Consider the following 72089-nt stretch of genomic DNA (forward strand, 5'->3'; position numbering starts at 1 on the left):
GTAAATTCCACTTATTTTGTCTGCTTGAAAAATTATTTTCCCCAATGTATGCCAACATCTGAAAATATTTAACAAAAATGTAATTTTTAACCATGTTTCAGCATTTAAAATAAACAGATATGCTTGTGCAACTTAAAGCTTATGCTGAGATTATACTAATGGAGTGGTAAATATTTTCACATACTCATAACTTTACAAAGATGAGCTTGTTTCTCTATGCCAGTATACACAACATCGACATTGCAGCTGGTTTAAAACAGAATGTTCTTCAATATGCGTACTGAGGTGATGGCAGAAATTCTTTCTAGTCTACCAAGAGTTACCCAAACAGAACAGGTTGTGAATGTTTATCATATACACCTGAAAATGCTTTGAAGGCTTGTGTGTTTGAATCAACGTGTTAAAACCTTTGTGTTTGTCTTATGCTGCGAGTAAACATTTCTAATAAACTTAAACACTGAAGAAATACAGGTTCTTCTGTTTGACACCTCAGCTCTACAGTGTTTGGACTGTTGTTCAGACACTTGAACGCAGCACGTTGTAGGACTGCTGAGGAGATGAATGGACGAAGCTCCGCCCCCTGCTCGTGGACAGCAGCCGTCCACCTGAAGCCGTGAGTCGGGTACATGCACGGATACCTCACCTCTACACCGCTCCTCAGGTAATACATCACTTTTATTACTCTTTTACTATTAGAGGGAGATATTTTTGGGGTGTTTCCCAACCTAATTGGTAAAATGAAGCTGTGCGTAAAATGAACGTGTTGTATCCAAGAGCTGAATCTGATGAACAATCTTTAAACATGAAGCCAATTTCAATGCTGTCCTCACACTAAACCACATTTAATAGCCTATGGTAGTTATATTTTAAATAAAAAGACAAAAATAACGTTGTTTGCTTAACAAAACCCACTCTTGGAGCCACTCTGGACTACGTCAATCACTTAATTTAACACAATGTCAGTTTTAGATGATAGAAGGATTCTGTTCCTCAGTGTGTTACAGAACATGAACTAAAGTTGTGTGTGAATCTCCTTCAGTTTTAATTCTTACTAAATTAAAATTGACTAACTTTTAGAGACTATATACACTAACGTTCAAAAGTTTGGGGTAACAGACAATTTAAAGTTTTCCATGAAAACACAATGTAGCATTAGAACACAGCAGTGATGGTTGCTGGAAATGTTCCTCTGTACCTCTATGGAGATATTCCATTAAAAGTCAGCCGTTTCCAGCTAGAATAGTTATTTACCACATTAGCTATGCCTACACTGGATTTATCATTCATTTAATGTTATCTTCATTGGAAAAAAATACTTTTCTTTCAAAAATAAGGACATTTGTAAGTGACCCCAAACTTTTGAATGGTAGTGTAGCTGTAACAATAAATCTACACCTTAATGAAATGCAATTTTTGGATGCCTTGTCTAATACTGATGCATTTCAGCACATATTTTTGGAAGGTCAAAGCTCATTGGCCTTAAAAGGGCAGAATTATAAAAACAACCCAATTTCTTATCTGTCGGTGAATCAGTTGCTAATCTGTTCCTGCAGCAGACACAATGAAGGAGATGAGAAGAAGGGAGGGTGAGAGGGTGGCTGGGAAGATTAACTAACCACTGCTATTTACCTCTCTAATCCTCTGCTTTTTGGAATCTTGTGTAACTGATAGGTACAAATGGGCTTTGCCCAGTGAGAACTGACCTCAGTCATGGACATGCAACCGTTTATGTAACCAGAACATAAGGGGAAGGTGGGGTCATATGTTAAAGGTTCATACAACAGGGATGGACTTATCCCGAGGTCCTGATCCCACCATTGTCTTCAAGAATATACCCAAAATGCTTTGTATTTTTTGTATTTTAGAGTCTTTATTTTGGCATTTTGACAATGCCTTTTCTGATTATACACTTGTAAACTTGCATTAGAAAAGAAAAAAGGGAACGTTTGCATGCACATGTAATGATCATGTCAAAAATATACATACAGCAACTTGAATGATCAGTTTTGGTGATGAGCCGATTTAAATAGGGCCTCATACAGTCTAGAGATACTCTATCTAGTGTATGAGATGCACTCATTAGACTCAGCCACAGTGGAAACGTCTGAGGAGCTCAGCACAGATCTCAAAAAAACTAATCGTTGAATAAGTCAAGACGGTCACTTGGTGCCGTTTCAAAGCAGCTACTGATCACAAAAACATCTGTGCAAACAGTTCTGGAAACATAGAGTACATGGTAAAGTTGTCTCTAAAACGATCAGGAAGAAAACACAAACTATCACCTGCTGCTGTGAGACAATGAATCTGGATGGTCAAGAGTCAACCAAGAATCACTAAAAATCAGCTCTGCAATGAATTAGAGGCTGGTGTTATACAGGTGTCAGTGTGTTTTACATCGCCATGCTGTGTTTATTTTATCTCCTATGAAATGTAAATAAATGATGCCATCTATGCTTCAGGAGTCTACGGCGACGTCAGAGCCAAGATGGGGCGGAAGGAGATCATCTGCAGCTGGAAGAAGAGCACCAGTAACATCAAGGATGTATTTGACTTCAAGGGAAAAATGGGATCGTAAGTACTGCCTGTGAAAACAAAGACAAACAAGAGGAAGAGAAGGTGTCTGTCTGTGTTACACACTGTGTAAAATGTAATGGAATCTTTTTGAAGTCACGACTCATAAATCTTTTTGTGATGTTAGATGGGGCTGCACAGTGGCTCGGTGGTTAGCACTGTCGCCTTGCAGCTAGAAGATCCCTGGTTTGTGTCCCAGCCGTCCCGGGATCTTTCTGCATGGAGTTTGCATGTTCTCCCTGTTCATGTGTGGGTTTTCTCTAGGTTCTCCAGCTTCCTTCCACAATCCAAAAACATGCTGAAGCTAATTGGTGAATGTTGGTGTGAATGTGAGTGTGATTGTTTGTCTCTGTGTGTAGCCCTGTGATTGACAGGTGACCTTCACCGTAAATCAGCTGGGATAGACTCCAGCCCCCCGCGACCATAAGGAGGATTAAGCAGTGTATAGATGATGGATGGATGTTAGATGGTATAGAGTTTAGACTGCATGTGGGCTTGGTGTATGAGTTGTGGTGACAGTATTCTGCAGATGCAGGCTGGTGCAGAAGCTGTGGAAAGAAGTGACATAGCAGGCACGCTATCATTTGTGATTACAGCTCTGGCTTTTGATTTAGGCATTACGGTGGAGATTTGCTCCAGAGAACATGCTTCCCTCTGGATTTTTTTGAAGAGTAAATGCTAGAATTTGTCATCAAGGATTGGTCCCACAACAAGCAACACGCATTTATTATTATACAAGTTGAGAGGACCAGACTGAGACTGGCCTACAGACTACTGGCAGTCCCTTTTATCTCTTCCTACAGAGCTTGATTTATCAATGGAGGGAAACCTGTGCACACATGATACCTGCAATTCAGTGTTAATAAACTCCAATGAACTTTTATTCTGGTTTATTCCATGTTGACAGTTTATAGTCAGGACATCTCAGCCTCTGCCCTTTCAGTTTTGATCATTCCTTCATTTAGTTTGTCTCTCACTTGCCCAATATATTTATAGAGCTGCAGTTATAAATTGCCTTTAGCAAAATAATTCCTTTTTTTTTTTAAAAAAGAAAAAATAGAATTTAGCATTTCTCTTCAAATAATACAGAGTCAATGAGACTGAAGAAACATTTCGTACCAGGTAATTCACACCCGGATCATTAATAAGCCGCTACAATCACCTGTGACCAGTGGTTGTTAGGTTAACTGCAGGAGCTGTCTACAAAGCTGCTTAAAGTGCTCTGTCTTCAACTGGCTGTGAATGAATCAGGCTTCTGCATGTGTGTGTGTGTGGCTCCTGAGCACTGACGTCAGAGCAGCAGCGCAGGAACATCCTAGCACCACTTCATTATAGGATTAACAGTCTGACTGACTATACTGGTGTATGGTGTTGTATAATGTATATAAGGAGAGGTGGTATGAGCAGGTACAGGTGTGTGTTTGTGCAAACATGAGATAGAGATACAACTGAGTCAGCACATTCATACACATACACTTCATAAATCCATCAGAGCTGGACTGGTATTGCTTTGCATTCAGTTTCAATTGTAAAATGAAGTAGCAAATGAACAGATTTTCTGTGCCATTTTTAAAAAAATACACTTGTGGTTTTTATGTTAGGAGAAGTGTTATTTTTGTTTTCAAAAATATGTTTCAAGGTAGAAAATGCCTCTGAATCAGTCTGTTCACAGGACAGTCAAATTCTCCATTGAAGTCTAAATAATGACTAAATAAAGCCAGCAGATGCACTGCAGAGATGCTCTCAGGTTTATTCAATTCAATTTTCAATTCAATTCAATTTTATTTATATAGCGCCAATTACAGTCAAATTGTCTCGAGACGCTTTACAGAACCCATATGCCTGAACCCCAGCTGATAAGATGGTTTAATTTTGCTTAAATGTAAGATTACATATATGCCATGGATTTGATGATTTTGGATCAGAAATGATTCAAACACTGAAAAACACAAGCAGCAGCTGTCGGTATAGTATGAGTCTAATTCAGAGCATCAATTACAAAACCACCACAGCAAGCACAGGCCAAGGTAGCAACATTGCATTTATAATCTGTGAGTTTGAGCTCTCCATGTGGGTTTGATGTGTTTGAGGTCAGTGCTACAGTATCTCGTGTACAGATGCTCCACTCAGTGGCCAAAATGTCAGATTACTCCTTGACTGCCATCTTAGTGACCCAAAAACTGTTTAAATGATGATTCCCTGCCAAGACTGTCTGGGTTACATGGCACTGATGTCGAGGCAGCCTGGCTTACATTGATTTAACACTGCATGCCACTGCAGTCTTCAGATATATGCTACAAGAGGTTCAGGTTATGTGGTTGTCCTTAATTAAAGGCTGGTAGGCACTTTCATATGCAATACTGCCTGACAACGCAGTCAAAGCACATTTGGGTTATTAATGCACTCAGTTAGGTTATACAAGTGCATTTATATACACATAGAATACTCATTTGTAAAATATTACAAGCAGTGATACATAATTCTAAAATATTTTTTTAGAATTTACTCACATTATAACATAATAAGAAAGTTAGATTAAAAACAGGCAATTAGTTCATTACCAACTGCAGGAAAAGAGCAAATGAACTAAATGTTAAAGCTGCTGTTGAACATGCTGCACGTAACAAGCTACTAAGTATGGCCTTCACAAATTCAAACTGATGCTGAGTGGAGTTCAATGACCAGAAAATCACTGGATCAGCATTGCAGAGCTACAGCAGCTGAAGCCTTGGAGCAGTTATTAGAGCCCATTCAGAATTACAGGAAGTCCCATGACTCTATCTGTGCTCAAATCATCTATATTACAAATGTGGGATATAAGTATTTACATCCATAGATCTTGCAGAACTGCATGATCTTGACTGTCAACATCTTACATACCTCAGTGCTGCCACATACCTTTAACTAACATTTTGTGTACAGATAAATTTGAATAATCTTGCAGTATTTTCACTGTCATATAATAAAAGGTATTGCGTTAACATAACCCAAGGACACTTTTAAAGCTGGTAAAATGAAACAACAAAAGCAAAAGAAACCATTAACTAAAGTGTTACACTTCTAGTTTAAGGGGCTTACTGTTTGTAGATCTGAGGTCCTGCTATGTCAGGGGTGTCAATGATGTGATGTGGTCCGTGGTCCAAAACCGGCCCTCCAGAGGGTCCAATCCGGTCCGTGGGACGACTTTGTACAATGTAAAAATTTCAGAGAAGACATTAACTGCAGATTCTAAATTTGTAAAACTATAAATCTTAAATAATTTCCTGACCATGACAAGTTGTTTTGATCATACAGTAAAATACTAGATTGCTCGTTGTTCTTTTGCCATTCTGTGGCTCGTTTTTGTGATAGTTTGTCTTTTTTTTGTCTGACTTTTGTCGTTTGTCTCATGTTTTTGTTGTTTTGTGTTTCTTTTTTGTCTCGTTTGTGTTTTTTGTCTTATTTTTGTCATTTTGTGTTTCACTTTAGTCATTGTTTTGTGTGCCGTTTTTGTCATTTTGTAGTTTTTTTGTCTCGCTTGTGTATTCTATTTTTTTGGCATTTTGTTTCTCGCTTTTGTAATTTTTTGTCTCGTTTTTGTCGTTTGTCCACTTTTTTTGTCACTGTAATGTTTTTGTCTAATTTTATGTTTTGTTTCATGTCATTTCTCTCATTTTTTGTCATTTTGTTTCTTGCTTTTGTCGTTTTGTATCTCATTTTTGTAATAATTTGTCTTGCGTTTGTTGTTTTTTGTCTTTTTTTTGTCTGACTTTTGTCGTCTTGATCATAAAGTGCTATATAATTCAGGTCCAGATATCTGTGACTAAATGTTTTGTTCCTTTCTAGATAAACTGTCATCTGTAAGTTATAATGTGTAAATGATCAACTGAGGCATAATGTTGTTGAAATGTAATTTATTTTTCTTAACAAATTTCAGTTTGTTCATAATGTTTTGTAAAAAGATAATTCCTTGAATGTGAACGTTTCCAGAACATACTTTTAAAAACTAAAACAAAGGAAATATTGGAGTTGTGGTTATTTATAGGTTATTATGCTGTGATTTTACTGGTCTGGCCCGCTTGAGATCAAATTGGGCTGAATGTGGAACCTGAACTTGAATGAGTTTGACACCTCTGTCCTATGTGACATGTGCAGTTAGATGCTATATTTCCTTAGTAACATTTAGTAGCAAATGCATCTTGCTAAGTGGAGGAGTATTTGCAGATAATAGTCTCTGTTTTGTGAGGAAGTGAGAGAACTGAAGCAGAAATAAAACTACTTCTATCAACACTAAAAATCATAATACGCAAACAACATATAAAGAAGGTTGTATTCATTATAGTTTGATATGTCTCAGCATGTCTATAGACTGGCTTCTTTGCCATAATTCTAACTTTAGTTTCTTTATCTTTGCTGTTTTTGTGCAGGGGGTCTTTTTCAGAGGTTTTTATGGTGAGAGAAAAGAAAACAGGGCAACTATATGCCCTGAAATGTCTGAAGAAAAAACACCTTGCTTATAGCAACCTGGAAAATGAAATCAAAGTGCTGAAGAGGTAAAACACACACACTTGCACACACATTCATGCTGTTGATTTCTATTAGATTCTAGCCAGTAGAGAGTAGTGCAGCAGCAGTGTTGTACTCCATATGAATTCAATGTGGACTTTCTCCTTCAGTATGTTTTATTTTACACGTAGTGACTTCCTAATGTATCTTAAAAACAGTCTACTCTACAAAAAAGATTTCCAACACAACATCTGGAAACACTGTAAACAGGCAACATTCACCACAGAGGACTGCAGATAACTCTTATTCTCTTTCTTTATATTTCAGAATAAAGCACGAGAATGTGGTGGGACTAGAGGATTTCTATGAGAGTCGAACACACTACTACCTGGTCATGCAGCTGTAAGTGGACTCACTATTATCACATTTCCCCACAAAATATCACAATGCGGTATTGGCAGAGGGTCTCATACTGACTGCAATAAAATATGACAATAGCATGCAGTCATAGGATAATGTGTGTTTCTTGTATTATAGTATGTTTTCTCCCCTTTAATTTATTCTCAAGTCACGGTGAAGTTAAAAACATCCCAAACAAACTACAGTTATAGAATCACATTCATTATCAGAACTAATTTTGAGAAGTTACAAGTCGTCCTTGTTGCCTGTGTGTGTGCAGGGTGTCAGGCGGGGAGCTATTTGATCGCATTTTAGACAAGGGGGTTTACACTGAGAAGGATGCCAGCAAAGTGATCAAACAGGTGCTGCAGGCAGTCAGCTACCTGCACGAAAACAGCATTGTGCACAGGGACCTTAAGGTAAGACACACACAGCTACACGATGAAAAATACCTTCACCCAGAAGTAAAATTAAAATTTCCCATGTTAGCACATCTGTTAATCTGTTTGTGGTTTTATTACATTTTAGCATCTAATTATTGTCATGATAACATGTAATAAAAACCTCTGACAAAGTTATACCATCATAAAATTTAACATTTTTACAGCTTACAATTGGTCAACATGGCGAAGGCTAATACTCATATGACATCTACTCCCAGTGCATTTAATTGGGGGAAAAAATGGACATGTGGATATTATCCAGGTTGGAGTTGGATGACAACTGTTCACACCTCTTCCTCTTCCTTTGTGTCTCTCTGCCATCTTCTTTGAGCAGCCGGAGAATCTGCTGTACTACAACACAGATGAGAATGCAAAGATTATGGTCAGTGACTTTGGTCTGTCGAAGACGCTGGAGCATGGTGTAATGTCTACAGCCTGTGGTACACCCGGATATGTTGGTGAGTGCGTGAGGAAGGGCATACACGTCAAGCTTTTGCTAACATTTCTCTTCTTTGTATACCTGGTGGTTTAAATAGTAAGTACAAGAACACAGCTAAAAATTCAAATTTTCTTCTTGGAATAGTTGAAGATTGAATTCTAATTGTTATTTATGTAAAAGGTCTTTCTGTTGCGATACCCTACTTATGAATTGTGAAAGTTACTAAGAGGAATCAGTACGTTCCAATTCATGGTGTGTATGCTAGTCTCCTTAAAAGTTTGTTAAGTTTAAAAAAAAAATTAACTGATCAGCACAGGTGTCCAGACCTCAAGTACTTAAAATCAGAGCAAATATAAGATACTATATATTATTACAGAAGTAAGTACACCCTTGCTTATTATCAAATGTAGAACAAGAAAAGCACTCAGAGCGCAGTACTCTGCCAAGGCTGATCAGCCTTTGTATCATTTACAATGGATGAAAACTTTAATAAATTTGTGGCAGAAATCATGGCACCACAGAATGTGTCCATTTTAGTGCCACTGTGCTGCTATCTCTCAGTGACACAGACATCTTTAACAAATCCATGGATCCAGATTTTAAGCTGCATCACTGCCAAAATCTAATCACTTGGTCCTTGTGTCATTTCAGACCTTCACTGAAAATTTCAAGTTTCAAGACTAATTTATATGGTTGTTTCCAGAATATGTTCAATTTTATGTACTTAGAGTAATCTTGCTTTAATTGTCATTTTCACACTGTTATCATACTACAGTTACGTTTCTGCAGCTGGACATCAGTAGTGGAATTATTTAATGTTCAATTGTGTTTATTGTTCTCTCTTCTCTATTTAATGCAATACTTACTGTTGTGTGTCCTTCTACAGCCCCTGAAGTTTTGGCTCAGAAACCCTACAGCAAAACAGTGGACTGCTGGTCCATTGGAGTTATCACTTACATTCTGTAAGTATATTTCTGTTCTCCAACAACAACATAGCACTTACACTTTATATACTGATGATTACTGGAGAACTGACAGAATCCATTCAGGAGAAGGTCAATAATGTTCTAAATGTCAGAAACACGTGTCTTGTGGATATAAAGAAATACAGTACATACTACAGCATATTCTGAGAAATCCTAATTTTTCTGTTAGCGGTGGAATGGTACTATGCACTACAGTACCCATGAGCCTCAGTGCCTAAAGGAAATTACACCAAATTCGTGAAACTACGTTCATCACACATTTCTAACTCTTGAACTGGAAGCACAACACTTCATCATTGCTGCTGATGTAACCCGAAGTTGATCCAAAATATTGCTTGACAAAAGGTGGATGTGAAGTTCTTTGCTGAGTCACCTCTGTGTGCTGCAGGCTCTGTGGCTACCCTCCGTTCTTTGAAGAGAATGAGACGCGTCTATTTTCAAAGATTATGAGGGCTGAGTACGCCTTTCATTCACCCTTCTGGGACGACATCTCTGAGTCAGGTATGAAAACGGTACAAAGCGCTTCACTGCTCAGTCCTCAGCAATGAAACTCTTTTGCTGTTTCCTTCATTTCTCTTCACTGCAATTGACTTGGACTTAATTTTGTGCTTGTGTCATTTAAATTCCAAAATTTAGGATTGGAAATTGCTGAGCACCTATAGTGATCTTGGTAATGAGTTTAATGTTTGAGTGACTAATTTTCTGTTTGTTCTCTGTCTAACTTGCATCTAAGTTGTGATATATCTGGCAGTTTTAATATAAATCCTGAGATTTGTGCTGTGACTTGCCTCTAAAGCCCGAAATTGGCTCTGGATGTTTCACAAAATGGGAAACAAGTGGTGTCATTATTGTGGTTGGCTGTGGTGTTAGCTAAGTATAGAGCAGGATTTGTTCATATAGTCCTAGAGATTAACCAGAAATAGACGGACATCATCTCCAGTTACAGCAGTTTGACCTGCTGGATTAGGTTAGATGTAATACTACAGAAACTTATGGACAAGAGAAGCTCTCACCTGAATACGGGATTAATTTATTTGTATTAAGAGACATGTCAACTGTCGTCCTAACCTAAACAAAAAAATTAAGATTTCATTTTTTTCTGTGCAGTACAGGCCCAACAGAAAAATGTTTTCATTCACCTGCTTTTAGGTCTAGTGTGAAACTACCAATAATAAAGTAATGTAACGGAAATGAAAACATGAACATAGAGATGAGAGACAGCTGTCAGTGGGCTGATGCAAATAAATGCTTTAAAGACACATTACTTTGCTAGACCCTCTTTCAATCATACTTTGTTTTCAGCTGCATAGCTGGAGCATCAGCATAGCGCTGCCAGCCACTGCTACATGCCTCGACCCACCAGACTGTAGGAAGTTCTAGCACATCGCAGTGGCCACAGCCAGAGACATTAGGATGGTGCAAAGAAATTATTTTATAAATGCTAGATTGGGTGTGAAGAGGCTATACAATTATCTAATATATTAGGAGAAGGCAACAGGTAGATTATGGGTTTGGTCAAATGGAGCATTATATTGTAGTAGATGATTTTTAACTTTAAACTGAAAAAAAAACATGGAATATAACAGTATGAAGCGGTGGAGGATACTCTGTGTAGCAATATAAATGTATTTTAGTTAAATAGTTTATACTGTTTATTCTAAATTATAAAGTTCTTTACTACATAAAAGAATTTATTCAATTTCTAATTATGGACTGTTGGTATTAGTAGTGGCCTTGGTGTGGTTAAATAAAAATAAACTGACCTTCAATGCTGTAATTATCCTCCCTCTTTAGAATGCTTTAAAGTAAAACATTTCACTTGAGCTGGAATGTCTCATCTTTTGCGCTCATTTGAGTTTTTTTTTCTTTCTTTTTTTGCTTACTTTAGAAATGTCTAAACTTGTTTATAATTCATTTTGTATTATCGGTTTTTGGATGCTTTGTAATGTGGCTGTATTTACTTTCAGGATAATGTTATTAAGCATAACAGTAGTAAATGAAACACTGGCTGAGCTCATACTGATGCTGTAGAGCCCTTTTTGCTCTCAACACCCTCAGTTCATGGTGTCAGGGATTATACAAAACACTGGAAGCTTTCATCTGAGATTTGGCTCCATGTCGGCACAGTAGTATCACATCATTTCTGTAGATTGGTCAGCAATACATTGATGTTGTAAATCTCTTATTCTACCGTATCCCAAAAGTCTTCTACTGGATCTAGATCTACTGACTGATGAGGCCACTGAAGTGACTGTCACGTTCATGAAACCGGTTTGAGACAACAGCTACTTAGTGCCAGTGTGGTTAATGCAGCACTTCCTGGCTGATATGAGCGGAACCTGAAGTGGTCTTCTGCTGTTGGAGTCCATTCAAGGCTGGACATGTTATGAGTCTGAGCTGTTTTTCTCCTGAGCTACTATAGCCTTTCTGTCAGCTCCAACCAGTCAGACCATTCTACTCTGATCTCTGTCATCAACAGGCTCTTTCAATCTACAGACCTGTTTGAACATTAACTGTATCTTCTGACATGTATCTCCATGAATCTGTGTTACACTGCTAACATGCTGCATGAATAAGCAGATGCATAGGTTTTCCTCATAAAGGGCTTGGTGTGTATATCTTTAAGTTGGAACATGTGCAGTGTTACAGTAGGGTATCAGTTATACAATAATAACAATATTGTATGCTTGTGTCAGGTCACTGAAGTGAGCCTGTAATCAGTTGGTAACAGCTGTCCATGTCATGTGTCAACAGCCAAAGACTTTATCAGGAATATGATGGAGAAAAACCCCACAAAACGCTTCACCACCGAACAGGCGCTCAGACACCCCTGGTTAGTCCTTCTCTCTGCCACACACAAATACATACACTACCGTTCAAAAGTTTAGGGTCACCCAGGCAATTCCATTAGAACACAGAAGTGATGGTTGCTGGAAATGTTCCTCTGTACCCCTATGGAGATATTCCATTAAAAATCAGCTGTTTCCAGCTACAATAGTCATTTACCACATTAACAATGTCTACACTGGATTTATCATTCATTTAATGTTATCTTCATTTAAAAAAAAAAAATCCTTTTCTTTTTTAAAAAATAAGGACATTTCTAGTGACTCCAAACTTTTGAACGGTAGTGTATATACACATTTTTTGGTCTTTCCCCTCCACTCCCCACCACTTTATGTCTCTTACTTGATTACAGGATTGCTGAAGATACAGCTAAAGACTTAGACATTTATCAGTCTGTCTGTGAACAGATGGAGAGAAACTTTGCCAAATCTAAATGGAAGGTAAGTGAGACTACTGCTGGCACCAACACAAGCTGAGCTCAGGATTGGTTTAAGAAGTGTTCATGCACAATTTAGTATCATCAGTTCCACCTAACCACGGCTGCTGTTCTTTATAAAAGAAAAAAAGAAAAACGCCTGCATTTTCCAGTTAGCTTTAACGCCTATAGTAGAAAGTCTTTTCTAATAAAGAGATGACAAATGGGTCAGTATTAATTATAGGGATCTAAGCTAAAGTGGAGCATATAGAAGTATAAATTTCAAGTACAGTGTCAAAGTGCTGTCAAACGTTGTAAACTCTGTATTGACAGTTGACAGTACAATTTAACATCTAAATATATCATTAGTAAGTTTTCAAAATGTACAAATTGACTTAAAATTGAATAAATTATTCAGGATTCCATCACATAACCATTGCATAGGCTGAGAACATCCCAGACAAATTGGAGGACTGTGTTTTTACTAATTAAAACCAATTTCAAGTTAGACACAGGCAGCCTCAGTGTAATCACCTTTCTTTGTGTGTGAATCTCCAACAGCAAGCCTTCAACGCAGCCTCAGTAATCAACCACATGAAGAAACTGCATATGTCCCACAGTGAGACCACCCCGTCCCCCCTCTCCCTGCCCAACATAATAGTTCATACGTCCTCTCCGGATGGCTTGGAGCCACTGACACCCGGCCACGATGAGGATGACCCCCTTGACCCCAACGGGAATCCTGTCCATGCTGCCAGTCATCTTTCCTGCCACAAGTGTGAGTCGAGCAGAGGTGTCTGTCCAGCACTGAGAGCGAGTCATAGCGAACCTGGCAAGCCCCTGACCATCGATGAGTCAAGAGAAGTTTATAACTTCCATTCAGAGAGTGACGTTGCTTTCAGGCCATCTGAAAGGTGAGAGCTGCTGGAAGAGTTTACATGTCAGATTTAGATGTCATGAAAGAAAAATAAGACAAAGACGATACAAACTATAGTAATTTAGATATGGAGCCATGAAGTGACAGAATGGAAATCATGACAGTTCATCAGTTTTTAACAATTCAAACTGCATTTGTAGCTATTCCACGTATTTTACCAGATCTACAGTACGGTGAAAAAGTATAAAAAGATATCTCCAATTTTTGCAGATTTGTCACACTTAAATGTTTCAGATCATCAAACAAATTTAATTATGAGACAAAGAAAAACCCAAGAAAACACAAAATACAGTTTTGAAATGATGAAGGGATTCATTTTTTGAAGGAAAAAGTCTGTCAAGTCCCACCTTGTCCTATGTGAAAAACAAATTGTTTCCAATCTACCAAATGACAAAGTCATTGACATTTATCAATCTGGAGGGTTACACACAGTTAGAGACATTATCCACAAATGGAGAAACATGGAACAGTGGTGAACGTTCCCTAAACCTTGACCTAAAGCTCAATACAAATGTGTTATGCAGCAAGACAATGACCCAAAGTCCACCTCTGAGTGGCTCAAAAAGAACAAAATGAAGGTTCTGGAGTGGCTGAGTTAAAGTCCAGACTTGAATCCAACTGAAATGCTGTGTCAAGATCTTAAAAGGGTAGTTCATGCTGGAAGCTCATCTAATGTGGCCAAATTCAAACTATTCTGTTGAGAAGAGTGGGCCAGAATTCCTCCATGGTGATTAAAAGACTGATCACAAGCTATCACACCAACATCTTGGTGAATTACTCAGACTTACGTTTTGATGAAACTAACAGAGCTAAAAGGTGAAACTCAAGAATTAAAGTGAAGAAAAAACAGTTCACTGCTTTTGCATGAAATTATTTACTATTTTTCACAGTCACATTTCGTGCAACAAGTTACCAATTGCATTTTCTCTAACATTCTCTGATTTTTAGTTTGGATAAAATGATATGAAATGAGGCTACAGTCATTTACCACCTGTCACTGAGGATTTTGTTTTATGAGTCAGTGGTGCTCAGCACCATTTTCCACACTGAGGTTTGCTGGGGCAAAAACCTGTGGGTGGATGGTACCAAGAGACTCAATGAACTTATTCAAAGGGTTGGCTTTGTCCTTGGATTAGAAAATGCTGACCAACACTTAATCACTTTATTCGAAAAATCCCCTGCTTTAACGTCATTTCTATGGAAACATCAGTAGGGGGCACTGCCGCACACAGAATTCTGCTGCAGGGCAGAACACTCTGCTCCTGGTGCAATATAACTGTACTACTAGAACATACACAAGATACAAATATGAAGCTGTAAAATAGTCCCTCTTCTTCTGCTGCAGGGCAGTACAGGTCCTCTTTCTGCTGAATGTTTTATTTAGAAATTTCATTTAATTTAAAAAAAAAAAACATAATTTATGCAACTATTACACAACAATTTCCCTGTGAGAATCATTAAAGTTTTTCTCAGTTTATTCTGTACCTCCAGCCAGAGAAAGTCACCTGCATTTGCACTCATTATGTTATTGTTCCTGTTCATTATTCTAATGAATGGTGTGTGTTTGATGCGTTGCAGCCTGGATGCTGTGGCTCAGAGGACGGACCAGCCGCTTCAGTCTGGAGTGTGTTCTGTCATGTGATTTACTAACTGTCCTGACATGAATCCTGTGCAGGTAAACAGGCCTCTCTCCCTGTGTTTGAATTTCAATGCAGGCTACACAGATTCCCATCTTATACTTGCCTGTAACTGATAACTCCTTTTTAAAAATCCTTCAAAAATTATTGTTTTTTTTTCTTTTGTTTGAGTGGATTGCACTCAGTGGCCTCCCTCTTTCTCACATTTGCGGCACAGTTTTTTCATTTCTGTTGTGGTATTCTGCTGCAGAAAACACACCCATCAACAGACGTACACCACCGTTCAAAAGTTTGGGGTCACTTAGAAATGTCCTTAGTTTTGAAAGAAAAGCATGTTTTATCAATGAGGATAACATTAAATGAATGATAAATCCAGTGTAGACATTGTTAATGTGGTAAATGACTATTGTAGCTGGAAACAGCTGATTTTTAATGGAATATCTCCATAGAGGTACAGAGGAACATTTCCAGCAACCATCACTCCTGTGTTCTAATGCGACATTGTGTTAGCTAATGGTGTTGAAAGGCTCACTGATGATTAGAAAACCCTTGTGCAGTTATGTTAGCACATGGAGAAAAGTGGGAGTTTTCATGGAAAACATGGAATTGTCTGGATGACCCAAACATTTGAACGGTGGTGTACATGGATGACACAATATCTTTACTGTAACAAAGACTGTAAATGACTGTTTATACGGCAAACGTCACAAATCAACTGACCAAAGCAGAAATTCATCATTTCAAATTCCTACATGCATATCTAAAGACGTTTATTTTCTCAAAAGTATCATTAATTGTGTATAACTGTCAATATGTAACTATCTTACTGGAATGTATTCATTTAAATTAGACTTAGGTGTCATGCAATGTATAACCTGATATATGTTTGGGTTTTTTTAGTTCTATTTTGAATATCTTGGCTAAGCTTTGAATTCTGATAACTTCAGAGTAATATCATTTGTATAGTGTGTATATCTTTGTTAAGGTACCTATTTAATTTTGAAATCGAGCACTATAAAATAATCTGGGAATGTATCTTTACCTGTAGGAAGATGTTTGGTCATGTATTATTATTTTGCCGATCATGATTATGCGGATGGATTTTAGTCCAGTTTCCACTTTTCAGTAAGATGATGGACTCAAAATGTTCTTTTTCTTCCTGAGATTAAACTTTATTTTGAGGTGGAGTCATGGACACACAGCATTGAGGTCTTTCTCTGGGTTTTCTCTGATATGTCTATAAGCTGTTCTCTGTACTGATCAAGTGCCACAAGCTGGTGTAAAGATGGTGTCAATGCTAGTGATGTCACTGATGACTGAATTCATACATTTAGTGAAATACATGCTTTTTTTGTATTATTTTCTCAATAAATATGCCGTGACTAGTCTTTCTGATTCTTCTCGTGTTGTATGAGCAGCAGTGGCGTCATGCTGGCTTCTCCCATGAAGTCTGAACACACAAATCAAAGTATTACCAGGCATTTATTTAAATACTGCACAAACAGCAGATGCAAAACAGAAAATAAATAATGTAACATTCACCTTTACTCCAAGTCTGAAAACTACACTAAAAATTATAGTGCACCGTTCATCGAGGAATGTATAGCTGCTGACACAGAAGAGTTTGCATAGCTGTCAAAAAGTCAGAAGCTGAGGCATTTTTCAAGATAAAATGCAAATGTTTTAAATGTCAAACTACTTATAATGGCATGAACATGTATACAGTATACTACTGATACAGTCTGATTTGGAAAGGAAACTGAAAATACATCACTTGCCCATTTTCACATTCTTACTGTGAACTTTTTGAAACTTTTCCTGTGAGGTTATTCAAACAAGCTGAACGGTCTTGACTGAAAAAAACTGCTCATAAATTGTTTGTTTGATGATTTCCAGCTGTTCATGGGGAAGTGTGCGTTTGTGAGATTTGATCCCCAAAATGATCATATTCACGTTTCACTCCTTTTGTGCTCAGTTTCTTCCCTAGGGGGTGTTTGTTATGAACACCAGCAAACAAAAACATGAAGTGTTAAAGGACTCAAAAAAATTCAGCATTAATAGTACAGCTGCCAGTGTTATTATACTGTTACAACTATGAAATTACAGGCTAAAAACACTTTAAGACAGAATATTTTAGATTACAGTAGATGATGTAGTGAAGTTCTGTGCCAATAGAAAGCCAAAAATATGCTGCAAATATCTGTTTGTTCCCCATGTAAAGACAGACTGTATCTACTTCAGGTGGAATACATCAGGTCTGAATCACTAATATAATCTGGCTCATACTTAAGAGAAATGTCCGAGGAGGAAAATTGACAGTGACAGTCTATGAGGTGTTGTAGGGACATCTGCACATGATGACTCTCAGCCCTGGCAGGTGCTGAGATCATGGGCTTTCTTTCGAAGTTTTGCCAAAAGGTCTTTAAGTTTGGCATCAAGTCCTTCAAGCTTCGTTGACTTCTGTAGGATTTCATCCTGCAGCCCTCTGAGGGAATCTGCTTTTCCTGGAGAAACATAAAAGGACATGAAGTGATTAAAAGTGCTGTAGTCTAACGGATCCAGAGCTTGCATGGAAGACACAACTGTCATCTCCTTCTGTGGTTTTTATTGACCTCTGTCAACTTGTGCTTTGCAAGTGGGAAACATGGTATGGGTGAAATATATAATTGTGGGACTTTTTGTAACATAGTTGACTTTTTTGCTGTTTTCAGGCCTAAAATCAACATGGCCGCCTATAACCAAACACCACATGGCATTTTTACAGAAAGATTCTTCTAAATATTATATATACAATTGAATAAAATTGACAGTGAAAGTTATTTCTACAGATATTGTAGTAAACCTGTTGACTACTTTATATTAAATAACTCAGAAAGCCTTGGAGTCTGGCCAGTCTTTTATTCAGGAGGAAATGACATCATGTGGAGCAGGTCATGTGATCTGGAATTAACACACTTCCTGGAGAGGTGTTCTTGTAATGGGGAACTCAGTGGAAAGTGATTTCTCGGACACAGATACAATTAGTTATTTTCCATATAAAATTTGATATACTGCCAAAAAAGAAATATCTGTCATGATTATCTCAACTTAATAAAAAGAACACAATCCAAACTATTTCTGAATCAGCTCATTTTATTATTGTTTAGCTCATTAGAAGGTGATTGTTATTAAGTTCAGATGGTTATTTAGTTAACATTTTAGTGATATCCAGTCATTTTTATTAATAAGTGGTTATTTCCATAATAAATAATTATGGAATTTGTAAAGACATGATCATAACAAACATAAATATATATAAATATTTTTTACTTTTAATAAAAATGTATGCAGATATATCCCATGGACGTCAAAAGTCCCTCAATTATATACTGACCCATATATTTTGAGGTTGTTCACAACTATCTTGTTAACTTTGAATTCTTTTGCCCAGGGACAAATTGAAACCGATTTAATTTGACTGTTTCTCTACTAGATGAAAAACAGACTTGCACTGGTGTGATTTTGCTGGATTACCTTCTAGGGCCTTCATCATGTTGTCAGTGGTGTTAGCCAGAGCTCCAGCATCCTGTTGCAGCTTTGTCAGTCGAACCCCCAACGGCCCCGGCTCTACACCTGTCCCAGTGGTACCTTCAGCTTCAAGGCGATCCAGCTGCTTCTCCAAAGCCAACAGGTCCTACAAACACATGGTTGTATTAGTACATGCATGAGGACATTCAGCTGACTACATACAATATGGTGCAAAGGTTTTAGGAACTTGCCAACAGAAGGGTGTCTGATTATTCCAAAATTCATTCTGCATCAGGGAAATGGGCACTGCCAGCATGTGGCAAGCCCCTTTTAATATAAAGGTCTGCAGTGCTTTCTTGCAAACTGGTAACTTATAATTAGATCTTTACAAGTCAAAATTTATTTTATTTATTTATTTATTTATTTAACCTTTATTTTACAAGGAAGTCCCTTGAGATTAAAAATCTGTTTTCCGAGGGAGACCTGGCCAAGACAGCACACCATTTCAGAGAATGTATAATGTATAGTATAAGTATATAAAAACAATTAAGACAATTCAGATACATAAACAAGAAACATTGAAACAGGTTCAAACAAAAACAAAAGAAGGAAAAAGAAAAAAACAGATCAGGAAAAGCAGTTACACACATGGATTACATTTTCCTTTATCAAGTTTTTGAATTGATTAAGGGAGACAAAATCACTTTGACTTAAAGATCTGCCAGTAAGCATTACTCACTGACTTGTAAAGGAAAATGAAATAAAACATACACTACTGTTCAAAAGTTTGGGGTCACCCAGGCAATTCCATGTTTTCCATAAAAACTCTCACTTTTATTCATGTGCTAACATAACTGCACAAGGGTTTTCTAATCATCAATGAGCCTTTCAACACCATTAGCTAACACAATGTAGCATTAGAACACAGGAGTGATGGTTGCTGGAAATGTTCCTCTGTACCTCTATGGAGATATTCCATTAAAAATCAGCTGTTTCCAGCTACAATAGTCATTTACCACATTAACAATATCTACACTGCATTTATCATTCATTTAATGTTATCTTCATTGAAAAAAAATGCTTTTCTTTCAAAACTAAGGACATTTCTAAGTGACTCCAAACTTTTGAAAAGTGGTGCAACTGCAATTCTATTTTGTCTATTCAAATATAAATGATGTGAATTTGAAGTTAGAGGCTGTTAAAACTAAAATGAAAGGATATTCACATGAGGCCTAGCAAAGGTTAAAAAGGCTCAGCTTAGACATAGTCATGAAAAGCTATTTTGAGCTACACAAAACACAAGTCCTGCTGAAGATGATCTGACACCAACATTGTCCTGATCTCAACATCACAGTGTCAGTCTGGGATTACATGAGGAGACAGAAGACACAGAAGTCCAAGAACTGTGGCAGCCTCTCCAAGATGCTAATAATGTTCTCACATACGAACATTTTCACTTGAAATGCAGCACAAACATAACATTGCTGTTTTCTCTAAGTACTGGAAATATGACATTTATATTGATAACTTCACATCTTTACAGCATATACAGTTTGTACAGCCATCACTCCAAGCCCCAGTTCTAAACAAACCTCTTGTAAACTCAACTGCTCATAATTCAAACTGCTACATCTCTCACCTCCTTTGCAGCATCTGCTTCATCCTCAGCTTTGTCTGCAGTTTCCTGTGCATCCTGGGCCTGTTGGTCTGCATTCTGCAGCACATCTTTCAGGTCATCCAAATAAGGTTTCATGGGCTTTATGAGTGTTGACATATCATCCAAAGCCTTCTCTGCTGGGTTCAGTTGGTCTTTGGCCTGCATGGAAAGAACAACACAAGCACTCAGTAGCACCTAATTTGAATAAACATGACATGGTGACATCCACTGTTTCATGTATCCGTGCTTCCTACCTCAGTCAGGTTGTTATCCAGGTTGTCGATGAGATCCATGCTGTTCTGCAGTTTTTCCTCCAGGTCAGAGAGGAGGCTATCTGATGAGCCTAAGCCTGCCATCAGTCCATCTACATCAGCCTTCACTCCCACTGCCTTGTCCCTGGAAATGTGCAAGATTAACATCCTTTACTCTCAAATGAATACTTTCCTTCAGAATGTGATTATTCTGTATGGACTGCACTGACACCTGCAGAGTTCCAATCTTAACATGTTTTCCCTTATACAAATAACTTTTTGGATATTGCATGTTGGGTGGCTGGAAGGCTCAGTAGCATGGTGGTTAGCCTTACAGAACCTTCAAAGGTCCTGGGTTCAAATCTTGGTCTGGGAGGAGGTTGCATGTTCTCCCTGTGTGAGTTTTGCTCCTACAGTCCAGAAACATGCTGAGGTTAGTTGGTGATTCTAAATTGTCTGTAGGTGTGAATGTGAGTGTGATTGTTTGTCTCTATGTGTAGCCCTGTGATAGACTGTTACCTGTCCAGGTGAACCTGTGATAGACTGTTACCTGTCCAGGTGAACCTGTGATAGACTGTTACCTGTCCAGGTGAACCTGTGATAGACTGTTACCTGTCCAGGTGTCTCCTGCCTTCACCCTCAGTCAGCTGGGACAGACTCCAGCCCCCACATGAGTGTTACATTGATTGATAATTGATAAATAGAATCCAATTTATGGGATTTAGATCCCATAAAAATCCTTACAAAAAGGATGTGAGGCTTGAATAATTTTTAACAAACTAAAATATTCTTTATCAATAATACACTGTGAAACTGTGAAAAAATGTTGATTGGAAGAGTAATCAATATTTGTGGGTTATTCAGAGAAAAAAAGCCTTTGCTGTTTCTTGTGTGAGGGCTGACCTGGCATCCTGGGCCTCCTCCAGCAGTGTCCTGGCAACGTCTAGCTGTGGCTCAGCATCCTTCAGCACGGCTGTGCTGTTTGGTAGGTTGGCCGCCAGATCCTTCAGCTCCTCCAGCTTCCTCTTCAAAGCAGCTTCGCTTAGGGGAAGTTTGGCTTGCAGGACCCAATCACTCACCTCCTGGATGTGCGTCAGGTTGGAAGATGGGTCTGGACGAACAAAAATGGGAAAAGTTGGAACATGACCAAGGAGCGACTGACCCCAGTATCACATTTCTGATAAATTTGTGCAAAACTATTACAGATGCCAAATGAAATTTTACTATTCCTTCATAAATTAATGAATAAATCCATTCACCAAACCATGTGTACCTGATAGGAAGTCTTTTAGTGCTTTCACAACGTCGCGTGCCTCTTGTAAGTCATCTTGTAGCTCATCTCTGGCCTGCTTCATCTTACTGGACAGCTTCTCTGTGGATTGTCTCAGCTGATTGGTTGTGTCCTGTGTCTTCTGGAGCTGTGAGGAAATTAAATTGCAAAAAAATATAAAACTGCCATAAAAATAAGAACTATAAAAGTGATTGTGCTTTAGCAACAGACGTTCAGCGATATGCCTGTGAAGCTGACAGAGGGAATGCGTACCTTCTCTGCAGCCTCAGTGATCTTCCCACTGAGCTTGTCTAGTCGGTCCTTCACATCCTTAGCATCAGTGTTTGCCCTCTCGCTCAGAGGCAGAGCTCCTATACACTTTCCCCCTTTCTCACAAGGTGGGCTTCCCTTTGGCGGACACAAGTCTCCACCCTCACACTGGAGAGGAGTGCAGGGCTTTGAGCGAACACTACCACACACCTGAAATAGAGAGTGACATATGCTTTGGGTTCAAAACTATTTCAGAATTCTTGCCCTTAAAAACAACATTTGAGCCTAAATTTCCAGAATGTGCTTAGCTTTGTAAAAAGCTGTCCACCTATAATATGTGTTTCACCTCGCAGTGGGTGGAGCCCAAAAACTGTAATGCTTAATGGTATGGTTGTCAGTTTAGACACAGTAACCAACCACAATGAGATACAATGTGCAGTGAACACAGAAGATGAACCCAAATAGAGTTGTGACCCCCTAACTTTGCTCTAGTTCTACAGTTGGTCAAGCCAAACTACTTGTATCAACACAGAAAAATGCTCCCATGATGATGAACCCTCCCAACTGCCATCTTCAGGAGAAACAAGTGTGCACAATAGGTTCAAAGATTAGGATAAAATTTCTAAATCAAGTTTATGCTGAAAGGTACAAATTCTTTTTCATAGTACTACCCTAAATACACAAATATTTTAATTACTTCTTTTGTGTCATTTTCTAAAAAGTTTGAAAATTAAAGGCAACAGAATACACACATGAACGTTTTCCTTTTCTTTTTTTTCTTTTCTTTCTAATTTTTTTTTTTTTTTACAAATAATGGAACAGTTTGCTTTAGACAAAATTCAAATAGCAATGATTTCTTTATGTGCTACAAATCTGAAGATGTTTAAAGGTGAAACACTAACTATAGTTTTCATAATGCCACACAACCAAATACAATCTGTCTCTGTGTGGATAAAATGAGGTCAGCCCTGGTCGGTACCTGTTTGGCAACAGGGGTAAGGTCAGGCTGGGAGGCCATGCTGTGATTTAGTTTGTCCAGATCTCTGATGTTTTCTGGCTGTACTTGGTTCTGAATGTCCGTAGTCTCTTCTCTGGTGTTAGCGGACTCCTTTACTGTGTCTCTGCTGCTGTTCACTTTGTCAGCAGCATCAGCTGACTTATTGTATGCATCCTTGATTGCTGTAAATGCTCCTGCATTAGACAGAAAAAGTCAGCATGAGTTTTTTTTAGGTGATCACTGTATCACATACAATACCATTCAAAAGTTTGGGGTCACTTAGAAATGTCCTTAGTTTTGAAAGAAAAGCATTTTTTTTCAATGAAGGTAACATTAAATGAATGATAAATCCAGTGTAGACATTGTTAATGTGGTAAATGACTATTGTAGCTGGAAACAGCTGATTTTTAATGGAATATCTCCATAGAGGTACAGAGGAACATTTCCAGCAACCATCACTCCTGTGTTCTAATGCTACATTGTGTTAGCTAATGGTGTTGAAAGGCTCATTGATGATTAGAAAACCCTTTGATGCAGTTATGTTAGCACATGAATAAAAATATGCAATTGCCTGGGTGACCACAAACTTTTGAACGGTAGTGTAGTTTGTTTGAGGAAAAAAAATGGTGACAATTGTGTCTTGTTTTGTCTGGAAAGATTGAATGATTATGTTAATAAGAACAATTACAGGTTGCTGTTTCTGAAGTCATGCAACAAAACATGTGCAATCGCTGATCCACTACTAAACCGTCTTTAGTGCTGCAGTGAATGGAGTGTTTTGCTGCTGACCTGCGTTGTTGGACGTGATGGAGTTCTCTAGACCATCCTTCTTAGCTTTGTACTTCAGAATGAGGCTGTCCAGCAGACCCTGCAATCTGTCCAGCTCTGAGTCAAGACCAGGAGTTCTTGTCAGGGGTGAGAGGCCATTATCAACCTGGTTCATCTGGTCCCTGCAAAACAATTGAGTTGTTTTAGGGATCAGAAAAAAAGAATCATGGGTAAATACTGTCGCCTTAAGGCTGCTCTGGGGGTTCAGGCATATGGGTTCTGTAAAGCGCACTGAGACCATCTGAATTGCCATTGGCGCTATAGAAATAAAATTTAACTGAATTGAATTAAAGAAATTCCATTCATGAATATCTAAAAACACATCGACAACAACAATGGAAAGCCTTTTAAAGAGTGATTCATGTTTTTCCCTCTTATCCGGAAGCAATTTCTTCAATTCAAATGAAAGCCCTCTTTATGAAGATCTCAACTTTTTGCTCACCGGAGCTTGTCCAGCAGGGATAGCGCATCGTTGATCTGTCCTGCAGTTTTGGGTGGAAGAGAGATGGAGTCCTGGATCTGCTTCAGGCCGGCCTCTAGGACCAAAATGCGGGGCCCCAAGGTTCCAAGATCACCACCAGCTCCAGGACGAGTGGGGAATCTGGGAGAAAGTCTCTCCAGAGCTAAGCTGAGATTCTGACGCTGAATATCGAGAGTGAAGAAGCAGGAGGGACACAGCTCACAGGCTGGGAACGAGTCACAGTGGTTCTGACTGCAGGAGTCACAGCGAGTCCCAGTGACGCCCGGTCGACACAGACAGACACCCGTCTGCTTGTCACAGAAGTCTGGAAGGGTTCCTTCAGCATCACACTGACATGCTGTGGAGACAGACAAGAGAAGATCAGAAGACAAGAAATTTACCACAAAATTCTGTCAGAAGGGCTTCTAGCCTCCTAAACGCAGAATTTAAAAAGGTTTGCTGCACCTGAACCTTCAGTTATAAACAATTAGTGAGACTGATACCTATACTGTAACATAAGTAACAAGAACACGGATTAACTGAGACAACCCAATGGGAGCTAATATTAAAGGTAATGGAAACTATGTGTGAATTCCAGTAATCAAAATACTGGGCTGAGTGATAACAACACACTGCTAATGATTGAGAAATAGGTCTTATACACTTTTGCTAGCTGTGTCTGGTGTTTTATTATCGATTCTATAACTTCGTGTTACAATGCAATACAATGTTATAGTTTCTATAACAAAGCAGGTTTCCAGTTAAGAACTTTTTTCTACTTTGACACGGTTATTGCAATTGATCTCTATTCCTTTTGGTGAAACTTAGCGAGGGGCTGACCAAGACAATGTAAAAAAGGATGATCCAAATCTAAACTTCCATCTGTGAGGGTCTGTGTTAACGACACTGACCACTCCTACATTGTCCTACAAAACTGAATGTAGAAAACGGCAATCTGTGTGATGCCATCCAAATACCTTTTAATGGATTTCTATCCATCTTTTTTGAGGTGAGTGCCCATTTTAAAAGGGACACGAATAAGCAACATCCCTTGGTAAATATGTGAAAGGACATTTGCAGACTTCCACCATGCTGTCGTAGCAGTACTAGACATTACTGTGACTGCAGTTTGGTACGAGTGTGTTAAAAGATGGTTAACCTGAGCGTTGTGCATCGACCCGTGCTACAAACCACGTGTCATTACTAAAGTGTAAATCCTAAATGAGCCAAAAACAAGCTTTTTTTTGTATGTTTTAAGTGGCAGGTACAGCAATACAGACTGTAAATAGAGTAACCAGTGATGGCTGACTCACGCTGGCAGCCGATGAGAGGGTCTCCGTAAGCGTTGTCTGGACACTCGGTACATGTTCGACCTCCGAAGCCTGGTCTGCACTGACACTGACCTGTCAGCTGGAAAAAAAACAAACAACATTGATTTCATGAATAGAAACTGAAATCCTACAACCAGTTATGTCTTGATGATCCAAAGACTGAACATCTGCCACCTCTGAGGATTAGTGGTAGAAGCAAACAGCTACATTATTGCCTATACACTGAATAAATATGCTATTATGCTCAGTCTTGTGTGCTTCTGGGACAACAACATGGTTGGAGCACGCTGGTCTAGTCTGATGCCAGTTAGAGGTGGTACCTGGTCACAGGTGTCACTCTTTGACCTGGTGGGGTCACAGCCACAGGGTTCACAGCGTTCTGACAGGGATGGCTTCCAGTAGCCTTTTGCACACATGTCACAGCTCAGGCCGTGGAAGTGGGGACGACAGGGACACTGACCGGTCACTGGGTCACACACATCTGACACTGAGCCATCTGGAGAACAGGAACACTCTAAACAACAAGAGGAAGTCATAGTTAGAAGAATTACTGAACACTTCACGCATCACATCCAAACACATTCATTCAGTTCAACTCAGTTCAGTTTTATTTAAACAGCACCAACTGAAAACAGATGCCATTTCAGGGCACTTAACATAGTAAGGTGAACAGTTTACAAGTTTTAGACAGAGAACCCAACAATCCAAAGCTGCCTGTGGATTCCACATGAGCAAGCAGTCAGTGACGGTGGGAAGGAACCAAAATAAAATTACAATTACATCCCCATTGCTCTTAATTATTCGATTTTAGAGAATTCATTTCACAAACATTATCATCAGTAAATCCGTTAAAAGATACTTACTAGTTAACATAAATATGAAAATTGCACTTTTACCAAAGTTGTAAGAATCAGTGACCTTTTTAACATTCAGGCAGTGAATGTATTTCCCAGCAGTCAGATCCTTTACTGAAGTAAAAATACTTATCATACCCTCTAACAATACTCTTTCATATCAAAAAATGCTGCACTGAGATGACATGTACTTGTATTGAAAATGTGTTAAAAGTAAAAGTACTCAAAGTAGAAAAATATTAGACAACAATAGATTATTTTTGGTTTGCATTAGTGTGTAAGCAGCAACTATTTGCTTATACACTGTTGTTGCTGTTGTAAAGTCAAAGTATTTCATTTAGGACTAGTGTCATTACAAATTGAGTCAGGTAAAAATCACTTATAAATAAAAGGAATACATGAATTAAAAAGAAAAGGAAACTCATTTGAGAATTTGAAATTACAAAACTTGTGTTTTTGCATGAAAAGCAAACCATTGGCAATTAGTTTTCTGTCAGTCAAAAAGATGATCTGACTAATTGTTTCAGCTGTGATTTCATTGTTGTTGGGTTTAACAAAGCATCATACTGTATAAGCTCCTAATATGCAATTGGATGCAAAAATCCTAATTTTGTAAAGAAAGTAGGAATCAAAGTAGTCAAATAAATGTAGCTGAGTGAGTGCAACATTTCACCCTTAACTTTAGTGCAGTAGAACTTAGCAATAACATGAAAAGAAAATACACAGTACAAGTATTTCGTACTACTAAAGCTGCAGTGTGATGTGTTATGTGTGGGTGCTGGTTGACTCACTGGTGCAGCCCAGAGAGTTGGAGCTGCTCAGACCGTAGTATCCTCTCTTACAGCGGTCACAGCGAGGGCCCTCTACATTCACTTTGCACTGACAGGAGCCTGTACTGTCATCACAACGGCCTCCATTCACTGTTCCCTCAGCACTGCAGATACAGCCTGCAACAGCACAGCAACACAAACATGAGCTGCTCATCACTGATGACATCTCTTTAAAATCATTTTGGCTTTAGTTTGACCTCTGCCACACCTTACTGATGGATTTTTTTATGTGGTGTGTGAAGGACCTGATTTAACCTCCTAAGACCCGAGCTTTGGTTGGGCTGGCATTTTACATTTCTTCTAGTTATTTGGGATAAGAAGTAACCAATAATATAACAATCAGATAATATCTAATATCTGATTACTATGTTTATTATATTTTATTATATTGCTATTACTCTGCCAAGGAACACAGTAGAGTTATGTAACGATCGGAGTTGGTTCGTCTGTCAACATTACTCAAAAATGAATCAATGAAATTGGATGAAATTTTCAGGGAAGGTCAGAAATGACACAAGGACCAAGTGATTGGTGCACGGATTTGTTAAAGATTTCATATCATTGCCAGATAGCGGCACGTCGTCACTGTAACTATGACTATCCCGCTGCCCGATACATATTTACGTAAAGCGATTCAGTATCCATACATAACGGACGCATGCATAACACACACCTGTGTTCAGCGCAAGGTGATTTTGTTTGTGGGTACATCTTTATTAACCTTTTGATGCACAACATGGGTCAAAAGTGACCCAAATCCAATGGAAAATGAGTATCTCCTGACCCACACTGTGCATCAAAGGGTTACATGGACACATTCTACGTTGCCGTGATTTCTGATTATCAATAACTAATAAACAAATGCTGTATTTGTAAAAAAAAAATTTTTTTTTAATTGCTGCATTTCTGACAATGTCATATGGGGGAATGAACAGCCCTGGTGGAGTGCTGCGCTCTCTGAGTGCTTTTCTTGTTATTATTGTTATTATTATTATTATTATTATTATTATTGTTATTATTGTTATTATTATTATTATTATTATTATTATTATTATTATTATTATTATTATTATTATTATTATTATTATTATTATTATTATTATTATTATGAACATTGTGCTCTTTTTAAAAAAAGCAAAACAAAACAGATGTCCATGTATGTGGACGCCAGGTCTTCGGAGGTTAAAGTTCAAAATGATTTCCATTTGACTTACGTATACAGGCATCGGGACGGTCCATTTGGCTGCGAGGGTTTGGCTGGTAGCCTGGGGCACACTGGTCACACTTCGGCCCTGTGGTGTGGTGCAGACAACCTTCACACACACCTCCACTCCTCCACCCACTGGCTTCGTACACCGCCTGGTCAAAGCGACAGCGCTGGGCATGGTTGTTACACTCACATCCTGAGGACCATGCAAAGGGGTTGGTAGACAGAATGTACAATATGAGTTATACATTTAAATGACTCAGTAAAAACGCAAAGAAAAACATGCAGAGCAATATAGCAGACTGTAAATATTGTGGATCAGTTTTGGCCCTCACTACTGGCCAGCTCTGGTAGACATGGTGATAGATGATAAAAGATTCATTTAAGTTTACGTGTGCACTGGCGTCTTATAAAGAGGAATTAGTGGCAGATTTACGGTAGACAGGAGAAAGGTGATACAAGACAGTAATCAAACAAAATGAAACAAAAACTTCTCTTAAAACTTAATAGTATTTTTCCAAGACAAGTTCTATTTGTCTTGGTTGTGAATTTGAGGGCGCTAGTTCACAGAGTCACAGAGAAGTGTACTCTGGCATCTGCATTGCTAAGCCTTTCAGAACACTGGTTGATGTTGTTACAGTTAGTCAATGTTTTTTTTTCTCCATCATACAGTGCTGAAGGTGATCTTTTCAGTTTTGTTTTATTGACGCTGTATTTTCCAAACCTGAAACAGTTCTCATGGTTTACTATATTTACTCCTAATTAACATTAGCAGTTTTCCCCCTAATAACTGGAGGCACAACTGTTGTGCACAATACAGAATGCTCTGCCATCCCAATATTAAAGTTTACAGAAACATATAACAGGTGTAAGTGGTTTTACGTTTGCAGGTGTGGGGGTTGCCCTCCTCCGCGGGTCTCCAAGGCAGATCATTGTAGAGATCAGCGCAGCGCTCACAGTTCACACCAGCTGTATTGTGTTGGCAGTCACACTGAGGGTTCACCTTAAAGCAAACAACAACAAATGGCCTTTAATCAATAGGTGATTTCCTCAGGCTGTGGGCAGCCTGGCACCAGAGACATGGATATTTCCATTCAGCTGCCATATTGCAGCAAGCATTTTGGAGTAAAATAAAGTGTTATCAGGATGCATAGAGTTGAAAATTGAAATGGAATCAGTAATAACTTCACTTCACAAATAGTAATAAGTATGTTTAAATTTGAAAACATGTAGGTCATTTAGGTATGATTTGCTACTTTTCTTTGGATCACTAGACTATGTGTATATCATGGCAATTATGAATTTCCAGTGACTCCTGTAACGCTATAATGGAATCACTAAAACCCATGTCTCTTTGTCACAAACACAAATAAACAACCAACAACAACACCAACAAACACTCTTGGTGCACCACAGTGGCTCTACTGTTTAAGCAGGCAACCCATGGTTTAGTTCTATCTCTCCTCTGCACTGCACTAAATGCAAAAAACAAAAAAAAAAACAAAAAAAAAACCCACAGAAATAATCGCAACAAAACAAACATAGATGAACATTTATTACAGGTCTTCTGGAAATATGACAATATTTGCTGGGTCAAAAATATACATACAGCAATGTAAATGATGAGATTTGCTAATATAGAAGGCCATGCCAAATCAGATGTTCTTATTACCTTCTTGTGAGAAATTACAATTGACTACAGCTGCTGACTTTTCTGAGCCAGCTTAAATACAGTCATTAGACTCAGCCACAAACGCGACAGTGGGAAGGTCTAAGCAGCTGAATTACGATGAAAAAGCAAATCATTGACTTGAACAAGTGAAGAAAGTCACTTCAAACTATCAAACAATGTGCAAACAATTGCTTGTATGTTTAAAGTGCATGGCACAGTTGTGTCACTGCCATGATGAAGGACAACACAAGCTATCACCTGTTGCTGAGAGACTATTGGTCAGGATGTTCAAGAGTCAACCAAGAATCACCAGAAAGCAGATCTGAATGAATTAGAAGCTGCTGGAACACTGGTGTAAAAGTCTACAGTCAAATGTGTTTACATCCCCATGGACTGAGAGGCTGCTGTACAAGAAGGAAGCCACTCCTACAGAGGCAACATCTTCAAGTTCAGCTGAAGCTTGGCGCTGTTCACATGGACTAAGAAAAGGCCCTCTGGAGGACAATTCAGCGGACAGACAAAACAGAAATTGAACTATTTGGCCAGAATGATATGTTTGGGGGACAGAAGGTGAGCCTTTAATACCAACAGCATCAAAGTTACCATCAAGCATGGTGGTGGTAGTATTGTATTATGCTCTGGGGCTGTTTAACTGCCATTGGATCTGGAGCTTTACACAAAGTAAATGGAATAATGAAGAAGGAGGACTAGCTCCATATTCTTCAGGAAAACCTAAAATTATCAGCCAGAAGGTTGGTTCTTGGACACAGCTGGTCGTATCAACAAGACAATGACCCTAAACACTCATCAAAAAGTGGTAAAGAAATGGCTAAATCAGGCAAGAATAAAGGCTTAAGACTTCTGGCAAGTCTTAAAACTTATATCCCATGAAGAATCTGTGGACTATGGACCAAATGTTAGCACTGCTGCATGTATATTTCTGACCTGGCAGAATTGTTTTCATATTTCAAGAAGACCTTTAATAAATCTACAACCAAAATTCATGATTTTTTTTGTGACAAAGACGCATGTGTTTCAATGATTCCAAGATTGGATAATGAGGACTTATGGGAGTCACTGGAAATTCCAAACTTCCATGAATTATATGGAAACTTTTGTTAACAACAGTAGCTTTATAAGTCTCCATGGTTCTGACAGGTTTCTGATGATGGATGTATCACCTCCAAAACTGAAGGTCTGATATGATCATGTAATCAAATATGCGACATATATACCTGTACTGTAGTAGACAGTGGGTTGTTGTATTCTTCTGGCAGGCATCGGTTGGCGTGTCCATGGCACATACAGCTTCCTATCACCCTCATCTCCTTCAGGGCGTAAAACCTGCTGAGAGCTCTGCCGGGTAGACGTGGTACATCGCCCAGCTCTGTCAGCCTCACCCTCAGCCCCGTTAGCCCAGACACATCTGTGGATGGAACAGCTGTCAGCCAGCAAACTCTATACTGGGTGTGTACTCCCTCTCAGTTAAAGCAAAGGAATCATTCATGACATAAGAAGACCCTTACCTTCAATTTTCTGGCTGTTGGGAGCTTGGACATAAGCATATTGACGTAAAGGACTGAACTCAATCTGGGGAAGAACAATGTACATATTTTATACTGTATACACAACAAAACGCCTTCAGCTGTCACAACAATCAACCTTTTAATTGAAGCATTCCCACCCAGAAGGACTTGAGAGGTTCAGACTGTTAGGTGTGTTTGTCTGTGTTGTCTTTGAAAATGGTCAATTAAATGTAAATAATTCATACCGGGATGTATTCATGTAATACTTAAGGTACAAAACTGCAAAACACGGTAATTGTATTGATGGCCTAAACGAGGCATAAAGCAGCCTGGAATCTAAGACAAAGGAAGACAGGTGCGTAGGAGAGGGACGAGCTTTCCCAGAAGTTTCAAATACCCTTTCGCAGACTATCTAAGTTGCTCAAATATATTTATTAGCCACATTTCAGTGCTAGACCCTCATCAGAAGTTGAAAAAAGATTAATTTCTGCTTCAGGAAGGCATAAATGGAAGCCCTGATGTAGAAGGGACATCTGACAATATACTTCAAATAACTGAGCTGCGATGATTCCTCAGCTGCAATAATAACAGCAATGTCCTGCAAATAGTATTTTTATAGTTTAACTAAACTAAAGTTCTACAATGATTATAGCAGGTAAAACAGATTGTTTGATCTTACTGTGTGGTCTTGGTAGGGATTTGTTCCAGTAGGGGGCAGTGTGTAGCAGTAAGTCTGGTCCAGAGCAAGAGGAGTTCTTGTGGGGACACCAGGAAATGCCTGTTCACAATCTGTAGCCATGTAGAGAGCTGGCTGCCACGTTCTGCCGTCATCCAGAGTCCTCTCAATGACCAAAGCACTGGGACGAGGACCCTGCAGAGACAAATCATACATCCCACATTTACACCTAAGAAGTACAGATGACTCTAATGTAATTACTGACAAAATAGTTCCTGGCAAACTGTATGTGTGCGTTACATTTGGGTTTACACAGCATTTGTTTGAAACATTATTAATGATTTACATGTTTGATGTTTTGGTCCATGAATTTGAAACCACATGAAACCTCACATACAGTATTTTAGAATAAAAAGATGAAAGTGAAGTGCAGGTAACATGTTGTCTGCAGTGACTGCAGACTGTTTCATACCTTGAACATGAGCATCAGGTTGTCAAGCTGGAACAGGTTATTGAGGTCCAGCTGAAGAGTGACCGGATTTTCGCCTGCAGGACAAACAAGTAGGTCGGTATTTTTATTATTATTATTTACAGAGGACAAATCTCTCTCTCTCTCTGTATATATATATATATATATATATATATATATATATATATATATATATATATATATATATATATATATATATATATATATATATATATATATATATTTTGTTTTGTTTTTCACAGGTAAATAGTTGTATTTGGTTTTTTACAGAAATATTCTACAATTTCATTTAGCTTTAATCCAAAGCAACGTGCATCTGAGAGTAGATCCAACACATGCAAGAATCTAGTCAGGAGAAAATGACCAGGATTTTTTTTTCTTTGCAATCTTTCAGTGAAGAGCTGTATTTTTGTCTTTTCTCAAAGACTGAGAGGGACTCTGCAGATCGAACAGAATTTGGTAACTGGTTTCGGCACCGACCGGGGACCACAGAGGAGAAGAGTCCAGCTATGACCAGCCCTGTTGTGGTGGTTTTATCAGGTGCCTTTTGTTGGCCGAGCGTAGTGAGGAGGAGGGAGTGTAGACCTGAATGAGAGATTTCAGGTACGAGGGAGTTGCTTTCAATTAGTTGCAAGTGTCAGAATTTTGAATTTTCAGCAGGCAGCAACTGGAAGCCAGTGAAGAGATGTGAACAGTGGGGGTGACATGTGTTGTCTATGGCTGGTTGAAAACCAGACGTGCTGCTGCATTCTGGATCATCTGCACAGGTTTGACCATGCATGCAGGGAGGCCTGCCAGTAAGGAGATGCAGTAGTCGATGCGTGATATTATGAGAACCTGGACGACGAGTTCTGCTGCATATTCAGACAGGAAGGGTCTGATCTTCCTGATGTTGTACAGGACGAATCGACACAACATGCATCAAAGGGTTTTCTAATCATCAATGAGCCTTTCAACACCATTAGCTAACACAATGTAGCATTAGAACACAGGAGTGATGGTTGCTGGAAATGTTCCTTTGTACCCCTATGGAGATATTCCATTAAAAATCAGCTGTTTCCAGCTACAATAGTCATTTACCACATTAACAATGTCTACACTAAATTTATCATTCATTTAATGTTATCTTCATTGAACAAAAAACTGATTTTCTTTCAAAAATAAGGACATTTCTAAGTGACCCCAAACTTTTGAATGGTAGTGTGTATATTTTACTGGGAAATAATTAGATTTTTACTAAAATAGTGGCATTATCTGGACAAGATGTTTGATTTCCTGCTGCCCGATGACCCTGGTAAGGACAGTTATGTAACACAACCTTACCAGAGACAACTGACAAAAAAATACAGGCAAATGCCAACAACCATATATGATAATTTTAAATTTTTTGCAAGAATGTTGATGAAGTTCTCATTTTGCTTCCCACCTTTCCTGGACTGCCACCATCTATCTGGTCTAGAAGTGGACAGGACTTCCTGGACAGTGTGGGCCAGCTGGCTGTTTGGGTTCCTGGAGTCACATGGGCAGCACTTCATAGTCCTCTGCGGGAAAGAAACAGAAATATAATGAAATGTTTTCTTGCAGGTTACAGAGTAATGTTTGGCGTATATACAGTATGTGCAGAATGTGTCATTGAATGGGAAGTTTTTGCCCTGAAACTGATGCATGGACCTAAGATCAACTTCCAAACTGACCTCTCTCTCATGACTGGTAAATAAGCAGGTCACACAACTTCCACAGAGACAGAAAGTAAATATTTCTCAGATGGGAAGCCTGATCTGATGACAGACTGATGTGTTTTTATCAAACTTTGCACAAACTTTGTCCCAGTAGAGGCTGAAGAGGGAACAGGTGCTGATCGAGCTAAAATCTGACCCTGCTTTGTATAATTTTGCATTAATAGGGAGCTCAGGGAAAACAAAATAACTCCCACAAAATCTTTACACCTCACAAAATTTTTATTCAACGAAAAAAATGAAACATAATTCAATATACAGTGAACTTTAGACACCAATTACAGATCTCAGTCAGCTAACCCCTAAATCTGAATCTACATATACAGTCAAACTTTATGAGTGTTCTTTTTGAATTAATGGCCAGTTTTGTAGGTGAATGTTCCTTTAACATTCACAGCAGTAGAGCTGTTTTGTATGTACTGGGACAAACAAGTGGTCACATTGCTAACAGCTGGGCTATAGCTTTCACCAGTGAATATTGCCCCCTAATATGGGCTACTCTGAACGTGGCTGCTGTCACTCTGGCACACAGACCATGGCTTCTTTCCCTGTAGGGAAAAGTTCCCTTTGGTTGCTGACTGTTACAACATAAAGGCCTCAATAATTTCCCCCTCCCTGCCCTATGTTTCAAAGCTCACACCCACAGCAGGACACAAACCTACAATCACAACAGCTGAAGTTTGTTTTCCACTGAGATAACGGCACAAGGCAGCAATGAAAGGCTTCATTAGATTGCCAAAGCACAACTTCAAATTAGAAACAACATTTTTAGATGCATGAAGCTGGACAAAGTGATCACAGTGGGATTGTACAGGAAGCAAATGACAGCCGCACTTCCATCCATTAGCTCATCCATTCTATCCTGCAGGGTCGGGAGGGTTACATGGCACTGGGCTCTATCCCAGCTGACACTCTGTGAAGGTTCACACTTAGTTGTAAGGTTCACACAAAGAGACAGAAAACCATGCATGTCTTTGGAGTGTGGGGGAATTTTCTGGAGAAAACCCATGCAGCAACAGGGAGAACATGCAAACACTGAGCTGGAGGTTGAATCTGCAGCATCATATGATAATATATAAAACCCAGCCAGAGAAATACATTTTAACACTGAGTGCAAATTCGTTACAGATCTGAGCATTTTGGTGCTGATAATGCCTTAAAAATAATTATATCCAGAGCTTTAATATACTGTGAATACCACTTTTTCTATAGTTTTTTTTATCTTTAATTAAATATATAATTGTCATTCGTATGGGCTTCAAAACAAACCTTCTCTTTTACAGTTTTCTGCTCCACACTCATCAATAGTAGGTAATAAACTATCAAAGGCTTGATTGACTCAGCTTCCACATCAATGGTAGCATTTTTATTTATTTTATTATTGAAAATATTATGTTGATTAAAAAAAATGTTTCCACAGTTACAAGGGACATCAAAGAAAAAATAATACCAAAAAAGGAGGTTTACATTTCATTTTAACTGTTTTTATTTATTTCAGTTTGGTCATCAGGGAGTGGGACAAGAGAAAAATGGTTTTAATGGGAACTCCAGACTTCAAAAATATTTTCAAACATTCCTTTCTCCTCGTTTTTTTTTTTTTTTTTTTTTTTTAATTTTAGATTTGGTCTCAGGACAAGTACATTTACACAACAACTGAATGTTTTAGTATTTTGTACATGGATTATTTTAAATTTGATGGGTGGGATGTAAAATGTCCTCCAATTCTGGAATGACCCATATTGTATACGACTCTCCCCTAAATTGAACCCAGTAATGGATTTCTGGTTGCTGATTTCAGCTCTTACCTTTGATTTATCAGCATTTATTCTGGATGATGACATAAAATTATAATTTTACTGGGTGTGGTGCTTTAAAACAGTGGTACAGTGGTGCAGTGGCCAGTACTTACAGCCAGAGGGTCCTGGATTCTAACCACCTGCTTGGCTGAGGTCTTTCTGTGAGGAGTCTGCATGTTCTCCCTGCTGCTGCGTGGGTTTTAGCCAGATTCTCCAGCTTCCTCCCACAGTCCAAAGACATTTATGACAGCTTCAATAGTGACTTTAAATTGGCCATAGGTGTGAATGTGAGCATGCATGCTTGTCTGAGTGAATAGATGGATGGACAGAGCTTCAACAGGTACACTTTCAGGTGTTCTAAACGCTACACTAATCTACAGAGATGCAACATCAGACTTCTGATTTGGCTGTGTTTCATGAAAAGTGTTTCCCCTACATGTAATGTCACTGACTGGGTGTTTGTGTGCATGACTGGATTAGGCTGATTTCCAACATAGAACGTCACGGCTCTTATTAGCATCATAAATTATGTAACTGTGAAGCTTGAAGGTTCAAAGAGATGCTATCTCTGAATTATCATCGCCTTCTCTTTCTTCAGTGATAAGTCACAGCCAGTCAGATAAAGTTCAGCAGATAAACGTACACTCAGTCCACCCCCCTCCACGTATACCCCTGCCTGAGTCTTGACTTACCCCAGCTATACGTTATGCAATGATTTTGCCATTCAGTGGAGCCCTCACTAGTCCTCTTCAGCCACACTGCATTAAAGTGTGTAGTGCTTTACTCATTGTAAAAGAGTGATCTTATCTAATCTCAGGTGACTAAAATTTAACCCTCTCAAAGACTCAAAGGTGTGTCCACGTCATCTTCACCACATTTAATCAATTACTCTAACGCAGCAAGAGGTGCTCTATATGCTGCATTTTTATATTAATCTGATGTAAATGTATCGCTGGTCGCTGCACAAGTATTCAAACCTCAGCTCACAGAAACATTTACAACAGATTTTATATATTAGTCAAGAAACATTTACCCTAAGCAGTATATTATGACAGCCCTGCCTCAGCAAAGTTTTGTGTTCCATGTTTTAAGTTGCTGTGTAGAAATACCAATATAGTACATACTAATGCACACTGGTGGGCCTAATCACTTTCTATTACAGTCTGCACATATTATATTTTTCTTTTAAATAAAGTGAACAGCAGGGGAACAATAGAGAAAATGTGGGAACATGTTATATTTGAGTCTTCTATTTCAAAAAGATGGCACCTACAGAAACCCTTAGAATTGATTGCTCAAACAAAGTTATTTTTCAGGGTTAAAATGTTGCTTCTTTTTTGTCTGATACATCTTGGGTGCTGTAGCTCAGTGTGAGGAAACTACTTTAGCTCTGCTTTGTGAACTAATTTTTACCATCTTGACTGCTGGTCTGTTCCAGTGTGTCAGAACTCTAAGCCTACTTTTCATCACTGCTGGGTGGGAGAGGACTGCACTGGATTATCAACAACTGAAATTCACATATTTAAAAACTATTTTATTCCCATATATCAAAAGGAACACAGTGTTAAGTTTTCCAGGATTTGTGAAAACATAGTCAGCTCCTCATCCACCCTCTATTTTCTATGCTGCTGTGACAAAGAGAACTATCAAACAAAATTTTGTTGTACCAGAAATAGCAATGACAATAAAGAATCTACCTATCTGTAACATACTTTGTTTGTCATATTACTATCAAAACTATTCTTCAATACTGTCTACATTACTATGTTTACACTATTCCAGTGACAACTAGCCACTAGACCAAGTAACAACGACAGTATTTCTGCTGTAAAGGATGATATTGTAATTTATTCATTACACTTCTTCTTCACAAAATCTGACACCTCCAGCAGTGTGATGCAGCAACAAGACAAGACTAGTTTCCTGTCTCAGTGTGTCATGAGTGCGTCAGCTCTGAGGTACAGCTGAATGTTCCTGCCTTCCTGCTCCTCCCTGTCTGGACAAAGTGAAGCTCAGGTAAAACTTTTTTTTTTCTTAAAAAGGGAAAGCATTGATCAGTAGAAGAGAGTCCACACCTAGCACAACTATTCGTTCCCCAAGGCTAATCCAACTCAGCACACACCCTGTGATCCAGGAAGGTTTTGCAACATCAACACAAACGTCTGCTGTTCTGACTTTAAGGTTTCTTTTAGATTTGAAACTTCAATTTTAACATCAGCACCAAATAAAAAAGGCAATTGTTGAAGCTGAAAATATAATGGAGAAACAGCTAACAGCAGATATTGCAGTGTCGCTAAAGTCCTGGGTAAAACTGCAAAATGTAAAACTGCATTATTACTCAGCCAAGGAACACAGTGGAGTTATGTGACAATCGGCATTAGTCTGTCTGTCTGTCTGTCTGTCTGTCTGTCTGTCTGTCTGTCTGTCTGTCTGTCTGTCTGTCTGTCTGTCTGTCTGTCTGTCTGTCTGTTAACAACATTACTCAAAAACAGACAAACAGATTTGGATGAAATTTTCAGGGAAGGTCAGAAATGATACAAAGACCAAGAGATTAGATTTTGACAGTGATGCAGCTTATAGTCTGGATCCATGGATTTGTTCAAGATTTCTGTATCATTGCCAGATAGCAGCACGGCGTCACTGTAACCATGACAACAAGCAAACACTACGTCAGCTGCTTGCTGACGATCACGTGATTGTGATCCTACTACAAATCCACCACTGAGGACTTATCAGGACTTATCCATCAGAAATGATACAAGGAACAACTGATTAAATTGTGGGGGTGTTTCTGAGTCCCATCAATTCCCGCTACATATTTAGGTCACGTGATTCGGTATCCGTACATAACATACACATGCATAACACGCCTCTGCTCAGCACAAGGTCATTTTGTTTGTGGGTACATCTATATTAAATGGACACATTGTATGGTGCCTTGATTTCTGATCAATGACTAATAAAAAATGCTGCATTTCTGACGATGCCATATGGGGGAATGAGCAGCCTTGGAGGAGTACTGCGCTCTTTGAGTGCTTTTCTAGTTTTTATAGTGTGGTAAAGCTACTTTTTACTTTTACTTTGGGAGATGAAAGCTGAAGTATTCAGTTAATTTCCCACCTAACATGATTTGTTACTTTGTACTGTAGTTTGGGAAGTGGTGCATCTCTGTGACCTGGGCTGCACAATCCTTCTTGTCACTATACCACTACAAAGCTAAAATTCTGCACATTAAATATCTTATACAACATCTGTGTAAAAAATGTTCTGCCTTGGGAATTTTTCTTCCTAGATTAGGAAGGCTTGAATTATTCACAAAATTTAAGTGCAGGTTCACTTGTTTTAGTACAATATAACTGACCAGTATCTCAGCATGAGGACACTATTTTCGCTCTGCTTTGTGAACTGGATCCAGGTACAGACTCTTTCCCTCCTTTTAGAGCAAGAAAAATATTACAACATTACAGGTTTGAGTGCATGTCCTCTGCTCTGGACAGTGAAAGTCCTATTTCAAAATTAACATTTACATCCAGTCATGATTGTTTGCTCTGTGCAAGCAGACAGACTGGGGGTGACTGTTTAGACATTGGTCAAGAGTACAGTTGCAAAATCATGCTCTGGCACTAAAATCAGACAGTTTCACAAATGGACAGCTGGGAATCTGACAAAAACCACCACCAGCAGCTGGATTGTGCATGTCTGTCTATTCATCGTGACCTCTGCACCGCTTGCCTTGCCAGAGCAAACAGCATGTAGAGACCCATACGTAGCCTGAGTGAACACAACTAGCTGAGGTAGTGTCTGATATAGAGGCTTATGAGGCCAATATTAACATTTTAGAACTTTAGTTTTTCTTCCTTTTTCTACCTCAAAACTCTAACTTGAATTTTGGAATGCTTTTTATATTTTAAACTGAACTAACCTGAACTCAACCTTTATTGGCAGAGAAGACTACCTTGAGGGTTTGAGCTCAGTGGTTTTCTTTTTTTCTTTTTGAAGCTGATACTTATATAGAGCAAAGGAATGACCCAAACTTGTGTCTAAAATGACTTCCACCCACAGAGATGAAATGTCCTTTAAACAGGACTGTGCTCCTACCTGATGATAGGGTGTGCAGAAGACCTCGGAGCCGGTGAGACCACAGGTGGAGGATGCTTGGAGCTGGTGAGCTCGGCCCAGGAGCAGGTCATCGCTGGGTGGGTAACATGCCCCCCTCGAGCAGTCATCCTGGAACTGTGATGCTGCTGCAGTGGCTGTCAGGAGAAAGACAGTACAAACAGAAATGATGGGTTACAGTAGGCCCTAAAATTAGACACCAGCATCACTGTCTCAGTTTACAATCTATATTGACATTTATCATGACATACTTTAGAAGTCCTATGAGGTGAAACAAATATGTACGGGAAAATGTATGCATTCAGATTGAAAGCCACACGCATACACTATTGTTCAAAAGTTTGGGGTCACTTAGACAATTCCATGTTTTCCATGAAAACTCCCACTTTTCTCCATGTGCTAACATAACTGCACAAGGGTTTTCTAATCATCAATGAGCCTTTCAACACCATTAGCTAACACAATGTAGCATTAGAACACAGGAGTGATGGTTGCTGGAAATGTTCCTCTGTACCTCTATGGAGATATTCCATTAAAAGTCAGCTGTTTCCAGCTACAGTAGTCATTTACCACATTAACAATGTCTACACTGGATTTATCATTCATTTAATGTTATCTTCATTCAAAAAAATGCTTTTCTTTCAAAAATAAGGACATTTCTAAGTGACCCCAAACTTTTGAATCATAGTGTACATGAATTAAAGTCACTCTCAATTAGTTAAAGCTGCTCTAAACTCAAACTTTTGAACGGTAGTGTAGTTTGGTTAAACCTTAATTTGACCTGCTGGTACTGGACGTAAAGCATCACAGAGGTGTAATCTGTCAGCAGCTAAAGTACGTAACTAATATTGATAATTTCTCTTTTAATATTTATGCAGTTTTGAGGATGCTTTGGCATGTCACAGATTCAGATACTTAAACCAGTATACAGCAGAAGTGATTGAGTGTCTAAACCAGGGGTGTCAAACTCATTCTAGTTCAGGGGCCACATTCAGCCCAATTTCATCTCAAATGGACCAGACCAGTAAAATCACAACATAATAACCAATAAATAACCACAACTCCAAATTTATCCTTTGTTTTAGTGCAGAAAAGTGCATTCTGACAATGTTCACATTTAATGAACTATCTTTTTACAAAGCCTTATGAACAACCTGAAATTTCTTCAGCAAAATAAGTGAAATTTCAGTAATATAATGTTTCAGTTTATTATTTGTGTATCACAACTTACAGATCACAGTGTCTACAAAGGAACAAAACATTTAATCTGGAACTGAACAATATAGTATTTCACAGCTTGTCAAGATCTAGAAATGATTTTAAATTCCCATTTATTTCCACATCTGTGTAGTAATCCTGAAACACCACACAAACTAAAGCCGGCACTATTAAGGAAAAGGTTAATTTATCCTCCTCCCTTTTTAATGTAGAAAATGTATCCATAAAAAATGCATAAAAGTTGTGTTAGTGCATCAACAATAGGGTTCAACCAAACCAGATTCAGTCATACTGAAGCTGCTGACTCACATTATAATGTTCAATGTTTGATTTCTTTAAATATTTTCACAGGAAGTCTTCATTTTCACCTCAGCAGTTCATGTTAGGCCACTTCCTCCTTTCTGTTAGAAAATGGAGTGATAAGTGTGATCAACTGCCGCAAAGACTTCCAACTGTTAGCTGACGGTGCTTTAAAAATCTGCTGTATAAACACACTTGGTGAAGCAGAAGGTGAAAAAACTATATAAGTCAAGAATTAAAGCAAAATAAAAAAAATCAGGGATCTCTTACCAATTAGAAGTAAAAGTATTCTCATGTCGTGTTCCTCCTCTCAGTCTGAGAAAACAAAGCAGTTGTCAGCGAACAGAGAAAAACATCGAGCTGGTAGACTATAATCTTCGCTGTGAGACTCACCTGGCAGTCGGTGTTCTGTCACCTCTGTTATTTGCTTTATTAAAGTGAGGTGTGTTGCCTGGCTGCTGCTTTATAAACACCGTCTCACCTGGAAGATGTGATACAGTGTGTGTCAGAGCCCCACCCTTCACCACCACTCCCTCCACTCATGAATCAACACACAGACTCAGACATGCAGGCAGACAGAGTCAACACAAAGACATCAAATGAACCAAGACCAAAAGCTCAAGGAGAAACATAACAATAATAACTGGGATACATGCATGATAAGAGTAACATAGATGATACATACAAAGTACAAGCCAACATTGAAACCGATTCCTGTTATGATGTACGGCTCTGGCATTAAATATACTACATATATAGCTGGTAGTAAAATTCAAACAGTGTGTAGATGAACATATCAAGGATAGTGAGGGTGATGCAGAGTAGATCGGTGGAAATGGGCAGCTGGAAACAGTGGACTGGAGGAAGGTCAGCAGCAGCATCCCACAGATGCTGTTCAGTTCAGTTGTTTGTAATGACCCCCAAAGTTTGGGGTCATTAAAAATGTTTTAATTTCCTCTGTCATCTGAATTTTAACCTCCATATTACTTAGAATACTAGAGTTTATTCTCCATAGTGTGTTTCTCAGTTCGTCGTTGATTTGTAGCAGCAGAGACAGCGGTGCATGGTCAGCCAAATCAATATTTCCTATCTCACAGTTGGGAATTCTATGACAATCATTTTTGAACATGAAAATATAGTCTATCCTGGACTAGACAGTATGTGAGTTGGAATAATGAGCATAATCCCGTACTGTCAGGTGAAGATCTCTCCAAATGTCTATTAGTCCCAGCTCTGACATGAATATCGTAGCCTCCTAAGACCTGCCATCCACATATGTGGACATCTTTTGTTTTTCAAAAAGAATGCATTGTTCATAATAATAATAATAATAATAATAATAATATATAAATCTAATAAAATATAACAATCATCCATCCATCCATCCATCCATCCATTTTCTTCAGCTTATCCAGGGCCAGGTCGCGGAGGCAGCAGACTAAGCAGGTCATTCCAGACATCCCTCCTCCCAGAAACGCTTTCCAGCTCTTCCTGGAGGATTCTGAGGTGTTCCCAGGCCAGAAGAGATATATAATCCCTCCAGCGAGTTCTGGGTCTACCCGGGTCTACTCCCACGTGGACTTGTTCAGAAAACCTCCAAAGGAAGCCTCCCTGGAGGCATCCAAATCAGATGGCCAAACCACCTCAACTGGCTCCTTTCGACGCGTTTGCCAGAACTTCCTTGAGGCCAACTGAAAGTCCTTCTCCATAGCCTCTCTGAACTCCTCCCACACCTCAGTTTTTGTTTCCATGACTGCTGCAGCTGCCACCCTTTTGGCTGACTGGTACCTGTCAGCCGCTTCAGGAGACCCCCGAGCCAGCCAGGCCCGAACGCCCTCCTTCTTCAGCCTGACAGCTTCCCTCACCACTGATGTCCACCAGCGTTTTTTTGGGTTTACAGGCACCAGTGATCTTGAGGCCACAGCTCCTAACAGCCGCCTCTGCAATAGAGGCTTTGAACATTGACCACTCAGATTCCATGTGCCCAACCTCCCCGTGATGCAGGAGAAACTCTTCTGGAGTTGGGAGTTGAAAACCCCACGGACAGATCAGATATTAGATATTATCCGATTATTATATTACTGGTTAATCCTTATCCCAAAAAACTAGAAGAAATCTAAAATACACGCCCAAACAAAGCTTGGGTCTTAGGAGGTTAAATTTCATATGTAGTGGAGTTGATTCTTTTGAAGCATCTAATGTAGGGTTAAGTTGTACGTTCCAATCATCCCCACATATAAGAATGCCTGTTGCTTTTGTGATCAGATCAACAATGTGCCTATAGAAAGAGAGGGGGCGGGTGGGGGGGCATAAACATTCAGCAATGTTATTTGTGCACCCTCTAGTTATCCTGAGATTAACAAGTCCCTTCCTTCTTTGTCTTTTACTTCCAAATGTAGTTCAAATGTAACCCTTTGAGGCAGTAGAGTGGCTACTCCTCTCCCATGGCCTGATTTATCAGATGAATAGTACACTTTAGAAAAGAACATTCTTTTAAGTTTCTCATGTTTAGTAGCACTAAGGTGTGTTTCCTGTAGAAGCACAATTTATGCATTTTGTTTTTTCATTTAACTCAAGATTGTGCTTCTTTTAATGGGATTGAGGAACCTGTTTACGTTAAATGAAAAAGCTTTCAGGTTATGGTTATCAGCCATGGTCTCTTAAGGGTGAATGATAAACTTAGATTCTTCCTGTGCTCTGTTCAGCAACATAAACTGTTACGAGGTTCAATGGGAGCTCAGGCGCAGGAAATGAACAGTCGGTATTTGAATGCAACTCTGATTTATTTACATTTCTGGGACAACAAACGGAACTCAAGATTTACACAAGAAACGGAAATAGAGCGCACTAGGCTCTGAAACTTATAGCGGCACCTAAGGGCCGGGCGGAACTGTAACGCAGCAAAATAATACCAACTTGCAGTAGGTATCACCTAGGCGAGAAATGTCTATCCCAAGAGCAACTCAGATCGAGGCTATCCTTACAAGGGTAGTGAGAGGTAACTACAACTCAAGTCTTCTCCAAACACAGTGTTTCTTTAACGAGGGCTATACTAAGACAGGACAACAAACTCACAAAGTCCGCTGGGAATGCTCCGAACTGGCTCACAGCGGTGGCAGCCAGGGTTTGGAGCAACAACAGGTGAGTGGGGAAGGACACCAGAAGGAGGGAGTCGGCTCAGGTGAGTGTTTCCTTTGCTCGGAGGGTCCAGGGTCCAGTGCTGACGGCACACATGGCAGGAACGCGGTGGGTCCAGGAGGAACAAGTCGTTCCTTCTTCTCTTTTTCCTTTTTTTTTTTTTTTTTTTACGATCCGGCACTGAGAGCTGGGTCGTGTCTGGTTAAATAGTGACTGGATGAGGCTTGACTGGTTGCACTCCACTGAGCTGGCTGATTATGGCTGATGGGGAACACCTGTTGCCTCCTCTGCACTGCTGGGCTGCCTTAACAGGGAAGAGGAAAGAGAGGGGAGGGCACTAACTCGGCCTGGCAGCAGCCAGCCTGACATAAACGTCATACATCCCTGTAATTCTTATGAACATAGAAAGATGAACACATTGGAACAAAAGTACTACATACATAGTTTGAACTAGACTGTCATAACATTCCTCAGAGTCTTTTGCTTCCAATAATGAGGCTCTTTCTAAGCCAGTCTTTCAGGGGTTTGAGATGTCATGCCCCCTGTAGGGATATCCTGCCCTTTGCAAGTACTAGGGCCCTTTGAGATGGCTACATAATGGATGGCGTCATGGCTGAAATTTTGTGTTCCAACTATTTCTACTCTGTCAAGGTACGTGACGGAGTTATGTGGTGATTGAAGTTGGTTTGTCTGTCTGTTCGCAACATTACTCAAAAATGGATTGGGATGACATTTTCAGGGAAGGTCAGAAATGACACAAGGACCAAGTGATTAGATTTTGTCAGTGATGTGGCTTATAGACTGGATCCACAGATTTGTTAAAGATTTCTGTATCATTGCCACAACAACCATGGCAACAAGTGAACACTAAGTCAGCTGCTTGCTGACGATCACATGATTGTGATCCTACTACAAATCCACCGCTGAGGACCACAATTTTTAAAAAAGATTTCATCTATCGGAATTCCTACAATGACTGAGCAGAATTGGTGTGTCGAGTGGTTGGTTGAGAGTGGCAGCAGGAGTTAGCTGTCCGTTAGCTCTGTGCTGTGCTGTGCTGAAGTTATATGTCAACTGCGCTCTCTGACTGCTTTTCTTGTTTCGTTTGTGCCTCAGCTGTATTCGGTGCTCCTGTGCATCAGTCCCCGGCGATTCTGCCATGTAGGTAAGAGCTGGATCTCCAGTTGGTCTGGGCTTACTGGCGCTGGTATGATGGTGACTGGAAACCCACACGAAGCCATGTCTTTAGCCACTTTAGCTGCATTCTGGTATAAGCAAGTGCCGTCACTGTAGAAACCAGAGTCCTGAATCTTGCTGGGTATGGAGTCTGGAACGTAATAATCCTGTCTTTTAAAGTTATTTTTTGGCTTTTTTTCACAGGCTAGTGAAGAGGCAGACACCAAAGTAGGGAGAAGACCTGCAGCAAAGGGCAGTGAGCAGGAATTGAACCCAGGCCACTGCATCGGGAACTACAGCCCCTGTTCATGGGTTGCCCGCTGACCTGACCTGTTGAGCTATCTGGGCACCCGATCTTCCTGTCTTTTAGTATTTTCTTCACTTTGGCTTATTCAGCTCGCCCCTTTAGAACTGTGGGTGGTCGGGGTGATTTTCAGAACTGTGGGTGGGTAGTTGTGGTCCACAGAGAACCGAGTGTTATTGGAGAAAACCTCTTTATTCTGCTTTGCTTTGCGGATCACCTCCTCTTCTGTAGCTTGTTAACTTAGCAGTGATGGAGCAGGGTTTCGCCCGTGAGATGGTGGGTCTGGACACCAGGGCCCTCTGTGTCCTCTCGATCTGTAGTTCCATATCAGGTGGAAAGTTAAGTGATTCTTTCAGTAAATTTTATAGGAAGCAACATATGTCGTTACCCTCTGCTTCTTCAGGAGTGCCATAGATCCTTTTGTTCCATTCCTCTTGATAGAAACTTAATAAATGCTAGTGCGATATTCCTAAAAATATAAAGACAGGATTCCTACAACACCAATAAAGCCACACTGAAAACAAGGTCATAATCATCATCATTAAATGGCTACAAACATAATCCAAATGCTAAATTAAATATTAATAGAAATTCTGTTAAAAACTCAGAACAGGTACCACTTTCTAATATAGGCATGTGTTCTACACAAAAATTCCAATAATCCTTTTTAAAAAAGTTTATACTCATAAACTGACAGCAGTTACAACAAATTTGCAGACAAGATTCTCTTAGTTAAGAGTTAGTGGTTACTGTAGTCCAATGATGGCATACAACCACAGGGTGTGAAGCTCAGAAATTACAACAGTAGTCAACATTCTCCTGAAATATTTTTTTCCACAATGGCAAAGTTCATTATTTCTTTTGTACTATCTGCCAAATATATCAAAGTTTGTACATAGTGCATATTTTACAGTGTCTGTCCACACCAATGTCTATGTCTGGATGAGATTCTTTTCTGCAGAGGCTGACAAAAGCTGGAAAAATGAAACAGCTGAATTCCTTAAATGCCAGAAGGTTCAACAAGCATGTTTTAACAAAAACTACACTTGCCATATTCTCCATGTATGTCCAGACATGATGCTGGATCACTGATCTGCAATCAATATCAAGAAAATGTATGTAACACTGTTTAATCACACTACTGTGTTGTTTTTTCTCATCTGGAAAATAATGCTTGAAACACTGTCACACAGAAAAAGTAATTCCCCAGAGGAATACATACCCTGCAGGCAGTGTTTAAACTTTGCCAGGATGTGTTCACCCGCTGATGATCGTCACCTGTGTGTGAAGAAATAGTAGCCTCAGGGCCAGCTGAACACACACATTATGATTTTATTCATTCGCCACAGACACACTGACTAAGACCAAGAACAGGGTGTGTCTTCTGACTCAACACACACACACACACACACACACACACACACACACACACACACACACACACACACACACACACACACACACACACACACACACACACACACACACACGCACACACACACACGTATTGTGTCAAGACAAGTACTGTCTTGCCTTCAGTTGCTCTGGAGAGCAGCTGTGATGTGTTTCTTGATAACAGACTGCTGTTTTCCTGTGGCCCAGGTTTATTTATTGGTTATTGGTATCATGAGGTGGTAAACATTACTGCAGAGCAGAAAAGCTAGGAACACCTGAGACAGTGGAGAAATGTATTACTTATTAGGTGCGCGCACACACACACACACACACACACACACACACACACACACACACACACACACACACACACACACACACACACACACACACACACACACACACACACACACACACACACGTACACTACTGTTCAAAAGTTTGTGGTCACTTAGAAATGTCCTTATTTTTGAAAGAAAAGCATTTTTTAATGAAGATAACAGTAAATGAATGATAAATTTAGTGTAGACATTGTTAATGTGGTAAATGACTATTGTAGCTGGAAACAGCTGATTTTTAATGGAATATCTCCATAGAGGTACAGAGGAACATTTCCAGCAACCATCACTCCTGTGTTCTAATGCTACATTGTGTTAGCTAATGGTGTTGAAAGGCTCATTGATGATTAGAAAACCCTTGTGCAGTTATGTTAGAACATGGATAAAAGTGGGAGTTTTCATGGAAAACATGGAATTGCCTGAGGGACCCCAAACTTTTGAACAACAGTGTACATCTACAATCTAATGCATATCTGGGCAAGAAGATTGTGTTGCATAAAGCTGGAAAGAACAACAAAATAATCTCAGTGAGGTCCCATAGTTAGTTTGCTGTGTTAAGTAAAGGAGTTTAATTTTAAAGGAAGGAGGTATTCATGACTGTCATACACAGATCATTGAACAAGCATGGTATCAATGGCAGGACACAACTGAGGAAGCTGCTGCTGTGGAAAATCCTAAAGTACCTCTCTATCTGCCTTAATATCCCTGGATGGAAAGTTTACAATCACTCATACATGCCCATCCAGGTTTTTCCTGGATGGGTGGAGCTCAAAGTCTAAAAAGAGCAGCCAGACCACATGTGGCAGTCCTTGCTCTGGAGAACAGAGGAGCATGTCGATGTCTTGTCCTGTCTGTGAATTGTTTCAAATGACTATATGACACCTGGGTATCCTGTGGTTTAAATGTATTTATATTATGCTTAGCAGACTTATGTATTTGTCATGCTGATTAGGCTTCTGTGAAAATATTCTGTATTTATTACAGGGAATATTCAATCGTAGCATTAATTTCACTTCGATTTGTCCACAAATTAAAGTGTTATCCTGCATTATGAGACAATGTCAGACCTAAATGCACTTCAGTACAATAGCACGTTTAAATATATGAAGTTTAAAGTTAAATGACTTTAATGTGTAGCTGTCAATGAGAAACAAGCAGCTGCACTGATTAGTAAAATAAATATACTAACACGTATTCACCAGTTTTTTACTAGCATGTGTGTCTTGCATCATTTGCAGTAGCAGTGCTTTTAAACGTCATTCATTTTATACACTGCCTGGCCAAAGAACAGTTGTACGCTATAATATTTTGTTGGACCGCCTTTGGCTTTGATTGTGGCACTCATTCACTGCGGCATCGTTTCGATAAGCTTCTGCGATGTCACAGCATTTATTTCTGTCCAGAGTTGCATTAATTAATTAATCAACGTTGCTGAGCCTGACCAACCCCAGATCATAACCCGAACCCCCACTAGCCATGATGACTGCATCACTTCATTCAATTCAATTCAATTCAATTCAATTCAATTCAATTCAATTCAATTCAATTCAATTCAATTCAATTCAATTTTATTTATATAGCACCAATTACAGTCAAATTGTCTCAAGACGCTTTACAGAACCCATATGCCTGGACCCCCAGAGCAGCCCTAAGGAGACAGTGGCAAGGAAAACACCCTTTTAACAGGGAAAAAAACCTCGAGCAGAACCCGGCTCTTTATGTGGGAACCATCTGCCTGCTGGCCGGGTGGGTTGAGAGGGACAGAAGAGGTAGAGAGGTAGAGGTAGAGGGATGGAGGTAGAGGGTTACAGGTAGAGGGTTACAGTTGGTGGGAGAACAACCACACATCTGAAGCATCCAGCATCCAGCTCTGGGATCAGGGACACTCGGAGAAAGGACACAGGGAGAAACAGAGTGAGTGTAATGCAATAATGGTATATATAGTAAATACATAGGTAGTTAGAGAAGGGCTCAGTGCATCCAGAGAGGTTCCCCAGCAGCCTAGGCCTATAGCAGCAGAACTAGGGGCAAACTAAAGGGACGTCAAGAGGGGAAGTCAGTTATGCAAATGAAAACACCAGCTCACCCCGTCAGGGTCCCCCAGTCAGCCCTAACTATAAGATTTGTCAAAAAGGAAGGTTTTAAGCCTGGTCTTAAAAGTAGAGAGGGTGTCCACCTCCCGAACCCAAACTGGGAGCTGGTTCCACAGGAGAGGAGCTGATAACTGAAGGCTCTGCCTCCCATTCTACTTTTAGAGATTCTAGGAACAACAAGTAAGCCTGCAGTCTGAGAGCGAAGAGTTCTGCTAGGATAATATGGTACTATCAGGTCTTTAAGATATGATGGAGATTGGTTTTTAAGAGCTTTATATGTCAGAAGAAGGATTTTGAATTCTATTCTAGATTTAACAGGAAGCCAATGAAGAGAAACCAGTATAGGAGAAATATGATCTCTCTTGCTAACTCCTGTCAGTACTCTGGCTGCAGCGTTTTGGATCAGCTGTAGATGTTTCAGAGAGCTTTTGGGACAACCTGATAATAAGGAATTACAGTAGTCAAGCCTAGAAGTAACAAATGCATGGACTAGTTTTACTGCATCACTCTGAGACAGGATGTTCCTGATTTTCACAATATTTCTCAGGTGGAAAAAGGAAGTCCTACAGATTTGTTTTATGTGTGAGTTAAAGGACATGTCCTGGTCAAAGTTAACCCCGAGGTTCCTCACAGTAGTACTGGAGGCCAATGTAATGCCATCCAGAGTAACTATATGCTTTGAAAGCAATTTTCTAAGATGTTTGGGGCCAAATACAATGACTTCAGTCTTGTCTGAATTTAGTAGTAGAAAATTATAGGTCATCCAGGTCTTTATGTCCTTAAGACAATCTTGCAGTCTGGCTAGCTGATTAGTTTCATCTGGCTTCATAGATAAATACAATTGAGTGTCGTCAGCGTAACAATGGAAATTAATACAGTGCTTCCTAATTATATTGCCTAAGGGAAGCATGTATAATGTGAACAGTATTGGTCCTAAGACAGAACCCATCTGCCTCTCTTCTTACTGTGATGGGCCCAACACTTTGGAACAGGGTAAATCTGGACTCATCAGACCACATTTGATCCTCGAAGACCATAGTTCTCCACTATCCTTCCAGGTTTTAACAATGCATTGGATGGTTCATAACCTGGTTTTAGTAGTTTAATCTCCTAAATTGCTTTCTTTGCTTGATGCAGTTCAATAATTTGACCCTTCTGAGACAGATTAACATCCTTTCCATGACCACAGGATATGTCTTCCAACATGGTTGTTTCAGAAATGAGAAGCTCCTCACTGCATCAGCTAGAGTTAAATAAGTTGTTGCAGCTGAAACATATTCATCACTGCAGTAATTTTCCAGTATAAGGCTCTTACCTATTTGTTTAGTTAAATCCAGGTGGCAACTTTTTTTTGGCCAGGCAGTGTATTTCTCATAGTTCTCCATTATAACAACCTGTTGTTGGAAGTAGGTGAGCCATGATCATTTGATTTTGTGCAGAAGAAGAGTCACGTGATGCGTTAAATGTCCCCCTTTTGTGTGAACTTGCACAGTCTGACGCAGAAAGTCTGAGTTACCAAAGAAATCTGATAAGCACCCTCGTAATATCTGTTGTTTGTCTGTACCTAAACAATGATCTGATAAAACATCCCATTTTATGATAATTCATACAGAAAACCAAATCATTCTAAGGGGTTTACACAATTTTTCTTCCCAAAAAGAGATAAAACAAGAGCATTTCACCTACAGATCTGTAGACTCTGATGAAAGATGTGCTCAGCTGTGAGGAGCTTTTAAATAACTGAGGAAATTAGCAACCCTTAAATCTCTCAACATGTACATTAAGTTCAAAGGAAAAAAATAACGATAATAATAACAATAATAATAATACTACAACTGATAAGTCCTCAGCAGTGGATTTGTAGTAGGATCAAAATCATGATCGTCAGCAGGCAGCTGACGTAGTGTTCACTTGTTGTCATGGTTGCAGTGACATCTGTGGATCCAGGCTATAAGCCACATCACTGCCAAAATCTCATCACTTGGTCCTTGTGTCATTTCTGACCTTCCCTGGAAATTTCATCTAAATCCGTTAGTCAGTTTTTGAGTAATGTTGCTGACAGACAGACAGACGGACAGACAGACGGACAGACGGACGGACAGATGGACAGACAGACAGACAGATGGCCAAACCAACACCAATTGTCACATAACTCCACAGCATTCCTTGGCGGAGTAATTATTAGGACAAAAACTACACTGTAAACACACTTTAAACAGCTGTGTAATTATGTCAGACAACAGCTAAACAAAACATAAAAACTAGTGCATCAGTTGTTACTGCTGTTCATTTATTGAGATAGCAGACAGGCAACTTCTCTCAGTTGAAGTTGTTTATTCTACAATGCCAAGTAGCTTGATATCAAGGATCATTACTGTTCAGAGGACTACAGTTAACAAAAGTGTTAATCTGAAGGCGGATGAAGTTCACAGAGCCTTTTTATGGAATGTGCAACAATCTCATTGGTCAAAAACCGTTGGAGAAGGGCTGTGGTTTAGACTCAGCTCTCTCTTCGTTGGTGCACAGGCATGTCCTTAGCCTCTTGGCATCCAATCAGAAGATCCCGGATGCTGTAAATAGGACCCTCCCCATTATGATTCATATGTATCTTTCAGTACTGTTCCCTTCCCCACTAACTGCTGACTTCTGTCTCAGTCATATATTATCACAACTTCTAGTTGACGCACCAACTCCAGTCATCAGTATTTTATCAGTTCTTAAACACAGCAGCTTTTGTTCTCACAAGAAGTCTTCAGGACATGGAGTGGCCTTTAGTACTACGTGAGTGTGTGTACAGTGTATGTGCATGTATGTATGTGTGTGTGTCAGCTATGAGCCAGTGTGTTTGAGTGTAGGCTGCTTGCATTTTGCCCTCAGTTGACCTGGTTCTTTTCATCTTTATCCCAATTCATATAGTGTGGGATAATGTTTGAGACCCTCCCGTCTTACACAGGCCAACACAACTCTTTTTATTAGCACTTAAGCAATGTGTAAATCAGTATTAAGCCAGCAATATGTTTAATAGAAATAATAAAAATAATAAATCTGAACATTACACAACAAATCAACAAATAGGCATAATAGTAAAGTCCAAAAAAATCAGATAAAATGCACCTAAAAGTAACTAATGTAACAATGGTACATCAAAACACAGGGAGCACTAGGAGGCAACAAAAAATGAGCATGAGGTTTAGAAAACTAGGTGCACAAAGCAGAGGAATATGAGCATCAAGCGGTGCAGGAAAAAACACAAGCTAAAAGAGGAAGAGACAAAACTACACACAAAGGACTGACTATGAGATGAGACAAGAGGTGAAACTAACAGTCGAGAAAAAGACTAAGACAAAAAGTAAAACCACCAGAGCTCTGAAGGAAAGGAATATTTTCTAAATAAAACACAGCCCTAAGTTTCTCATTTGATGATGGTGAGGCAGAGGAGCTGGACATCAGTGTGTTTATAGGCTGGTTTTATGGTTGGAAAATAGGGAAAGTTAGCAGTCGGTGGAAGCTGGTTTCAAGCTAGTCGGCCTCATTCACAATGAATCTTTGTAAATCCACTGTGTGTGTGTGTGTATGTGTGTGTGTAGGTGTGTGTGTGTGTGTGTGTGTGTGTAGGTGTGTGTATGTGTGTGTGTGTGTGTGGCACCACTGTCTGACTTACAGCGTGACTTATTTGATGCATGCATTTCTTTGGTCCATCCAGTCTTGCCACGTTTACATGAGACCTTTAATTCCTCTTTAATTCGGAATTAAAGTTAATTCCGCTTTAAAATCTCCTTGTAAACACTTAATTCCGAATTAAAAAGTTAATTCCGAATAAACTTAATTCCGAATAAACTACCTGGTTTATTCCGATGTTAATTCCGAATAAACTAATTCCTGTGTACGTTCTATTGATGTATACAGTTAATTCCGCTTTAGTTAATTCCGGTCATTCTGCGCATGCTTGGCTCCTCACGTAGCGATGACGTAGTGACGTACACAGCTTGGTCTTCTGCCTCCCTTCTCCGGTATTCTATCTCTCTTCTCCTTCTCAAGTGATGCAACAGAAGTAGTACGCCATTGTCGAGTTGCTGTTTCAAAACGACAATAAAAAGCAAAGCGAAAAGCGTGCTTATTAGTTATTCCTCCATGTTGTTGGGGAAAAGAAATGCCGCGGCAAATGGAGTTTGTTGTCTTCCGGTAAACAGGGATACGTCACGTCCACTTCCTGTCCAATCAGAATCCTTTCCAACGCTCAAGCTTTAAAGCGGCATTAAGGAAGGGGATAAACATGCGGTCCATGTAAACCTTAATTTGGAATTAATAATTCCATGTAAATGCGAAGCACAAAACTTTAATTCCGAATGAGTTAATTCTGAATTAATAATTCCGAATTAAAAAACTTCATGTAAACGTGGCCTCTGTGTACAGAATTCTGAACTGAAACTTAAGAATTTGTAAAATTTGCAGTATGTGACCTTTCCACCAGCATGAACTCAGGCTTGATGGACACTTTGACAAAGCCTCTTACTGCTTATAAACCACTAACCTGTGGAATACCTCTCTCCTAGCTCACATGCTAAATGTCAGCCAAAGACTTAGGGTTGTGCTTTCTCTGCTGCTAACTCTAAAGTTCCTTTCAGACAATAAGATTAATGCCAGAGGATTTACAAATGCTTTCCACCACTTTTCAACCAACTTTCACTACTTTAAAGATTTGAAAAAAAACAAAACAGGCATTCCAGGGCTGCACAGTGGCTTGGTGGTTAGCACTGTTTCCTTGTAGCTAAAAGTTCCCTGGTTCGTGTCCCGACCTTCCCAGGATCTTTCTGCATTCCCATGTACACGTGTAGGTTTACTCCAGCTTCCTCCCACAGTCCAAAAACATGCTGAGGTTAACTGGTGATTCTAAATTGTCTGTAGAGGTGAATGTGTGTGATTGTTTGTCTCTATATGTAGCCCTGTGATAGACTGTTACCTGTCCAGGTGAACCTGTGATAGACTGTTACCTGTCCAGGTGAACCTGTGATAGACTGTTACCTGTCCAGGTGAACCTGTGATAGACTGTTACCTGTCCAGGTGAACCTGTGATAGACTGTGACCTGTCCAGGTGAACCTGTGATAGACTGTTACCTGTCCAGGTGAACCTGTGATAGACTGTGACCTGTCCAGGTGAACCTGTGATAGACTGTGACCTGTCCAGGTGTCTCTTGCCTTCATCCTCAGTCAGCTGGGATAGACTCCAGCCCCCCATGACCCTGATGAGGATTAAGTGGTGTATACAGTGGGGATCGAAAGTTTGGGCACCCCAGGTAAAAATTTGTATTAATGTGCATAAAGAAGCCAAGGAAAGATGGAAAAATCTCCAAAAGGCATCAAATTACAGATGAGACATTCTTATAATATGTCAAAAAAAGTTAGATTTTATTTCCATTATTTACACTTTCAAAATAAAACACAATAATGGCATCTGCAAAAGTTTGGGCACCCTGCAGAGTTAATACCTTGTACTGCCCCCTTTGGAAAGCTGAGACCTGACAGTGTCATGGATTGTGCACAATCATCATCTGGAAAGACCAGGTGATGTCAATCTCAAAGGTTTTAAATGCCCAGATTCCCACTGTAGACGATGGGTGGATTCATTGTGAACAGTGGGGTAAAAGTAGCTCATCAAAAAAACTGTTATTTTCATAGGATGAAAGTGAACAGAAATGAAGGTGATACACTTTACTGCCGTATGGAGACACAGATGAAGCTAAGTTGTAACCTTTGATGCTTGTAATTCTTCTCTCTTTTGTGCATTTGGCCCAGAAATGACTAAAAAAGATGCCGTATTGTTATGGCTGAGAAATATAAGAGCAGGTTCTGTAACATCAGTGCCACTCACTCCCTTTGAAAAGGCTCCTCTTTATAATTTATAATGTTAAAGTAAAAATGTAATTTCTGTAGGACACAAAGAATTATTGAATTTCAAAACTGGTAAGTGTCTCATAACAGACTGAGGACAACTGTGTATGTATTCTTTTTTTAAATTGTTCTTTCAACAAATGAAATCTTCTTTTAATGCTACTGGAAAAGCTTGTAAACAGAACAGTTGCTGTTTGTGATGGCTGCTCCTCTACGTGCTGGTGCTGGCACACTCTGTACTTCCTGTTTGTTGCACGTGAATCACCATCCTGAGTGTGTGTGGTGCGTGTGGTCAGCTCCACTCTGACCATAGTTCACAGCAGCAGTGTCAGTGTTGGTGCAGCAAAAAAAAGACTGCTGGGTGACAGGGTTTACACAACCTTTTCCCTAGACAGGTGACTGCTGATGTGGCAGATTCACATGGACTCCATGAACAGATGGGAAAAACCCTTGTCACCTGCCTCTCACCTGTCTTCTGGCCAATTCAGTTCAATTCCTTTTTTAAATTCTATCACTTCACAATATGTCACCTCAAGGCATTTCACATAGCAAGGTGAAGATCATACAACACTATAAAAATCCAAGAAATTTAAAAACTCAGCTCTTAGGCAAAAGTGGCATAAAGGATGAGAGAGAGAAGGAGAGCATGTAGAAATCTGACAAATCCACAGACAATGACAAAGAGAACAGCATGCACTCTGGAGGTTGGTGAGGCCAGTAAGTGCTGATCAGAAATATGTAGCTTCATCTGCAGAGCAGACAAAATCCAAACTATGAAAGAGAGAAAATATGTGAGAAGTTACTGATCTGCAGTGTTGGTATGTAATTGTATAGGGTGAGAAAGAGAGGTGCTCCCACAGGAGTCTGGGCCTATAGAAGTATAAATCAGGGATATTTCAGGGTCACCTGAGCAGCCTGAACCATAGCCTCATTTTAGAAAAGAGCATTTTAAGCCTGAATTTAAAATTAGAAAAGACATCTGCATTCTGGACCCAAACTGGGAGCGGATTCCAAAAGAAGACAAGCCTGATAACTGAAGGCTCTCCCTTCCATTCTGCTTTTTGAACCTCTAGGAATCAGGAGTAAACCTGCAGTCTGAGAGGAAAGGGCTCTGTTAGGGTGATATCGTAAAATAAGGTCTTTAAGACTGATGGAGTTTGGTCATTAAGAGCTCTGTGTGTGGTGGGAAGAATTTTAAATTCAGTACTGGATTCTCCAGAGAGTCTGAAGAGACATATGATCTCTTACTGGTTCCTGTCAGAACTCTGGTTGGAACATTTTGGATTAACTGGAGATTTTTCAGAGAGTTTTCAAGACATCCTTCTGATAAGGAATTACAGTAGTCTGATTTGTGTCATCTGGCTTTTTAGATAAATATAGCTGGATGTCGTCAGCATAGTAATGCTATTTTATGCAGTGTTTCCTAATGATATTTCTTAAGGGGAGCATGTACAATGTGAATAGTGTTGGTCCTAGCACAGAACCCTGTGGAACCTCATAACTAACTATGTGTGGAAGAATGATCACTGACATAAACAAACTGAAAACTATCTGTCTGTTATGCTGATCAGTAATCAACACACTGCAAGCTTAGAAAACACAAAAGACAAAACAAGAAACAAAAGAAAAAGCTCTTTGTCATGGTGACAGGCACCATTTAGAAACTCTGCTTAAAACGCACAAAACATCAGAAATTACAAACACATCTGCAGCCTGCACAAATGTGCTGCCCTTCTGGAGGTTGCAGGGGAAGCTTATGTTAATAACTAGTCAGAGAGGTTGGAAAATGAGCTACTGTTGATTTGTGTCAGCATTATTGATGGCAGAACATCAATATAATCAGGGATAGAAACCTGGCATTATCACATCAATATTTCTGATGGTACAGTACATTTACTATGGTACACTGACACCAATGCAGCGTCAAAAAAACCCAACACCATAAATTCCATGGAGTTGACCAGCAGCTACACACTACTGTTCAAAAGTTTGGGGTCACCCAGACAATTCCATGTTTTCCATGAAAACTCCCACTTTATCCATGTGCTAACATAACTGCACAAGGGTTTTCTAATCATCAATGAGCCTTTCAACACCATTAGCTAACACAATGTAGCATTAGAACACAGGAGTGATGGATGCTGGAAATGTTCCTCTGTAACCCTATGGAGATATTCCATTAAAAATCAGCTGTTTCCAGCTAGAATAGTCATTTAGCACATTAACAATGTCTACACTGGATTTATCATTCATTTCATGTTATCGTCATTGAAAAAAATGCTTTTCTTTCAAAAATAAGGATATTTCTGACCGACTCCAAACTTTTAAACAGTAGTGTAAATTCCTTAGTTGACCAGCTGCTATATATGTACTCTAAGTTCTGAGATTTATGCTGTGACATTATTTCCATATTAGATAGTATTAACTACAGACACTGTTGTTAAGTATCAGTGGGGACATTAGAAACAGTGTTGACTGTGTGATAGCCAATAGCCACACAACTGGGTCAAAGGTTCTGGCTCAGAGCCCCCTATGACTTCATGAATATTCAGCTGCCATCACCATGTGGGTGGAGAGAGTGGGGCTATAAATGACCACAGTATCCTGTGAAGGTGTGTTCTTATTGCAAACTGGAGCTTGGAAGGAGAAAGAACCTACAACAGACTGCTTCACAGTAAGTTGCTGTTTCTCTCTATCAAGGCATTGGTAAAAACTGTATAGTGCAGTGGGGCATTAGAAATTAGTTGCATTAGTGCATTTTCAAATAGCTCAGAACTACGAAGCCCACAAACACATTTGTGTCAAAGTTTTGTTTACGTTGAGCTTGTTTTTCTATTTGTTCTAAAACTGGAGGTTAGTTAGTTACTATTAACCAAAGTGGTCAGTTTCTAAAGCTATGAGGGTTCTTCAAAAAGTTCTCAGCCTCACCTGAACACATGTGGTCTAACTCCCATTTTGTGGCATAACTGTATACTATAAAGTCTTATATCAGAGTCCCCAAAAAGTCAGATGTTTGAAGCAATCTGAGGAACGAGGTGAGGGAAGCTTTAAGCTGGCTGCTGCCTCCATCCACACAGCACAGGAGGCAGAAGCTTTGAAGTGTCACTCCATGAATCTTACTAACCCAGCCTGCACTTCTATCTGCCTCCAAACTCAACTTGTGTGGTCACTATTTTCAGAATGATGATGAAGTCATTAATGCTGTTGATCAAGATGGGAACTTCTGTGAAGAGATAAGGAAGTTTGATCATCAGTGGACTGACTGCATTCAAGTTAAAGGAGACTATCTAAAAAATGGAAAAACAATCTTTCTCTTGTAATGTTTTCTTGGTGAGGTCAAGAATTTTCTGAAGTACCTTCACTCATAGTTATGGCTGTGCATTTAACAATAAAGTAAAGGCAACATTTAAAGATTTGTAATTTCAATTCTAACATTGCAAGCTCCAAAAAAAAAAAAAAAAAAAAAAAGATTTAGTGTAAGTAAAACAGAAATCTTCCCTTTAGAGAGGATATAGTTTTACAAGTGTGGCAGTTTTAAAGTTAAATAAATTTATGAATAATGCCTTTGTATTATTTATGAATAATTGTATAAATGTTGTATAAATTATCACTGTGCCTCATTTCTATAGGTCCACACACAACATCTTGTCTCTCAGCTCAAGCAGACATGGTGGAAATGGAAAGCATTCAGGAGCTGATCCCGTTTGCCAAAGAAATGCTGAGCCAGAAGCCCAGCCGAGGTCTGCTGAAGGTCTACTTGGTGGGCTCTTTGTTTGCAGTCCTGGGGACAGTGGTTGGGCTGGTTGAGACGATGTGTCACCCCTTTCTCTCCAGTCAGCCAGTGGATGCAGAGATGCTCCTCATGATAGCCAGGGAGCACAGAACTGTTGAATGTGAGACACAGTGCAGCCTGGGAGACCAGCGGGAGGACGAGGAGGACGAGGAGGACGAGGAGGACGAGGAGAAGTTTGCTCATGAAAATGGGGCCAAGGCTGAGAGCACGAGTGTTTCCAAATGTCACAGACTGAGCCAACGAAGCCTCACCAACCGGCTGCACGCTTCTTAAAGCCACAGGGTCAAACCGAAGGGACTGGAGATATTTACAAGGAGGCTGCTCCTGCCACACCACTGAAGTGTGCAACCTGCACACAGTCTGAAGCTTTACAGATGGATGAATGAGAAGCACATGGGCTGCCATTCCGTCCAACTTATTAATAATTACACCTTCATGTGCTGCTACTAAATTTGTGTGTTTTTATGCATTGGGCACACATGAAAGGATCCAGCGACTCGGAGCAGTTGAGACATTTTGAAAGGCTGATCGCGAGGACATGTAAATCACGTTGATAACATCGTATGTTGTATAGGTGAGGTGGAACATGAAAAATATTCCGGTTTGAAAATGGAAGAATGCATGTCATAGAAGGTGCATATTCCTCCCATGAGTAAACGTCCTGGAACAAGTGGCGACCGATGATAGTTCACAGTAATGTGGTCAGAGTTACAAGATGTGAAAAATCTGAATGAGCGCACAAACCAAATTTAAACACAAAGTTTGGTTTCTAAAAGAAAAAAGAGTCCGGATTGCATGAGGATTCTTGAAGTGGTAGAGTCTGCAGTTAGTCTGGTTGCAGTGAGCTGCTGTGTAGCTCCACCTGTTGTCTGTTATCTGAACTGCAACTCAACCTACTGGGTTGCAAAGAGTGGCAGGTTTTTTGTAAATATTGTGTTATGTGCAAACACTGTAAATATACAGTCTTTTTTCATACAAAGTTTGTTTTGGTTATTAAATCTGGCTTGTCCTGGTTTGCCTCCTTTAAGCACCACATACAGGTATGGCTTGAACGAATATAGACCACATTTGTTTGAATAAACCTGTTGGACACCACGCTTTTATCTTGTTCATTTTTTTGTTTAATAATTCATAGTTCCAGGCCCATTAAATTTAAATCAACTATTTAATGCTTCTAGGTAAAAGACATATACTCTGAAAGAATATTTAATGTACATGGATTGGTGCATATCTACATTAAAAAACTGTCTGAACCACAGCACTGACTGGGTGCTGTTTCTATTGCCCCCAGAAAACAAACAAACAAACAAAAAAAAGCAACAGGAAACTACGGCAAGATTTTCCACCCCAACAATAATCATTTATATTTATATGACACAGAATGATGAGCGTGTTGCACATTTTTACACTAAATAAATTAAAATTTATTTAAAAATATAATTTTTGTGCATTAAGTGTGACACAGCTGAATGATCTATCAAGGGAGAATGCTTTTATGCATCACTGGAACATTAAGGTAAGTTTGTACTAGTCATCTGCCTTTACATGTCATACACATACTGCAAGTTTTATACAGAGTATGGGTGGTGCAGTAAAATCATTTCATCTTTTTCCTTTGACACTACCAGCATTTTTTCTAACTAACATTCTGTTTTTGTGACACGCTTTAATGAGATGTACCATCTAGCAATGAGTGTATTAACCCAAGACTCTGAAAATGCAATGCAGTACTCTGTTGAATTTAAACAGATTTGATGAGGCTTTTTTGATGCTGACCAACAGGGAACAAAATCAGTTCATTTCAAAGTGTAATTGGATCTCTGTGTACAAAGGTAACTAAATACGGAGCCCCGGAAGGGACATGGAGAGGGAAAAAAAATAGAGATCTTGTAAAACTTTCTTGGGAAAAGTTTTTGCGAGATCTCGCAAAAGTCACATCAATCTTATTGGATGTTTGGTCTTATGAGAATCACAAGTTCACAACCTGCAACGGAGGAGCTGCTATGGAGGAGGATTTGGAGAAATTCCTGCGGTCAAGAGACGTCCCTCAAGAAGATATGGACAAACAAACGGCCGTAGGTACCGCAGTAACACACATATATATATATATAATGAATTCAACAGTGTTAATATAAAAGTACAAACATGGATTCAAGATTTAAATTATTAACATTTTAAAATCTTTCTTGTCACTGTCCTTAATTATAGCAATAAAGATTTAAAAATGAAGTAACAACAGTAGTAGTAGTAATTTAAGAAAACAGCCTCAGCATGTTTTTGGACTGTGGGAGGAAGCCGGAGAACCTGGAGAATGCTATCTATGGCATGCTCACTTTACTTTTCATTCCTAAAACATTTGCACAGTACATCCTGAGACAAACACCAAAGAAGAGGCTGCAGGTGATGCGGCAGCCTGTTCGGCAGCGTTTTAGCCCTGTGTCCACTGAACTGTTACCAGTTAGTCTGAGATCATACTATCTGCCAGGGAGTTCACTGTGATCGTCTCCATTGTTGTTTACATTCCTGGCGGTGAACTAACGGACGAAGGAGCCAAATTTTCAGCTCGGTTTGTAACAGCCAATGGGGCGGTCGGATCTCAAAATTAATATCCGGATACCACCGTCAGGACCGAATATTCGGATATTCGGGTCCAGCCCTACTGGATATGTCTAGGTACAATGAAACGGTCCTGACACCGTCTGTGTCAACCATAGATACTGTGCAGGACACACTTCAGTGCTGACTGTTTGCACTGTGCCCTGCTGTTTTGATGGCTGACCACAGGGTTTATGGGGTCACAGAATGTTTCAGCTGAATCACTGACACACTCAGCAGCTTGGCTTCCTGAGATAGCACAGCAACAATGGGACAATGCTGCCTGACATGTCATGCCAGTATAACCCAGAGTCTAAGAATAACTTGAGTAGTGGTCTATGTTCAGGTTGAAATCTGGTGACTATAAGCCTTCTGAAACAAATTAAATCAGACTGAGGGATCAGGTTAGACTGATTACACATATAAGTCATTCCCAACCACACTGTTGTACTGCAGCTCTTACATTGCTTCTCTTTATTTCTGTATTCATTTTAGAATTATTATTCCTAGTCTTGTAGTTGTTTACTAGTCAGATGTGCTATTAATGTACCACCAGGACTAAACATATGGGCTAAAGTTAATAATGTCCTTGAATGCAAACTTAAACGTTTTCAGCATGGCTTTTGATGAGACAGTTTTACAGACAATATTTATTTTATTTATTCCTATATTTTATTGTATTTTTTTAAAAAAAAATATGCTATTCCATCTCATTGATTTTTTGGTCATTGTTTTTTTATCACTGTCATTTAGTTCTAATAAATTTAGTTTATTTTCAAATTATTATTCCTTTAAAATGATCTCTAGTTTCATGGCTTTTACTATGCTCTGTTAAGAATCAGTGTCAGATGATCTGCCGATCAAAATTTGTTACTTTACTTTAACTGATTTTAAAGAATTAGATTAGAATTATTAAATTAGAAGATATAATATAGTTTAAGGCTTCTCTTTAATGCCGTAGATCTGTGAGACCTTCATCAAAGTGCATGCCCAGAAACCTGAAGGCAGGAACCCTTTCCACACAATCCCTGTTGATGGTTAGAGACTTTAAAGCTATTTTTATGGCCTTATTTGACAGGGTAGTGAAGTTGCTGTGAGCTGGAATCGAACTCAGGCCGTTGGCACGTTTACCCTGCACACTCCCTCGGTACACATCAAAGTCGCAGCGTATGCCTGTGATTCCTGTTCTTACCCAAATCTTGAAGCCCCAGGGATGTGGTTTCACATGCATGTATTGTCTGATTCCACTAAACTTCCCCTTTAAAGGAATCATAGTTTCATCCACAGAGTTATGCTCTGCAGGCATTTCTCATTTTCTGAATGCATCCAACCGTGGCCTAATCTTCCAAAGTTTGTGCTTCTTCTGTTCATCTGAGGCAGTGAGTTTGTTGACAAAGTGGATGGATGAAAGCAAATACTGGAAACAATTTCGAGACATTACATCAGCTACAGGGTTATCCTTTAACCTTAACCCCATAACCTATATGGAATAAATAAGTAGCACTCATAAAAATGTTGCATTTTTGCAACATTGAAAGAAGTCCCTAAAAATCACATGCATTGTACTTAAAAATAATAATAATTTGAGCTTTCTTCACTCTTTAAGATGGAGAAAAAAACCACTACAGGTCAAATACTTACTTAAATAGTTAGAAGAACCAGTGACCTGGATATGTACCTAGATATCTTGTGTGAGTGCAGAAATTCACTTGTATCTTCCTGATTAAACTGTAGGCCTGTGATCAAAAGACTGTCTCGGTTGTGGATGGGGTTCGCACGGCCAGACTTAATATCAGCCACTAAAAAGAGCGTTGAGCCACTGCGTCTGTGCACACTGCCACCATCTTGTTGGTTTCTAAGACTGTGCACATGGATGTTAGTGCTGTAGAAAATAAAAGCTGGGTAAACACAATTAAGGTTCATTTCCTCATTAAATGGTTGAAGTCCTATTCTGACATTAATGCTTATTTTGAGAAGTGACCTTGTGTCAACAGATTTGAAAAAAAATACGGATGCTTCAGCTGCCCAACTTGCCAATTTAACTAGGGGTCAGAAAGTCAATTACAGAAAGACAAATCAAACTGAAAAAGGGGTTGGGAGAGATTTTTTTCTCTGTCTTTCATAGAAACAGGGATGGACTTGAAAGGTTGCCACTGGATACCAGAAGCAACACACACAGTGTGAAGCTGCTGACTCTTTGCCAAGCCCTAGTGTCAACCGAGCAGCCTGTGAGTCAGATGAAGAAGAACCTCAGGGACTGCACAGTTGTGTAGACCAAGACATGACTACATCCTGGTTTAAACTGTCAGCTTGGTTTTAAAACTAACCTGTGTGTCACAGAGAGCAGCAGTAGTTGTTTTTAGCCAGCTGAAAATGCATCTAATAGATTAAGAGAGCTCATCAGTAACAGCCTGTCTTAGTAAATGGAAGCCTCCTCAGCTTCTGCTGTAATGGCGCTGCATCTGGTTTCAGTTTTATTTTGTGTATGAATCCTTTGGCACATCCGACTTCCTGTACTTGTATCTCTGGTGCAATCAGAGGTGTTGCATTTGGTACCGTATGTGAGTTCTGTGGAGCAGGGGGGGTCACTGGGACTTGTAGCAGGAAGGACTTTGTTACCCTAAATACACACATTTAGAACAACAAACAAGTCTAGCCCTAGCAAAGCAGCACCTGACTCAACCACCATAAATGAGCCTGTAGTTGAATGTTCAGCATGAGTCACTGTGACATGCAAAGATCCCATAACTAGTATTAACTGTTCTGAATACATGAGGAAAGTCACTATAGGCTTAGCAAGTTCACATGTAGGAAAGAGAGTCTGGTACATGCTCACTGGAAAAATAGAAACAGATTATCCATCCATCCATCCATTATCTATATACCGCTTAATCCTCACTAGGGTCATGGGGGGGGCTGGAGTCTATCCCAGCTGACTCAGGTGAAGGCAGGGGACACCCTAGACAGGTCACCAGTTTGTCACAGGGCTACATACAGAGACAAACAATCACTCTCACATTCACACCTACGGGCAATTTTAGAATGATCAATTAACCTCAGCATATTTTTGGACTGTGGGAGGAAGCCGGAGTACCCGGAGAAAACCCACGCATGCACAGGGAGAACATGCAAACTCCATGCAGAAAGATCCCAGGAAAGCCGGGACGTGAACCAGGGATCTTCTCGCTGCAAGGCGAAAGTGCTAACCACTACACTACTGTGCAGCCCTAGAAACAGATTAACCCGTGTCTATTAAGCTTGAAGCTTGTTTTATGCTTGGCGTGTCCGTGTGGTCCGTGCAGATGAATTACATCATTTTAGCAGCCACGCCCCCTCACACGGCCCTTATCAGGCAAAAAAATTTCTGTGTCATGCATCTCCAAAGTTTTCTAACAACGCAGGTGGAGACGTGGAAAACTGGTGGAAGAACAGGAGCTCCTAGCAGAAGAAGTTCAGAAATACACTCATGTATGCTATTCATCACACAGATATCACCATGAAAACTGGGGTTTGAACAATTCATGGCCTGAAATTAAAACTAACTGTTGAAATGCAACTATTTGGTAAAATGCCATGTTGTAAATGGTGTAAACGATGGCAAACTTCTTCTACTGTAGTTTAGTACTAGAGTAGACCAGGTAGACGTATGTTTACGATACACTGCCCCCTGCAGGTTGGGAGCAGACGCTGCATGGAGTATAAAAGCCACGGTCTTTCAAGTGGATTTCCAAGCGTCTCATTTCTGCGCGTCATGTTCACGTGGAAAGCATAACCCAGCCTTGAGCTGTGGCAGGAGTGTATGGGTTTGTTTTCCAGTGGCTGGGTGTGTATGGCTCTTACTGGTGCAGCTGCAGTAGTGTCTGGAAGGACATCAGCGTTTCGTAGTCCCGTTTCAATCTGTAAAGCCAGTGTAGTAGCCTTAGCTAAAGTCAAATCTGGTTGCAGCAGCAGTCTGTCCTGTATGCGTGTATTAGCAACACACTCTATCAGTTTATCATGAAGCATTTGCTCCTCCATATCTCCAAATTCATTTGTTGTCATGCTGCTGCCAGCTCATGTAGTGAAGCCAGGAACTGGTTAATAGTCTCGTTGAGTCTTTGCGCCCTTTTACAAAATTTGTGACGTTCTGCAACTACATTCACTTTGGGAAGAAAATGCTTTTTCAGTCCGTCCACAGCAGAAATCTAGGTAGTACCTGTATCATGTAAAGCATAAAACAGTTCCTCTGTGCCCAGTGCATGGAGAAGAATGGCACGTTTTCTTTCGTCAGGCCTGCTATTCCCTGTAGCATGGATGACTAGCATGTGGCTCTCAAACAATTTTAGCCAAGTAGGAAAAGCAATAGCAGGTTCGCCAGGGTGGGGCAAGAACGGTGCAGGTAAAGGTACAGAAACTACCTTCCTCATTGCCAAAAATGTGGTTTTTCAGTTTAGGAAAATAAAATAACCAGCGAAGAAACTTCATTGCTTTATTTTTTCCCCCTTCTCACTGACCACAACCACCTGTGCATCACCTTAATGTGCTCAGTAGTGCCCTCTGGTGGCAGCTTATTGTAACTACTGAACACAACAATTTGTTGTTGCCATTTGGCCTCCAATCCTGGGAAGTTTCTTCAGCTGCCAAATCCTCCACTATGTTCACCACCTCTTCCATAATCGTCTTGTGTGCTGTTTGCTTCTGAGCAGGTACACTGGATTTCTGAGTGGTGGATTCCTCACTGTGCACATTTGATCCACTGTTGACAAAAGCAAACAACCTTAAGGCTGCTACAGGGGAAGCAAAAGAGGAGGGCTGCTTGTTAAGAGGTTCCAAACACAGAGTCACTGTCTCAGCAGTGAAATGATCTGTGGAAACAGTTAAATGTTCAATGAATACAATGACAGTGACACACATGCATGTCTGAGTGTGAGTACATTGAGTCTGTGTATACTATGCTTGGTGTGTGTGTGTTGGTTCATGAGTATTCAGATGTATGTGAATTCCTGTACCATCTCAGAGAAAGCAAGAAGGATAAAAGAGTCTGCATGCTTGTGTATGCTGCAGCCTGGCAACCTGAGGGTCTGAAACATAGTGTTTGTTTAGGCATATGGCCTTATGCCTCACCAAAGACACAAGTCAGAATCACTAAAAAGACGGTGCAGGGGGCTCTGTGTAATATTGCTACACAACACACAGTGTGGCAGAGTGAGGAAAGGTTATGGAGCTACTCCATCTACAGGATGCCACAAAGAAAGTTTGCCTCGTGGACACATGAACCCTCACATGGAACATCAATCTGGGTAAACGAACGAAGAAGAAGAAGAACAGATGGGGACTGACTTCACTGTACTTTTTACTGTCCATAGAGGTTGGGAAAGAACAGAAGATACTGCTAGAAAGACATCAACCACCTGATTTACCTCACTGCAAAAACTTTTGTATGATTCATATTATTCTGCCTCACCGGATGTGGACTCCAGACTAAAAAGCATGCCACTGGCCACACACAGCTTTCTCCTCCATTCCTGTTATCTGTGTGTTACTGTTTTGAAAATCTCCTTTACCACAAGAGCAACCTCCGATGTACCACGATCAAAACTGAATTTTTTGCTGAAGATTTGGCTGATTCAGTAATGCAGCCCTGTTAGTATTTTTTCCAGTGAATTATCTGTTTTAATGACAGTGTGTCTCTCCCTGAGTACAAATGTTTCACCAAAGCAATTCCTGCCATTACTAACTTAGTAACTTAGCCTTGCCAAATATGATTGTGATTGGTTTAAAGAAATATAAACATGCCAAAGCATCGTTTCCCCTATAGCAGAATGATAATGAGGTGCAGCCAGACTGTTCTACATCATGCTGTGTCGGAGCCAGAGAATGGTCTGACTATGCAAGACTAGATTCACATAAAGAAACTATGCATTTGTAGACACCCCTCTCCATAGTACTTATGTGTACACTACCATTCAAAAGTGGACACATCTTCTCATTCAATGCTTTTTGTTTATTTGTATTATTTTCTAGATTGTAGATTAATACTGAAGATGAACATTTTTTTTGTTTGCAACATACTTCCATATGCATTCTTTCATAGTTTTATTGTCTTCAGTATTAATCTACAATATAGAAAATAATTAAATAAAAACCACTGAATGAGAAGGTGTGTCCAAACTTTTGACTGGTAGTGTATGTCTGGGGCTATGTTTTCTGGTTTTGGCTCGGTGACATTTTGTTTTTTTCATCTGGAGTGTCAGAAACTTTCCTTGGGTGCTTTCTAAGTTTTCCTCCATTCTCTTTTTTGTTGTTGTCATTGCTGCCAATGTACTGAGAAATATAGAGGGATTTACCTGGTGCTGATAGGCTTCATGGTCATGGTGTGAACTGGTTTGGGTGGAATGATGGTTCATTCATACGTAAAAGTCTGATATTCCAACTTTAAGACAACATCATATGATACAGTGTTTTAGTGTGTTTCCAGTTAGGTGACAACGGGTTGTGTTTGTTGTTTCCTGTGTCAGTGTGACCTAGCAGCTGTACACAAAGCCAGCCTTTTCCAGTTTAGAGTGGAAAAACTTGCAGAGTGCACCTGTTATACTGCAAGAGCAGATGAATACCCATTGTTCTGGAATGACATGTTAAGCAGTCACATGAGGGTGTAATGCTGACATTTCTGCATGTGGAATGAAACTCACAAATATTAAATAACAAACATAAGCTTAGAGTATTCAGGCTGGTACATTTACAACTTGTTTCCAGAGAAGGCATTACAACTCAGTCTCCACAAAATTCTGTTCCTATACAACTAACTAACTAACTATCTTAATCATGTTTTGAGGAAAACACATTTATCTGCTGGATTGTTTGTTTGTAAGGTGTCACAAATATGTTTGGAATCAATGTATTTTTCCAATGTATTTTACTGAGTCACTGTCACTTCCTCTCAGCTAACCAAGCAAATTTTAGCTGGGGCAGGAGTTGTCACCCTGTCACCCACAAAACAGAGACATTTTCAGCATTTAATGAAAGGATCATATTTCAACCTAACCATGACATGTTTCCAAACGATAACCATGTCATTTTGGTGCCCAACCTTAACCACAGCTCAAACATTTAAAGGTGTCTCACAAACCGTGATATTTCCTCGACCTAACCAGAAGGCTATCTGTGCTCTCTTGGCCTCTTGTCCATCATGGGATGGAAACTCTGATCTTCTGGGTGAAAGTCTGGTTAATGCCTCCAACCCTGCCTCCTGCCACCTGACTGGGCGACTTTCCCATCATTTCACAAGTCAGAAATGATGCTTATTTAAAAAAAAAAAAAAATTACCTTTTTTTCAAAACTTAGTTGAGAATTAATTTTAATTGAATTGGAATGGAATTTTGTGGAGACAGTGTTGGTTTAGCATGGACCATGGTCACCATCTAACATGCAAGTATACTACTAGAGTACACTTAGGACTGATGGGTATGTGCTCAGTTGTGCAGATATCTGAGCTCAAAAAAGTACTGGACAAATTGAAAATTTGGCCTGACTGTGGCACCACATGAAAATCAAAAGATCACACTTCACCCTGAGAAGAGCATAAATGTACATGCTCCTAAAAGCTTCAGTAAAAAATAGCTGGACTTCTCCTTGTGGTTCTTTAAGGTTTTTCAGCTTTTATCAAACAGGCTTCTTCGGTTCTCAGAAGAAAAAGCGTAATCTGGAGTACATAAACAGGCATATGCAAGTGTGTACCAAATACAATGGTTATCTATTCAGAGATACAAATCACTCAAAACCACATTTCACTGGCAGTACTCAGTGGTCCTGAGAAACTCCAGGCTGATGAACCAGGTCACTGACCAGATAGCCAGCGCTGCCATTCCTTGGACAGTGCTGCTAATGTGGCAAAAACTTTTAACATCATCAACAAGTTTAAAAAAGCAGATGTGATTCAACAGTCACATGGTGGTAGAAAGTAAGGTCAGAGAGGACTTAATTTACCCCCAAAAATCCTCTTGAGAGAGTCACTTGTCAGTCCACTACCACACAAACTTAACACACTGATGGACAGAAATACAGCCATGATGTACACACTTCAGGAAATGACAACCTTTTCTGGTTTCAGCACTTCATGTGATTATAAAGGAGAAAATGGTGAATACTTATCAAATATTTTTTTGTGAAATAATTGACATTATTATTTCATTGTAAACATAATTTAATTAAACTTAATTTACTTTAATTGTGAAATATGGTCATTTTATCCTTTAATGTTTCAGTTGTAATCCTCAGAAATATGCCCTCCACAGCCACAGCTAGTTCTATGTACTTGAGCTGACAAAGCTTGACTGATTTGAGTTGTTTAATTAGCAAGAATCATGTCCTGTGCTGCACTTTATGCTGTTTTTGCTTTATTCTGTCTTGCTGTTGCTAAGTGACTGTTTGCACTGAACTACACTACATTACCTACACTGCTGCTAATGTCCCTGTCTATCTTATGTTTTGTGTGATATTTTATTGTTTTTATTGTGTTTTTACTGTTTTTTTAAACGTTTCTTTTAAATAGTATTTTATTGTTTATCGTGAACGCTTGTGTAACTGCTGCATAACAAATGCCTTCAAGGGACAAATAATAAAGTTGAAGTTGAAGAACTGTCATGCATTTATTGTGTGCAGACTAGAGCATGTTAGAAGTTCATACTTAATTTCCTTAAGTTGAGCCTAAAGATTGACTTCTAGGCACTAGATGACTTTGTGCTCCATTGTCCACACTTGACACGGCTATTATGAGGAACAACAGCAGACTGCTGGGAGGAGAGGGAAAAGTCTCCAGGGGAGAGCAGCTGTTGTCACCAGGTGGGCGACTCTGGGGCTTTTTTCTCTGCATGTGTCCAGGGCATACTTTTGGTCAAAGCTGTGGATTGGAAGTGTAGTTTCACTGCATAACTAAATGCTGACCTCTAAGACATGGTGAAAACAGCTAACAGACAAGTACAAGAGCAAACACTCCTTAGACTAAAAACTTTGTTCTGAAAACTGATGAAGTTGTCAAACTTCAGAGGCAGCCTCTCAAACACATTATGCTGCCATCATGTCATGTAAGACAATTTCAAAACAGGTCAACTGTGTGCTATCAACAAAAAAGTTTTGAAGTAATTCTAAGAACACTTTCAGATACATTTATGCTTTGATACAATCCATAATCCAACTATACCCTGCTTTACCTTCTCATAGCAACAAAAACAGCAGTCTC

The 72089-nt window shown here is 39.6% G+C and overlaps 4 protein-coding genes across 6 annotated transcripts in view; 2 read left to right on the forward strand and 2 right to left on the reverse strand.

Annotated features, from left to right (window-relative positions):
- The first annotated feature begins 518 nt into the window (after positions 1–518).
- Positions 519–16547, forward strand: camk1ga (calcium/calmodulin-dependent protein kinase IGa). The gene is made up of 12 exons (XM_023282557.3): positions 519–661; positions 2460–2571; positions 6978–7103; positions 7384–7458; positions 7736–7874; positions 8233–8356; positions 9224–9299; positions 9712–9824; positions 12078–12156; positions 12523–12610; positions 13147–13499; positions 15101–16547. Exons 2-12 carry the CDS (start codon positions 2486–2488, stop codon positions 15162–15164), a joined length of 1323 nt encoding a protein of 440 aa, XP_023138325.2. The 5' UTR covers positions 519–661; positions 2460–2485; the 3' UTR covers positions 15165–16547.
- A 75-nt stretch (positions 16548–16622) lies between these two features.
- Positions 16623–45462, reverse strand: lamb3 (laminin subunit beta 3). Of its 2 annotated transcripts, XM_023282563.3 has the most exons (24): positions 45227–45462; positions 42545–42632; positions 42422–42466; positions 40616–40770; positions 34412–34526; positions 32968–33041; positions 32499–32690; positions 31820–31883; positions 31529–31719; positions 29504–29624; positions 28629–28817; positions 27376–27531; positions 26051–26244; positions 25713–25809; positions 24382–24757; positions 23901–24061; positions 23094–23305; positions 22118–22324; positions 21848–21992; positions 21478–21685; positions 20578–20719; positions 20306–20482; positions 18673–18832; positions 16623–17663 (listed from the first exon to the last, which is right to left on the reverse strand). In XM_023282563.3, exons 3-24 carry the CDS (start codon positions 42444–42446, stop codon positions 17524–17526), a joined length of 3501 nt encoding a protein of 1166 aa, XP_023138331.1. In that variant the 5' UTR covers positions 42447–42466; positions 42545–42632; positions 45227–45462; the 3' UTR covers positions 16623–17523. The 2 variants fall into 2 exon arrangements, with proteins under 2 accessions (XP_023138331.1, XP_054866748.1); XM_055010773.1 differs by lacking the exons at positions 42422–42466; positions 42545–42632; positions 45227–45462 and adding an exon at positions 42161–42248.
- A 13644-nt stretch (positions 45463–59106) lies between these two features.
- Positions 59107–61372, forward strand: LOC111576720 (G0/G1 switch protein 2-like). The gene is made up of 2 exons (XM_023282556.3): positions 59107–59158; positions 60114–61372. The coding sequence occupies exon 2, from the start codon at positions 60152–60154 to the stop codon at positions 60548–60550; it is 399 nt and encodes a 132-aa protein (XP_023138324.1). The 5' UTR covers positions 59107–59158; positions 60114–60151; the 3' UTR covers positions 60551–61372.
- Positions 61373–70489: 9117 nt separating this feature from the next.
- The window catches only part of ldlrad2 (low density lipoprotein receptor class A domain containing 2), a 14091-nt gene continuing 12491 nt past the window's right edge, over positions 70490–72089 (reverse strand). For both annotated transcript variants that reach the window (XM_023282562.3, XM_023282561.3), the window contains exon 5: positions 70490–72089. This exon is cut by the window's right edge and continues 507 nt beyond it. The gene's annotated coding sequence lies outside the window, so the exon portion shown is untranslated.

Source organism: Amphiprion ocellaris, chromosome 5 (assembly GCF_022539595.1).
Source record: "Amphiprion ocellaris isolate individual 3 ecotype Okinawa chromosome 5, ASM2253959v1, whole genome shotgun sequence".
In the NCBI taxonomy this organism is placed as follows: domain Eukaryota; kingdom Metazoa; phylum Chordata; class Actinopteri; family Pomacentridae; genus Amphiprion; species Amphiprion ocellaris.

Excerpts from the sequence above, each read along its gene's own strand:
- camk1ga (XM_023282557.3), top strand. The coding sequence starts at position 2,486 with ATGGGGCGGAAGGAGATCATCTGCAGCTGGAAGAAGAGCACCAGTAAC. Across the intron at positions 7,875-8,232 it reads TTGTGCACAGGGACCTTAAG|CCGGAGAATCTGCTGTACTA; the intron begins GTAAGACACACA and ends TTCTTTGAGCAG. Across the intron at positions 13,500-15,100 it reads GCTTTCAGGCCATCTGAAAG|CCTGGATGCTGTGGCTCAGA; the intron begins GTGAGAGCTGCT and ends GATGCGTTGCAG.
- LOC111576720 (XM_023282556.3), top strand. The coding sequence starts at position 60,152 with ATGGTGGAAATGGAAAGCATTCAGGAGCTGATCCCGTTTGCCAAAGAA.
- lamb3 (XM_023282563.3), bottom strand. The coding sequence starts at position 42,446 with ATGAGAATACTTTTACTTCTAATTG. Across the intron at positions 31,720-31,819 it reads CAACAGCCAGAAAATTGAAG|ATGTGTCTGGGCTAACGGGG; the intron begins GTAAGGGTCTTC and ends TTCCATCCACAG. Across the intron at positions 26,245-27,375 it reads CAACTCTCTGGGCTGCACCA|AGTGTTCCTGTTCTCCAGAT; the intron begins GTGAGTCAACCA and ends CTTGTTGTTTAG.